The sequence below is a fragment of the Oreochromis aureus genome, linkage group 12, assembly GCF_013358895.1.
Source record: "Oreochromis aureus strain Israel breed Guangdong linkage group 12, ZZ_aureus, whole genome shotgun sequence".
NCBI classification, from domain to species: domain Eukaryota; kingdom Metazoa; phylum Chordata; class Actinopteri; order Cichliformes; family Cichlidae; genus Oreochromis; species Oreochromis aureus.
The window spans coordinates 6,097,017-6,168,239 of record NC_052953.1 but is presented as its reverse complement, the minus strand read 5'-3'; the positions used below and the strand labels follow the sequence as shown (position 1 = coordinate 6,168,239).

The window sequence follows — 71,223 nt, the reverse complement described above, 5'->3', positions numbered from 1 at the left end:
TGAAATAGGACAAGATACAAAGCATTAAAATATGTTAAATATGTTAAAAGCACAATAGCCCTATTAAACGCCGAGTACTTTGGGAAGCAGGATTCACATGTCATCACTTAAAGGCCGGATAGCAAATGTGCATTATGAGAGCAAGAAACCATCACACTTCTCAAGACAGATACAGTTTATTGTGCATGGGCACAGCAGAAGCCCACAGTGGGTATCACTCTGAGACTCACATTGTATAGCAATAGGTGGCTAGAAAAATGTTGGCTTGTCTGAGTCTTGATTTCTGCTGCAACATTAATTCATTGTTCATGTTTTTTCACTACCTCCACATTGTGACTGATGATGATGTGACTGATGAAAGATGAGGACCCATGTTAGTAGTTCAGCTTGAAAGGCTGAAATACTGGGTCAGTATATGTGGATTTGTCTTGGAGTGGTTCTCTTCATATTCGTATGAACAATACTTTTTTGTGGCAGTTTGTAAGTACAGCTACACGAAGGGGAGACATAGGAGCAAAGACGGGGAGATGTAACAACCGAAAGCTAAACATAATAACCTAGGGACTAGGACTAAACTTTCAAATAAGGCTACATCCACACAATTGCGTTTTTCTCTCGTTGTCTCAGTGTTGCCTCCCGTCCACACTGAGACAGCCTTTTCGCTGATGGAAAACGCAGCGTTTTCAAACCGCTCTCAAAAATGAATACATTTGAAAACGGTGCTTTCGTGTCACAGTGTGGACAGCAAAAGCGACTTTCTAAAATGCATGTTAGTATAATGATGCAGTCATGTGACCAATTAAACTAAGATAGGGGAGGGCATTATACAGCAGTTGTTTGTTTGTTCTAAATTTTGACAGCCCTATTAAAGATTAATATCAGTTTGTACAGGCTCCAGATAGCTTTTCTTCAAATTCTTTAAGTCTCACTCGCTTTTGCAACTTTGTGCTTTTGTGTTACTCACTGCAACAACTCCACCTCATTGTTAGTCCGTTTAAAAAACTCGGTGCTTTTCCTCAACATTTTGTTGCAATGTTTCAAAGAGCCGGAAAGTAAATAAACGGCACACAGAAATGAGGCAGGTCGAATCTTCTTGCATTTCACACATGCGCAGTACTGGAACATAAGCGTTTTCAGCCGTTTGAATGTGGTAACTCTGTGAAAAATGACTGAAAACAACAGTGTGGATGAAAACGCAGTTTTCAAATCTATCCGGGCTAGCGAGGACGCATGTTCATGTTTTTTCTCACTCTGATTTCTTCTTTTCGCACGTTGAAGCTTGTTGTGGAAGTTTTTTCCACTTAAATAAAGCCTGCAGATGAGCAGTGAGCGGTAGCCAACATTCTTTAATCCAAAGCACACAAAGACATACAAACAAGCTTGTGGAGCCCCTGCATGTCCGCGGGACAGACGGTCAGCAGAGTCTCACTGAGAGTAGTGTGGCTCTCACTTAAATACCTTCTCCAGGAACAAAAGGCAGTACACAGATGTTTCACACCTTAAGATTCACCACTCCCTGGAAGAGACAAAAGACTCTTCCTGTGGAGTTGTCTGCTTCCCCCAACTTCCTAACTAGACCCCCACCATTTGTCTTACAGTATGGGTGTCAGACATGTTAAAATCCAGTGGCACCAAGGCATAATACAATAAAATAATGTGATTAATACATCAGTAAAAGAAATTCCTATACAATCCCACCCTTTGATTCTTAAATCAAGAATCACATTAAAACCAGAATTTCTTTCCTGTATATCACATCAACATTATTGTACACTTAAAGGAGTTTCACACTGTGTATCCTAACTTCACTGTTCTCCCACCACCATTTGTTCATCTTTAATCTTCCCCCCAATCTAAGCTCTCACATGCAAATGGCAACAACAATGATACAGAGGAAAGGTCTTCTCCAGAGTGTCAAAGTACTTTGCATGGCAAAGTGAAAAAGCATTAGGTGGTCATTCTCAGTTCCCGATCATGGCTCCTGGTGTCTGTGCCATTGACAGAGTTGTAATTCCACCGCTGATCTCCCTCTGTGCTGTCACCTTTGGAGCTTGGCATGCTCTCTCCATCCCTCGATTTCCGTTCCATCGCGGCTGTAGATTTAAGGCAGAGCACGTTGTACACCTTAGTTGTCTTCCTCAACGTCAACGTAGAAACTGTTCATTTCATTTTAAGATTTTGCTGTTAGAAATCTCCTCCTGACAATCCTTTGGAAGCCCAGTGGTGCAGCCCACTGTTGTTTGTCTGCTGTCCTGCAGATGGTCCATGCTTCTCACTGGTCCTGTTGAAGCGTCCTTTCTCGTGGTCTGTATCTGCGTCAATCCTTCCATATCCCTCATGTCACGGTCTCTGCAATTTAAAAATGAAAGCTTCCACGGAAAACCCTCTCTTGCCCTATGTCAGCTTAGCACAATTAGACATGCACAATGAAGTCGTGCATTGTCTCTTAAAAAATTCCCAGGGATTCTCCCCTGAAGTAGCTTCACTCCAGGCCCTGTCGTAAGAAAACATTAGCCAGTGGTGTGTCCTGCTGTAAATCATGTGATTAGATCCCACGATTACCCCTTTGCTGTGAAAAAGTGATGTTAGCGCAGCGCATCTGTATGCAGATTTCTCACAGTGACCTCTGTACTGTAAACAATACAAGGTCATGAATAACACACTGCTGGTAAATTCACAAAGACACAGAAAGTGGTGATTAAAAGGTTAAGTCAGCACGGCCCAAAAGCCCATGCAACCTGTTGCTGTCACCTTTCTGCTCCTGTAAAAAGAAACATACATACATCCACCCTTTTGTCAGGTCAAGGTGGAGGTGCAATCTTGCATACTGGTGTCAAGTCAGTCAAAGCTTTTGTCAGTCCAGTCAGTCCCCATTTTTTATTTGCTGACAGTAGAACCTCTCGTGACGCAATAAGTTTCTACTGCCAGCAATGACGTCATTTCAAAAAAAAGAAAAATAATTTAGACTGGTTTTCATCGCCGAATCCTTTTTGGCAGGGACTTGTTTTCTGATTGTCCCAAATAAGTGGCTTTCTCCCGAGCCCATTTTAATTTTTGAGAAACTCACTTGCGATTGTTCAACATGTTGTGTAGCGCTTTCGATCCCGATCTTGCAGGCCTGCTTCAAAAAGAGAAAATTGCCAAACAAAAATCTCAGTGCACTGTTAAAAATCAAAAAATATGAAGGCCTCTTTTTAGAACTTGTCTAAGCATACTCTCTTAGAATTACAGATCAAAACGAAACTAATTGGCAGTTTCAAAGTGGTACCAAAGGAAAATGCAAAATCCCCAAAACTTTCATCCACCAGTCACACACCTCACACAACAATATTCTATTAGATAACGAGTTTTGTTTTCCCCCATGTGACCAGATGTGTGTTATGATAAGACCTCCCCCACACATCAGAAACAAGAAACTCAATAATCTATCAGTCTCCACTCACCTGACCCCCCTGCAGCATTCTGTTCACCCCTGCAATGATTCAATCATCCTTCCCCAAAATAATACTAGTTCACTAGTCTATGTGTCACTTCTTAACCCACTAAGTGAACCGGACAAGATGATGGTAACAGCAATGCATGCTTAAAATGCTATTTGGTCTTCATGAGCTTCATTGCATGTGTGTTTGTGTTAGTAGGATTAATGCATTTTTCTGTTTGTGTAATTTTTGTGTACCTCTCCTCTTTGCGGTGCTCCAGACACTTTTCAATTCTCCACGCAAGGCAGTCGTTTTCCTTCCCAGTTTCCTAAACCCAAATTTCAGTTCCCAAACTAAAACAGCCATGTTCTCCCCTGCTCCTTCCACTGTGGTCTCATCTCATCTCTCCCCCCTTGCAGCAGTCCAGTGAGAGTCAGTTTTCTTTCAGCTTCGTCCTGTGGTTTCCACTGTCTCATTTTGCCATTTTGCTCCAACAGTGGCAAATGTCCAACTCAGACAGTCTTTTCAAAGGTCCATTCACACACAGTGAAGTTGCAGCTCGTTGGAAATGCACATCCATCCATCCAGTCATGATGATGCCATTTTCTCCTTGCTGTTGCTGTCTTGCACAGCTGCTGCTGCTGGACCTTTTCTTCACTGCTCAGGATACTGCTCTAAGCTCTTGATATCCATCTTGTTGTTCTGGAACTGCATTTCTTGTCTTCAGGGAGAGATTCTTGGAGCTTGTGTTCTCAGGGTGACAAACACATGGAAGTTAAGCTGTAAAACAATTCAGCCAAAACTGGGCTTGAGTGTTTCTAAATGATGTTAACCTATAATTTTCCCGACTGCTGAACGTGGAAAATTGATCCGGGTCTGCTCTTCACCTGCAAGTGACACACTGAGACATTTTGATCATTCTTCTCATTGCTTAAAAACACACGTCTCCCCTCTCTGGTTCTGAAGTCCCCTTTCTTAAAAACCCAGAGAGATTGTAGTTGTTCTACTCTCTTCCTATTTTATTGCTTATTTACTTTTTTGCTTATTTTTATCAAGTCTGCTAAAAAAGAAATTTTTGCGTGTCCACCCTAGGGGAGCTGGTGGTCTGCAGTACCACCGTCTCCCGCTAGTTGGAAACAACAATTTTTACGCACATTTCTACACTCCTCTCTCTTTTTTTTTCTTTTCCTTGTTTTGTTCCCCATTTTCAAAATTTTGAACCCCATTTTCTCTGTGTTTTTTTTTTCCACACACACACAACAACTTTTCCCACACATCCATTCTCTGCAATCTTACACACCACACATTTACTCAGTTCTTAACATACAGTCACACATTGAGTTTTGTCCCTGGCCGCCCGGTAGAGCGCTTGCCGCAGTCGCCTCTCGAGCCGCTAATCCGGCTCCGCTGACTGCCCCTGGAATCTAGATTCTCTATTACTGCACGAGGCGTCCCCCATGAGGTTCCTTGCCTTCTACGGACCAAGGAACGAACACCGCCACCCCCAGTCTCCTTTGAAGAAGTTAGGATCTTTTAGAAGACGCTAGAGATGTCACTCCGTGATTCTACACGAAGACTCTCCGTGATTCTACACGAAGACTCCCTCGGAGCTCTTGCCCTGGAAGGTCGTAACACTTTCACCTTCTTGAGCTCCCCGAAGGCTGCAACACACTCACCTCCTCGGCCAGACATAAAACTCTCATGACTTGTTACAAGTTAGCTACAACTCACCCATCTGCAGGAGTCCCCTCAAAGTTGATGGTCTCGTTGGTGGCTGAAACACACGGCTCCGTGACTCCTCCATTTCCTTCGCTTCAACAGCTGGTAGGACAAAGGTACCTTTTACCTCAGGGGTGATCAGCCCGTCCACGGAAGCGTTGTTCAGCGACCACACGGACCACCCTGCTCACAGCGCCATTCTGTTGTGGAAGTTTTTTCCACTTAAATAAAGCCTGCAGATGAGCAGTGAGCGGTAGCCAACATTCTTTAATCCAAAGCACACAAAGACATACAAACAAGCTTGTGGAGCCCCTGCATGTCCGCGGGACAGACGGTCAGCAGAGTCTCACTGAGAGTAGTGTGGCTCTCACTTAAATACCTTCTCCAGGAACAAAAGGCAGTACACAGATGTTTCACACCTTAAGATTCACCACTCCCTGGAAGAGACAAAAGACTCTTCCTGTGGAGTTGTCTGCTTCCCCCAACTTCCTAACTAGACCCCCACCATTTGTCTTACAGTATGGGTGTCAGACATGTTAAAATCCAGTGGCACCAAGGCATAATACAATAAAATAATGTGATTAGTACATCAGTAAAAGAAATTCCTATACAAGCTCTACGTGGAAACTTGTTAACATCCAACTAACTATGGAAAATAAGTGTCTGAAAGAATTTGATCGGGACTGTATTAACACTAGATTTACTATCCTGCGCAAATTTGCGTAACTTCCCTAAACCCAACACCCCCTAGAATTACTGGCTTTTTTATTTTCTGGTGCAAGTCCCGAGGTGTTAAGCACCCCTGCTGAGATTTTCACAGGTCGTCAGCTTGTTTCTCCTACAGCTTTTGTTGTGCAAACCACCCATTGTCCTTGAGGCCTGGCACATTTGCATTTGCTCACTCAGAGTTGCTCAGATCCAAGGCAGGCCAAACCTCTGTGTTACAACTTTCAGGAATGCCTGGTAGAAATGCTTCAACTTACTCATGAGATTTTGACCACATTTTTTGCGGAAGTCACAACTATACTGAATGCACGACCGTTGTTGCCAGCTGCAAGAATGCTTGGTAGGGAACAGCTGTTCCCTACCAAGGTTCGCTTCAAAGTTTGAAACACTTTGAAATAAAACAGACTTGTGTACCCATATATTGTGAATGTCTGTCTTTTGTATGTAGGTTGTAAGACAGAGGTTTGGCCTGCCTTGGATCTAAGTAAGCAAATGCCAATGTTGCACAAACACAAACACACACACACACACACACACACACACACACACAGCAAATCTGCATTTATTTGTCCCACAAGTGGAAAATCTGCATTGTCATTGCAAAAAAGTGGACAGAGCACAGTATAGAAAGTGCACTATACAAACAATCTGGAAACATAAATATGGACACGTGTATTAAAAAATATTGGTGTATGTATACACACACACACACACACACATATATATATATATATATATATATATATATATATATATATATATATATATATATATATATATATATATATATATATATATATATATATATATATATATATATATGATATAGATGTGTCTGTGTGTATAACTAGACTTTATGCATATTATATAACGTGTGGCTATATAAATATATGTACAACTCTATGTATATATGTTTATGGCCAGGCATCCAATGTAGTGACAAGGATTGACAAGATCTAATATTGCATATGAGAAATATTGCACATAGAAACTACCATGGGGTATAGTACGCTGCAGGTAAGGAAGGAAAGTAGCCTTGCAGGGAAGGAAAAACTTGAATCTCTCATGGTTAGGGGTTGGGGGAGGGTGTGTTTGCACAACAAAAGCAGGAGAACAATGGAGCTGACGACCTGTGAAAATCTCAGCGGGGTACCAAGAGGTGTTAAGGTCGGGGGGAATTTACGCAAATTTGCGCAGGCCAGTAAATCTAGTAGTAGGGACTTGCACCAGGGAAAAAAGGCTCAGTAATTCTAGTGTTAAAAAGCTCAAAAAACCCCAACTGTAAAAGGGTTTAGCAATGGAAAAATGAACGTTGTTATCTGCCATTGGCTCAATCATTTGGGCTGTCAAAGTTGTAAATTGTGTGTTTGTGGTATCTCTCCTGTCAGATAGTGTGCTGTACAAATTAACATTAATTGAGTGCAACATCTTATGTCCACTTGTTGGAGTTCATAACATTTTTTTAAACTGCTTGTGTGCGTGTGTTTGTGAGCGTGTGCGAGCCTGCCCTATTGTGTAAGTCTTTTCCCGCTCTCTCTTCTGTTCTCGGCATTTGCCGTTTTGTTTGTTTGCATTGATTTCGACATTATGATCTCTTGTTGTTGACCTTTTGACAAGTAGCAAATATTTGTGTTTCAGACTTTTATTTACTAACTTGGGTCCTCATCTTTCATCAGTCACAATGTAGAAGTAGTGAAAAAACATGAACAAAAAATGAATGTTGCAGCAGAAATCAAGACTCAGACAAGCCAACATTATTCGAGTCACCAATTACTATGTAATATGAGTCTCAGAGTGATACCCACTGTAGTCTTCTGATGCGCCTATGCATCATAAACTTTATCTGCCTTGAGAACCATAATGGTTTTCCCCCGATCACATGTTTGCTTTTGTTTCCAGAACCCCTGGTTTTGTATATGCTATTTTATTAAGCATGTATTTGAATTTGCATGTGATTATGATTTGCCGAGAGACTAGAAATACGGTGGGAAAATGAAATGTATTAAGATCACTTTGTGGATCATAATGCACAGGTTCAGCAAGTGATGTCAACTTACTTAGAGCGAGTTTTGAGGTGTGAGAGATTTGTGATGTTTAGCGTGTTTGGAGTGTGTAGTTAATGTGTTGTCTTGTGTAGTGTTGTGGATAGTTTTGTGTTGTGTGTCAGGACAATGAGGCGACTGCTGTCTCCAGGTAGAAACAGGAGTGATACACCTGCTGCTGTCAGACCTGCAGGTATCAGGCTGTGATGTTCTCCTTTATAGTGGACAGAAATATTTGGAGTGGCACAAATAATTTGTGTGGAATCTTATTGAATGCAGAACAGCTGATTGTTCTGTAAATAGTTTTAAATTGTTATTTTAAAAAAGAGGGCAAAAGGTAAATTGATGGAAATAACTTTGTTGTTTGCAAAACCTGTGCAGAGGATTTTGAAATTGACAATTTATATTTGCATTTAAAGCTCTGAAATATGATTCAGTAAACATGTTTGTGGTTGTTACAGTAAAATATAACTTTTTCTACTCTGATTTTATGTTTTTTGTCTGATTTTACATGAATTGTGTTAATACAGTATGTCAAAATGAAAACATAACTGTAAATTCAGACACGGGAGGTTGTGCTGAAAAGGATGATACCAAACAAGGCAAATAAACAGTCTTTAAAGGTAAAATGTGGAGGAAACATCAAAGGTTGTTAGAAATGGCCAATTATACCCTGAACCCCAGATGGTTAAACATTTTTTTAAAAGTAATGTAATAGTTACTCTTCAGGTAATTAATTACTTTTAGCATATTGTAACTCAGTTACTTAGAAGTAACTAGTAACTATAATTAAATACTTTTTCAAAGTAACTTGCCCAACATTGGTCATTTTAATCTTTTTGGCCAGGGTGAAGGGAGTTTCTGCCATCAAACAAGAAGACAGCTGGATGTAACTACGACGGTGTTTGCTGCTTTTCAGTCTCGTTAATACCGTCTATGTCAGAACCAGTGCCATTAACCGGTACCCACACTGCAAAAAACAATTTTCAAGAAAGTAAAAAAAAACCTGGTTTATAGACATTTTTTCTTATTTTTTGTCTAAAAAGAAAATATATTGTTAACAATCAAGTGTTGCACAAGAAAATAAATCGTATTCTAGGAAAATATGTTTAACTTTTCCTTAAAAGGATATTTAAGCTCATCTTTACTTGCCAGTTACAAGGTATAAAAATGTTTGGTTGAAATTCCAGAATAAAAATAAGATTATTTTTCTCATTTCAAGAGTAAGGCCACTTAAACAGCTGCTCAGTTTAAGAAATGTATTTATTGACACTAAAGTGTAATATAATTGCTCTCAAGTGTAACCCACAGTAAAATCTGTTTTAATCAGAATCAGAATACTTTATTGATCCCTAGGGGAAATTATTTTTTTGTTACAGTGCTCCATAATAAAGACATTAGCTTAGAGCCGTAGTGTTGTCGTGCACTGAACAGAACAGAATTGGTGAGTTTAAACTGAATCATTCTGCATTGAAGCTTCCACTGGTCGGGTAGGAAGTTATCAAAGACAACACTTTGTCCCCATTTTCCAAATACACTGATTTCCACAATCATACACAACATTCCCCCCTTAATGGACAATAGCGCTTGGACATCTCTCATGTGCATTCAGATCAAACTCATGAACTTTCTCCTCTTCAGTGTGGATCAGTGTTTTTGATCTTAACATGAGTTATTTATGGGTAACTTTTTTTTGAGAATCTATATTGCTGGTATAAGCCAGAAGAATTTGCTTAGTTGTCTATGTGTACTGGGTTTTTGATTAATTGAATAGCTGCAGCAGGAGTGATTATTAAGTTTTCCTTTTCTTTTCTTGTTATTTTTCTTTGGTTTCGGTTAAATACATGGTACCTGCAAAAGCATTTTGTGTTGTGTTGTATTTATTAATTACTGCCCATTAACTCCAGTAGCATTCCTAAATCTTCTGATTAATAATAACCTGATATTTCAAGAGTGACTTAACAACAGATAAAGAACTGGCCTGTCTAATCTCTAAAGGAGTTTTGGAGCTGCTACACCAAAAGCACGATCTCCTCTAAGTTTACGCCCAGTCCTGGGTACATTCAGGAGCAGCTGATCAGCTGACCTGAGAGAGCGGGTGGGTGTATAAGGATATAGCAGTTCAGAGAGATAAGATGGGGCTAGGCCATGGACAGCTTTAAAAGCAAATAAAAGAATTTTAAAATGAATCCTAAAAGAAGTGGGCAGCCAGTGAAGTGAAACTAAAACAGGTGAAATGTGCTCAAACTTTCGAGTGCCAGTTAAAAGATGAGCTGCGGCATTTTGCACCCTCTGTAGATGACTAATATATTATGCGCTGACCCCAATATAAAGTGCATTACATTAATCCAGCCAAGTACTAACAAAGGCGTGGATCACTGTCTCAAAGTGCTACCGTGAAAGAATTGGCTTTATTTTTGCCAGCTGCCTGAGGTGAAAGAAGCTAGACCAGGGGTCGGCAACCCTAGGCACGCGTGCCACCGTTGGCACGCGAAGGGTTAACTGATGGCACGCACGACCATAGCTGGACTGGACATCGGGCATACCTGACATTTGCTCGGTGGCCCGATGATTTTTTTTAATTTTTTTATTTATTTATTTTTTTGGTGGTGGATTGGCCAGATGCTGGTCGGTCTGTAAAAATAACTCAGTTGTTTGGTGGTGGCTATGGCAGAGCTTCCACAGATTCAGTAAAATTAACAAGTGGTGGAGGCCAGCAGGTGGATGAGGGAAGGGGAGGCAGAAGGAGGAGAGACCGAGGCAGCCGCCGGTCGGAGCGTCAGGTGAACTGAACTTCAAGTAAGAAGTTATGACCTGCAGTCTATCTGGGTCAGATATAAACCAAGTTTAGGTGGAGTTTATTTTCATTGTGCTGACTTTTTACAGTCAGTTACAATAACTCGTACTGCGTACTAGCTAGCATGACGGAATTTATATACTGCTGGGCGGGTGCTATGATTTTATTGATAGTGAACTTTATTTTATTCATAAGGTTAGTTAGTAGAGTTGCCAACTGTCCCATACAAACGGAATCGTCCCGCATTCGGAGAAATTATTACGCGTTTCGTGTTGAGCTGAGAAGGAACACAGTTTGTCCCGTACTTCAGCCAGGATGGAAAAAGACACAAAGCTGGAGTTATTCTGTGTCTTTGCTGCACAGCTGCCTCTTCTCTCATTCTCTCCCCCTCCCTCTCCTTTTTCTACTTCAATCACGAAACTGATCAATGATCAGCTGATCGGCTTTTCTCTCTTGTTTATTTATCGCCCACTTTGCGCCAGAAAGAGGAAACCGCCGGATGTCGCGCTAAACAACAGCAGCACGTTTAAGCTTGGTCAGCTGTTGTTAGAATTTATTTAATATTAATTTCTAGTATCAGCTGATGTTTGCTGGAGCCACAGCCCTAAAGCTGCTGGTCATGATATGGGTTTGTATATCTGGTGAGAGGGAAAAATGAAGATGAAACCAGGAGATGTCCTTACTGAATCATCAGAGCTGAACAGGTGATGGAGAAACAGGTTTACCTTTTAGGTGACATGAATGAGTTGAAGGGAAGTTATGAACTTTCTCAGAGACAAATAACACCAGGATCCTTTTCTACGTAGCTGACAGCTGGTAACTGTGCAGGGGCGGGTCTAGCAAAGTTTTGCCAGGGGGCCAGGTAGAGCATTAACAGGGAAAAAGGGGGGCACAAAGAAATACTTTCTTATTCTCATTTAAAATGTCTGGCTGTTATTAAATAATTATCTGAAGCTTACAACCAAAGTTTTTATCTGACGTAAAATGAATAGAAATCATACATTTACCAACAAGACAGTGTACATCACTTTCACAACAGTGTTTGTTTTCATTCAAAGGCTTTATGGCTTTAATATCTGGGGGGGGCGGTCTTTAGTCAAAATGCATCCATAGACTCGAGACACAATGCATTTTTGGGACTTTCAGGTGTATGGACCAATGTTTTATTTTCTGATCAAACCAGAAATCTTTAATGAGCAGCTAGATTTGTCTCACATTAACTGGCTGAGTTAATGCCAGTTAATGCGACATCGAAGCAGCTGGAATCCATAGCTCTGCGTGTTCATGGCGCTTGCATTTTCACCTGCTGGACATCACTACCTGACAAGTTTAACTGTCTTCAGAACATTGCTGAGGCCTTATTGACAGTATTTGGCTCTACATATCTGTGTGAGCAGATTTTCTCTCACGAGTGTCCTCAGGTAGCCGTCTGAATGCTGGACACTCGGAGACCTGTGTGTCTGAGTGGGAGACCAGAGATCACATTAACATGTGTATCTCTGTATTAACAAACATGCCATATTGGCCCAGTTTATTTTACTTATCATTGTTGTGAGGAGACCATAAATAGCATTTGTATTTTCTGTTGTACAGTTCATTTGCTGTTATGGAGTTCTTGTTATGAATAAAAAGTGTCTTCTTTTGTTTCAAAAAAGCTGATAACTATTCGCCGATAGCTGCCAACATCTGCGAACAAATATAATTCTAGAAAGTGGTTCTATATAGTGTGTAACTGTTAATATAGAGCGTTATTAAATTTATTGCTAATGCAATCATATGGCACACTGACTTCTGAGGAAATTTTAAATGGCACTCGCCATCAGAAAGGTTGCCTACCCCTGAGCTAGACTGTCTTAATTTGATTATTAAACTTCAGATCACAGTCCACTTTGACCCCCAGGTTTGTGACAGTTGGCTTAACATACTGGGCCAGGGAATCTACATACACATTGGGGGTCTCAGTGGGGCTACCAAAAACCATCACCTCTGTCTTTTTATCATTAAGTTTTAAAAAGTTAACAGACATCCAAGCCTTAATGTCATCAAGACACTAAAGTAATGGCTGTGTAAGGTATCTGCCTTTTTTTGACAGTCATCAGCATAAACGTGGAAAGCAATGTCGTGCTTTCTCAGTACAGAACCAAGAGGAAGCAGATATGAAGAGAAGAGGAGGGGGCCTAGAACTGAGCCCTGTGGGACACCACACAAGAGAGGAGCGGAGGACAACACATAGTCACCGAGACTGACACAAAAAGGTAGCCCCACCAAGTAGGACCTGAACCACTCCAGTACTGTGCCCCTAATGCCCACCCAGTGCTCCAAACGAGATAATAAAATGGCATAATCCACTGTATCAAACGCAGCTGTCAAATATAAAAACACAAGAACAACACAGTCCCCAGCATCAGTCGCTAAAAATATGTCATTAAAAACTTTTAAAAGGGCTGATTCAGTGCTATGAAAGGGTTTAAAACCAGATTGGAAAACCTCTAACACATTTTGCTTTTCCAGGAAGGCCATTATTTGGCTGTAAACCACCTTTTCAAGAATTTTGGAAACAAAAGGTAGTTTGGAGATAGGCCTGTAATTTGCAAGAACCGTAGGATCAAGAGCAGGTTTTTTAATCAGGGGTTTGACTACTGCATGTTTAAAATCTTTAAGGACAACACCTGACATCAGAATATGGTTTACCAGCTCAAGAACCAAAGGACCAATTGTAGGTAACACCTCTTTTAAAAGTCGAGGAGGGACAGCATCATTTCGAGACCCTGCAGACTTAAGATGACGAACAGTCTCCTTTAAATAGGACAGAGTCACAGGCTCAAACCTGTCAAAGACAGCAGAGCAGGAAACAGAGACTGAGAGGTCATAAGCACAAGGATTTGAGCCCTTGTGGAGGAGACCTTCTAAATAAAAAAGTGTAAAAACAGGCTTCTGATGAGGGCTCGATACAGTCAGTATATGGTGCACTAAGAACAAAGTTAATAGTTTTAAATAAAACACATGGGTTGTGGCAGTGTGACAAAATAATGTCAGATAAGTGTTTTCTTTTGGCATCTTTTGATATTGACGCCAACAGTCCTTCAGCATCTGGAATGACACTTGTAGTTTGTCCTTTTTCCACTCGCGCTCAGCTCGACGGCAGTGTTGTTCAGCCAGGGCTTAGATTTAGTTTTAGGCAGTCTGGTTTTTAATGGAGCCACAGTGTCCAAAGCAGTCCGACAGGTGGAATAAAACCATGAGCTTAGTTCCTCAGTCTGGCTGCATAAAAAATCCGTGATCTTACAGATCTGGTCAAAGACTGTTGAAAAGTGTTCAGCAGTGGAGGAGTTAAAAACACGACAGCGCTGAGCAGCAGCGCGAGGTTTAACTGAGGCACAGGCAAGAGGAACTTCAACCATCACAGGACTGTGGTCAGAAAACACAGCATCACAAATCTCTATGTTAAAAACAGAAAAGGCATGAAATAAAACAATATCAAGTGTGTGTCCACGTTCATGTGTGGGACCTGTCACACATTGCATCAGATTAAACGAATCAATAAGGTTTAAAAAGCCCTTCGCCATGGGCATATCAGGACAACACAAATCAATGCTACTCCATCTGCAAACTCGCTTGGACAAGCTGCTGAAATCCACCACCAGGATGGCAGTGATGAAGAATGTAAGTATAATATAATACACCCTCTTAATACACCCTGAGTGTATATGTGGTTTGGAGGATACTTTTTTGTTTTCTTAAAAATTCAGCTAACAATGGAATCCAACTACTTCACTGTTTATCTTGCAAACTTTGCATTCCATTTAATAGTGACAACTTGACAGGACGAATGAACAATTTGAGGATAGGTGGTTTGTTAATTTGTTTATCTAATTTACAGATATATTTTGGCATTTTTGTTTTATTGTTTTACAACCAATAACAGATATATAAAGCCTTACCGTGGCAATAAATGATTTACACTCCAAGAAATATACAAGACCAAAAAACCAAACAAAGCTGCTGTTACCCACCTGCTGAACCTGGAGTTTGAGTCTAGAAGACAATTCATTAACTCCGATGCTATAAAGGAGCAGGACAGAGCAATGAAGATACTAGAGGCATATCCTTGTTTCAGAAAACTGGATCATGTAAGCAGCACTTATTTCTTTTACACATCCTGTTATTCCTTTGGGGACGTTTTGATATGATTTTCAAATTTCTTAAATACTGGCCCTCATGTTTAAATTGTTATCACTTATTGTCAAGACCAGATACAGAATTCAATTCAATTCAATTTTATTTATATAGCGCCAAATCACAACAAAAGTCGCCTCAAGGCGCTTTATATTGTACAGTAGATCGCACAATAATAAATACAGAGAAAAACCCAACAATCATATCATATGACCCCCTATGAGCAAGCACTTTGGCAACAGTGGGAAGGAAAAACTCCCTTTTAACAGGAAGAAACCTCCGGCAGAACCAGGCTCAGGGAGGGGCGGCCATCTGCTGCGACCGGTTGGGGTGAAAGAAGGAAAACAGGATGAAAGACATGCTGTGGAAGAGAGACAGAGATTAATAACAGATATGATTCGATGCAGAGAGGTCTATTAACACATAGTGAGTGAGAAGGTGACTGGAAAGGAAAAACTCAATGCATCATGGGAATCCCCGGCAGCCTACGTCTATTGCAGCATAACTAAGGGAGGATTCAGGGTCACCTGGTCCAGCCCTAACTATATGCTTTAGCAAAAAGGAAAGTTTTAAGCCTAATCTTAAAAGTAGAGATAGTGTCTGTCTCCTGAATCCAAACTGGAAGCTGGTTCCACAGAAGAGGGGCCTGAAAACTGAAGGCTCTGCCTCCCATTCTACTTTTAAATACTCTAGGGACAACAAGTAGGCCTGCAGAGCGAGAGCGAAGTGCTCTAATAGGCTGATATGGTACTACAAGGTCATTAAGGTAAGATGGGGCCTGATTATTTAAGACCTTGTAAGTGAAGAGCAGGATTTTGAATTCGATTCTGGATTTAACAGGAAGCCAATGAAGGGAAGCCAAAACAGGAGAAATATGCTCTCTCTTCCTAGTCCCTGTCAGGACTCTTGCTGCAGCATTTTGGATTAGCTGAAGACTTTTCAGCGAGTTTTTAGGACATCCTGATAATAAAGAATTACAGTAGTCCAGCCTGGAAGTAATGAAGGCATGAACTAGTTTTTCAGCATCACTCTGAGACAGGATCTTTCTAATTTTAGAGATGTTGCGCAAATAGAAGAAAGCAGTCTTACATATTTGTTTAATATGTGCCTTGAAGGACATGTCCTGGTCAAAAATGACTCCAAGGTTCCTCACAGCATTACTGGAGGCCAAGGTAATGCCATCCAGAGTAAGGATCTGCTTAGATACCATATTTCTAAGATTTTCAGGGCCGAGTACAATAACCTCAGTTTTATCTGAATTAAGAAGCAGGAAGTTAGCGGCCATCCAGGTCTTTATGTCTTTAAGACATTCCTGCAGTTTAACTAATTGGTCTGTGTTACCTGGCTTCATGGATAGATAGAGCTGCGTGTCATCTGCATAGCAGTGAAAATTTATGCTATGTCTTCTAATGATGCTGCCTAGGGGAAGCATGTATAATGTAAACAGAACTGGTCCTAGCACTGAACCCTGAGGAACACCATAATAGACCTTAGTGTGTGAAGAGGACTCTTCATTTACTTGAACAAATTGGAGTCTATTAGATAGATATGATACAAACCACTGCAGCGCAGTACCTGTAATACCTACAGCATGTTCCAAACGCTCTAATAGGATTTTATGATCAACAGTATCGAACGCAGCACTAAGGTCTAGCAGGACAAGCACAGAGATGAGTCCACTGTCAGAGGCCATAAGAAGATCATTTGTAACCTTCACTAAAGCTGTTTCTGTGCTGTGATGAGCTCTGAAACCTGACTGAAACTCTTCAAATAAGCCATTCCTCTGCAGATGATCTGTTAGCTGTTTGACAACTACTCTTTCAAGGATTTTTGATATGAAAGGAAGGTTGGAGATTGGCCTATAATTAGCTAAGACAGCTGGGTCTAGAGATGGCTTTTTAAGTAAAGGTTTAACTACAGCCAGCTTGAAGGCCTGTGGTACATAGCCGATTATTAGAGATAAGTTGATCATATTTAAGATTGAAGAATTAATTAATGGCAGGACTTCTTTGAGCAGTTTTGTAGGAATGGGGTCTAAAAGACACGTTGATGGTTTGGAGGAAGTAATTATTGACGTTAACTCGGAAAGATCAATTGGAGAAAAAGAGTCTAACTTAACATCAATGGTACTAAAAGTAGCTGTAGATAATATTACATCTGTGGGATGATTATTGGTAATTTTTTCTCTAATGATAAAAATTTTATTTCTGAAGAAGTTCATGAAGTCATTACTAGTTAACGTTAAAGGGATGGTTGGCTCAGTAAAGCTCTGACTTTTTGTCAGCCTGGCTACAATACTAGACAGATCTATCTTAGTTGGGTTTCTGTATGTATTTTTCAGGTCCTTGATGAGCTGCGGAGAATTATTCAACCATCCAACTGGAAATGCATTCTGAGATGAAGGATAGATGGGAAATCTTCTACTCGAAGGTGCAGTTTTATGGTGTTATGAAGAAAGTTATGAAGCCGCTAAAAACTTTGGATGGAGGTAATGCTACAGTATCTTGATTTGTCTACCTTTATGCTTTGCAGATTACATTATTTGCAATGCTTAATGGTGTTGCCCCATCTTTTTTTTCTTTTTTCCAAACCAGTGGAATATGCAGCAGCTGTGTTCAGAGCCCTTCCCATGCTTTTCCCTTCCAGCACAGTACCACCTAAGAAGCTGGGCATCTGTAGTGAGGCTTTTTTCCATGTCCTAAAGGTAAGGCTACAATATTCTATGTGTATATGTTGTTGTATTTTGCAGTTACTCATGCTTTCATTTTATACATTTTACTGTGGAGTCGGTCAAATATTCTTAAAGTTCAGATCCCTATAACATGTGGAGCTTCTCGGATGAGAGGTGAAATGTCTTCAAGCAACCTAAAAAAGTCAAGACGCTTTTCTTTCCAAGCTCCTTAGACGGCAGACTATTATGCCACTTTTTTGCTGGTCCAGCCAACAAGAGATCAAACTGAGCTGTACAGAACCAATCTACTAATGTAAGTTGACGCCACTTGCTTAACCTGTGCATTATGATCCACAAAGTGATCTTAATACATTTCATTTTGCCACTGTATTATCAGTCTCATAAGCACATGAAATTCAATTAGATGTTCAATAAAATTGCAAGACCACAGTGGGTACCACTCTGAGGCTCACATTGCATAGTAAGTGGTCACTAGAAACATGTTGGCTTGTCTGAGTTTTGATATCTGCTGCAACATTCATTTTTTGTTCACGTTTTTCACTACTTTCACATTGTGAATGATGATGATGTGATTGATGAAAGATGAGGACCCAAGTAAGTAAATAAAAGTCTGAAACCCTTTGCTACTTGGCAAATGGTCAACAACAAGAGATCAAAATGACAAAATCAATGCAAACAAACAAAATGGCAAATGCCGGGAACAGAAGAGAGAGCGGGAAAAGGCTTACACAATAGTTCAAAGATCAGACGCACACACGCACACCCACACATACAAATGAGCAAGCACAATGCAGTTTAAAAAACTGCATTGTGCTTATGCCCAACTGCAATATCTTATGCCCAACAAGTGGGCATAAGATATTGCACTCAATTAATGTAGCTATCAACCCAGTTTAATGTTAATTTGTAAAGCACACTATCTGACAGGAGACAGACCAGAAACACTCAACTGCATTTACCACTCTTACCACACAAATGTTGCATATGCGCATCATAATCTGTAATTGGTGCGCCAATGGCAGATAACGAGGTTAAATTTTCCACTGCTAAACCCTTTTACTGTTGGGGTTTTTCTGAGCTATTTAATACAGTCCTGATTAGGGATGGGTATTTATAAGATTTTCACGATTCCGATTCCATTTTCGATTCTCTTATCGATTCGTTTTAAAAAAAGGAGAACACTTGGGTCGATTAGCTTAGAACTTTGTTTTATATCTTCTCTTTGAAAAAGATAGAAATTTAGGAGTAACATGGCCTTACAAACCCAACAGTGAGATCTTAAGAGATCCACAGCCTACGGCTCTTCAATGGGGTGTCACCGGGTCCCCAGGAAAAAAAATTGTAAATGTAAAATAATAAAATAAATATTCTTCTGTAACAGTAACAAAGTATAACATAAATTATTCTGTAGCAATTACACAAGAATATCCAGTAATGTCCCTGCCTACAATTAAACACATTCACTTACCGGAAATCGGGGGCATCTGCTGTGGCAAATGGGTGCAAGCCTTTTACCACAAACTTAGCCACTGCTCGGTGACATTCGTCTATCCTGGCCTGAAAGGAGACGCTACCGGTAGACTGCAGCGAGAACTGCCAGCATCTGAGCCAGCCAGACTCTGTCTGTTGATTTCTGCTTTGTCGGGGTTTACAGTTTTTTTGGTGGTGTGGTCCTAAATTTTTGATCAGCTGTAAAACAGCCTGTTGCAGTTTGTTTTCAGTAAATTGCATGATCAAGTAAGGTTTTGTCTCACTGTCATTTCTTAGTGTTACATGTTGAAGCTCAACTTGGAACCTTGTTGAGATCCAACCATTCAAAGTATGATTTTTTGCCATTTTTCAAGCAGTCAAACCTTTGATCAGGACTGTATGTGTAAAGGGTAACTTCAGACAACCGTCACCAGTAAACATTGTTCATAACTGGATGCACAAGTACAACATTGAACTCTAACGTCCAGAAACACGGCTGCCTTTAAGCCTTTAAGTTTATGTAACATATTTCTCGGTCCATTAGGCGCACTGGATTCTCTGGCAGTTGCTCTATTCACTGAAGTTTGGTCTGTTTCAATTCAATTCATTAAAACTTTATTGATCCTGAAGGTTGACCCTGAGGGAAATTGGGTTAAGGCTGCCGACCTTTGCCAGCACCGTCTTACCCATCCAACTATACATACATTACACAAACATCACATAGGGAAGACCGGTCAGAGGAGTATAACATGAAAAAAACCCTACATGAGGAAAGATAAGGAGAAAAAATAACTACCCCCAGACTGAGCTCCAACAGGGAGATCAGTTTGAGAACAGAAAAAAACCACCTCAGCACATAGCACATGAAAAAAAAACTCTTAATACACCAAAGAAACACATGAGAAGCAACAGGGGTGGGTAAAGGGTAAGAGACAGCCGATTTAGACAGTACATCCGGGCCTGCAGCCTATGCGCTGGTCTCCATGATCCACCGTCAGCATCGGAAGGGAATAAGCGTCGAAGGCGTTTGGAAAGGGAGGGGGGATGATTGTGTGCATATCAGTGTATATGTTTGTGTGTGCGTGTCCAGAGTTCAGCTGAGACAGTATCCTTCGCCCTGCTAGGCTAAGTAAAGAGTCTTCCAGCCAACCCAGGTGGCCTTGTATGGAATGGGAAAAACAGTCACAACACAGTCGTTATCAGGGTGTTTGTGTTCGGCTGCGGTCTTGCGACCGCAGCTGGCGCCAAGAGGGTATCCGCATGAAGTGACGGTGCTTTTTACTTTAGTGCGAACAACTCATATGATTTTCAAAGCTGTTCTACAGTCCAACACTGGTCTCTCAATCTCCCGTTGGAGAGCTGCGAGCTTCGCCATACTTGCGTTCTGTGATGTTGTCATTCTTGTGCTCAAGGAGCCGATTCTGAGAACTCACAACAGTGTGCCTCCCCGAGATGTCTTCCAATTTGCGCTCAGAGATGTTATTCCGAGCGAGCCCTTCCGAGATGTAATCCAGTTTGCACTCAGAGGTCTTATTCTGAGTATTCACGGCAGCCATAAGCTTCTCCAAGATCTTATCCGTGCTGCACTCAATGAGCCCATTTTGAGAAACTCACGTCTCTTCCCATCGTTTCAATCCCAGCGGGCAGCCTTGTGGAGGTTTGAGCAGCTGGTTCCGCTTCCTTTAATCTTCAATAAGCCAGGGCCAAGCCAGCTCCGATCAGCCAGAACCCTGTTATCATGGTTCCGAATAGGTAGATATCTTCAGCAGTCAGGCTCACCCAAGCCCAAAGAGAAAGGGGTGTCAATTGCATTCAGGGACCAGTTGATCCATAATTCTTCTTTTAGGTTTTAGAGAACAGATTGTGAGAGAGTGTTCCAGGGAAAAGTAATACAAACAAACACGAGACTAGACAAGGACACAAGAGGCTAAGCAGGGAAGCTAAGGGAGAGGAGAGGAGGAGAGGAGAAAAGTGTGACCGCCTTCGTCAAGAGCAAGAGCAAGAGTTTACAGCATCTGTCACGTTAACTTTTATTGAGTGGAAAAAGGTTAGCATTCATTCTTCAGCTTCACTGTGTTTATGTTATGCTAACATAGCTGTGTCACTAGCGATCGTCGACACAATATTTTTTATTGTCGTCACTGTAAAAATAATCATCATCAATGTTCCCTCTAAGCTGCGCACGTGTGCAATTGCGCACTGCTGGCACGGTCTCTGCGCACAAAAAAAATCTAACCTGAATTGAAATTAAAATTAAAACTTTAACAATTCTGTTTTGCAGTGTTAGTCAGTGAGTGACTGGCTGCTCCCATATGGGATTAGAACGATGCCACCTTATCCCATAGTCCAGCCAATGATGCGATTCGTATATACGCAGCTAATCAACGTGGTTGACAGGCTATGACAGCGTCCTTATGTGCTGACACCGGTGTTTTAGCTAGCAAAGCGGCGTGGCTGATGTGGAGTGAAGCCACGTTAATGACAACGTGTACAACCATTGGAGATGTGAGCAGGACAGACGGAACAACTGACGGAAAAAGTGTGGACATTGTACCAGTTTTTAAATTGTGTTGATAGGCCACGTAAAACCAGAGTTATGATAAAAAATATATACATTATTTGGTTTTCTTCCTGAATACTATCGTTGTTGATAGTTACTGCGGGATCTACTGTGGCATCTAGTTGTTAAGAAACGGGGGAAGTTTTAGGAGTGACGGCGGTGTTTTGAGATGTGAGAGATTTGAGAAGTTTAGAGCAAATCTTGTGTAGTTAGTGTGTAGTGTAGTCAATAGTTTTGTTGTGTGTGTCAGAACAATGAGGCGACTGCTGAATGTTACAGGTGGTACAGGAGTGATACATCTCCTGCTGTCAGGCCTGCAGGTATCAGGCTGTTGTTCTCCTTTATCTCATAGTGGACAGAAATTATTTTTGGAGTGGCACAAATAATTTGTGTGGCATCAGATTTGATGCAGAACAGCTGATTGTTCTGTAAATAGTTTGAAATGTTTATTTAAAAACGCCTCTGCTGCATTTTAGGTAAACAGCTGCTAAAAACTTTACTTACTTACTTTTTTGAAGAAGTAACTATATAATTAATTGCCCAACATTGGTCATTATTTACTGTATTTGGCAGACAGAGTTACAGGACTCTCTCCCAGACCACAGACTCAGACTCATAATACAAGTCAGAGCTTTATAAAAAAAAAAGAGAAAGTTGTGTTTTCAAAATTGGAGTTCAAGTTATTTTTTACTTCCAATAGTGTTAACATACTACACAGGTCATAAACAAGATTTTTTAAATTTTCATTGTAAGTGGGCTAAAGCAGTTAATTAAAAGTATTCTAACATAAACGTGAATGCTGTAATTTGATTAGTTTAATAAACCATGTAACTTGGATGGATTAGATGCTGGCGTGACCACAGTGCACACATCTGATGTCGCTCACAGTGGTCCAAGGGATCGCTCAGGCACATGAAAAATTAGAGGGAACATTGCTCATCATGTATGTCAAAAATGTGAACATTAATTGGGAAAGGTAATAAATGCAATGTGACAAAAGCCTAAACACACAAACTGTAGCATGTTATTGATCTGTACTTTCATCCACCTGTTGATTGGTCAGAGTCCAAAATAAACATATTGGTCTGCAGTTTCAGATATATAAACCAGCCACACATCAGACCTAGGCAGACTTAGCAACTTATACTAATGATGGTAAGTAACTTTTTACTTTACTGTAAATGTTGAACCAGGGGTTTGAAACTTTAACTTAAATATAACAATGCAAAAAAAGCAGATTTTTCACTTATTGCTGCAGATAATTTAATATTTCATTTCTAAGAAAATTTAGTTTTCACATTTTACTATAAGTTTGAGTTTCATGTTTCTTGTGCAGCTTCTGTGTTTAGGGTAAACAGTGGTGGCCAGCTGGTTAATGACTGCAATATAAACTGTTTGCAATAAAACATTTCTTTTTTATTAAAGCTGTCATTGCTGTTGCTGCTGGCTCTCTCCTCAGTCAGTCCTCAGGACATCGTGAAGAAGCCCTCAGAGGACAGACATGGTAAAATGTAACTGGCATTATGAATTTACAAAAGTGAATGAATGAAACAAGGAAGTGGGATTCACTTTTGTGATACTAACTCTAAAACTACTTTGAGATTAAATGCTCAGATAAACCCACTGTACACTATGTGCTCAGTAGCAATAAGCACTCATCAAACAGCTAAAGACCAGGATGCTGATCTCCTGCTTAAATCTGAATTACCTTATTTAAAAATGTCACCAAATAACCGGGGGGGGGGGAATAATTCTTTAAATCTATGGCCCACTTTATATTAAACATTTTAAAAAAGGAAAATAGTTTTCAGGTTTTGGAAACATGATTAGAAATATGTCAGATACAGTTTATCAGTCAGAAGAAATTCTAAAAAAAAAAAAAAAAAAAGGTGACCTTTAACATTAATTAGAAATACTAGGAGAGCATATCATACTCAAGTCAAACTTGTGTCAACCTTGTGAACATAAAAAAGAGCAAAAATCTGAAACCTCATGTTTCCTCACATGCATATGATGATTTTTTGTAAATGTTTTTGTTTACTTTCGTACAGTGACCTCTTTGAATCAAGATCAGGAGGACAAAATTCCTGAAATGACAGACATCTCAGCTAACACATCAGTATATCAAAAACTTCTGTTTCCTGCAAGGACAAAACAGAAAAGGCAGGCGTTTGAAAATAAGTATGTGAAATGGCAGACCTGGAATGGTTCTCTCCCTGATGGAGCAGTGGGCGCTTCCAACTACTTGGACCATGCTGTTTATGTCTGCAAATATGGATGCGAAGCTGGTTTCTACAGCAGTAGCTTGGGAGATTTTTGCCACTATCCGATTGATGGCAAAGAGCAACGTACAAGCTCATTTGATATTCTTGTGAATGAAAACAACTTTGAGAGCCTGGACTGGAAGGAAGGTTCCAATGGTTCAGTGTACGAATATGTATTTAAAACATGTTCTAGTGATGAGTTTTATATTGGAAAAACTTGGTTTTTTGGTCTAGGTAAAGTGCATCCTGGTCGTGGGTTATTTTATTTTCTTCTTAGAGGTACAGAACACAGTACTTCAGACTATGAGGTGCTGACCATCAATAGGGATATTGACAATGAGCTTATCTCTCATGTCACGTATAAAACTAATGATGCTAAAATCATCCGGTATCCTCCATCGATCATAAGGGTCGATCCCATTTCTAACAATAGATGCAATCCAGTGACAAAGACAGTTACTCTTTCAAAGACAGTTTTAGATGATAAATGGTGGGATTTGGGCGCTCTCCCTTTTTAGTTCCAGGAAGACTTTCCAGACAGGAATCCCTAACATAGTAAATGGAGCGATTGAGGTTAGCACAACTGACAGCATATTGGACTTTACAGGAGTGCCGACTAAAACAGAACCGGTAAACCACTCTGTTAAAGTTCAGGTCTCCATCCCACCAAACCACTTCTGCATTGTCAAAATGCTGGCTTACAAGTACGATGTAAACATGCCTTTCACTGCTCTTCTCTCCCGAATATACAGGAAGTTTAGGGTTAAAGAAGTACACATCTCAGGAACATACCACGGCCTCCAGGTTGGAGAGGTCCGTGCTGTGGTAGAAAGGTGTGCTCACCTAAGTTCTGCACAGCCTTGCCCATAAAAGACATAATAACACAGTTGTAATCGTAGATATATATAGATGTTCTTGGTACAGCTGAGATCTTGATTGAAGCATAGAGGTGATTGGGCCTTAGCTTTTGTAGTACATAATCTCTGAATAACTTGGCAATCGATGTTTGTACTTCAGAGTCTATACAGCCTTTCAAATCGCATCTTAAAACTCCCTTTTCAATGTTGCCTTTTAATTTAAGTACAGTTTAAATTCCCTCAGGTTGCTTTATGTTATGTATTTCATGTTAAATATATTGACATTCACTCATCTCATGTCTTAATTTTCTGTTGTCTCTTGTTCATAAGTAATTGTGAAGCACTTTGGTCAATTTTGTTGCTTTTAAATGTGCTATAGAAATAAAAATGATGCTTAATTGATTTATTAAACTGTAAAGTAAAACTTAATATTGCATGTTTAACCCAAAATGAAATAAAAATGTCCACGAAAAGTGTGTTTCCTGTCCTTCAACTTCTTTCATTATTCAAAATTTAAATAGATAAATAAAAAAAGTTTAGAGAAGCTGCTTCTGTTTTTGTAACTAAACTGATATAATAATATTGAGATGTTGATCACGTTTTAAACTTCAACAGTATTACCTACCAAAAGCATTTACCACAACTCTTCTGACTTTTTAATTGGAGATTATGTATTGGAATTTCAGGAGCAGGACCACTCCTCCAAACATGCTCCTTACAGTTGTCATCTATATAGGTTCCCCCAGTTCTGCAAGCTCGTTCTTGTTTACGTGCCCCACACTCCCTCTCTCCCTGTTCTCAATTCTTTAACTTCTTCCTTTCTATTTAGTACACGGGGATCTGCCAGGCCCGGGAGCCGTCGCCAGTCCCCTTCAAGACCTTCCCTAAACCGCAGCTCAATTCATGTCAAAGCATTCACTTTACCTACACAAACGCTGTCAGACTGTCACGATCCTGGGTTTTTTGACCCAGCATTTTGAGTTTATTTTGATGTTTATGGTATGCTTAAGATCTTTAGGTTATCTAAGTTCATTTGCTTATTAGTTTCCCCTTGTGTTTTCAACCCCTGTTAAGTCTCCCTTGCCCTTCATGTGTTTCATGTCTGTTTCTTATGTTGTCAAGTTCATGTAGTCATGTCTGCATTTCATTATGTTTCCTATTTTATTTTGTAAGAGGTCCTGTATTCCTGTGTTTTGTTTTACTCTATCCCTGTGGTGTTGTTATGTCCATGTTGTGTCTACTGTGCCTTTCTGTACCATGTTTCAGGTTCCTATGTTCTGTCTCCTCAGTTGCTGTTAAGTTTACATGTCTAGAGTTCAGTAAGTGTGTTTCCTGTTTTACTCTGAAGGTCTGCGTCTCATGTCAGTGATTCTAGTTTTGCTTCCCTTATCTCGTCCAGCCTGATTACTCACAGCTGTGCTCTCCTTCTGTGTCTCATTCCCTCTGTCACTACCCAATCCGTACAGAAATCACGATCGGTACCCCGCACGCGCTAAATGTGTCTACTTCCGGCCGAAGTGTTTTATGATAGTTATGTTTCCAATAATGAAACATTTCAATATAATGTAGACAAAAATGAAAAATAAAAATAGTTACGGATCAGGACTCCCCAATCCTTACTCCACACGTGCAAAGTCGGACTGTCCCGCGCATGTGCAGGGGTTTTCTTCTTCTTCTGTTCGTTTAATGGCAGTTTACTCCCCAGTGTACGAGGATACTGCCACCTGCTGACCGAGCAAATGAACACTATTGTAAACTCAATTAGCGTCATTACAAACGTGTGTTAAATTTGATTTAGTGATAGTCGTGTGTGTGCTTGTCTGTGTGAAGAGGATTGATTGGAATAGTGATGATGATGTCCGCTATCACTGTCAATTGTCAGTAAACAACAGTTCATCTGGCTGATGAATGTTCACATGACATATTACTAGGGATGGGTACCGGTGTCCGGTGCCATGTAGGCACCGGTTCTGGCATAAACGGTAGTAACCAGACCAAAAAGCAGCGCACATTTCGGTGCTTTTTTTTTTCCTGAGCCAATTCTAGCCAATCATTTTACGTACCTAGGCGGGCCCAGGTATGTACGTTCTTTTAGAGCAGAGCTACATATTAAAAATGCCCAAGGCAAAGCGGTCAAAAGGCGACGCATAACGTTTTTTTTAAAGCAGAGAAATGCACCGTGTTTGGTAGCTTGCTGCGAGACCTCACACCGAGCACATCTACTGTGGGTGTGGTGCCTGTTATCGGACCCGGAGTTAGCAACATCCCCCAAAAACCCGAAGAGGAGAGTCCTGGCCCCTAGCCCTGCCAGTGTAGCAGAAATGATGACGATGATGGCAGCAGCAGCCGTTTTTCCCTGCGTGAGTAGCTTAATGTTGTTTGTGAGTAATTCACGTTGAGTAGGCTAACCACATTATTAGATTAATGCATGTAAGATGAACTAGCAAACACATGCGGCTGTCTTCTTGTTTGATGGCAGATACTCCCTTCACCCTGGCCAAAAAGGCTAAAATGACCAAAGAAAAAGTGGAAAACAGTTAAACATGAGAGGTTTTTGAACAAAGTTTGTGATTTTTCCATTGTTTAAGCACTGCTTCCAGCCAAGAGTGATACCATATATGCCCTATAGCTGCAGAAAAGGCTAACATTGTTATCTTTTTACAAAAAAAACAGCTGAACATGAGAGGTTTTTGGACCAATTTTGTGTTCTCCATTCTTTAAGCACCGCTTTGAGCACCGTTTAAGCACCGGCACCGTTTGAAAAGTAATGGTTTGGCACCGGTATTGGATAAAACCTAAACGATACCCATCCCTACATATTACAAAGTCTGTATTATTAAGTCTGTAATTAGGCGCCATTCTTCTTATTTTATGGCGCTGTTGTTCAATCGGGGAACGCTCTCTGTTGAGGAGAAAAGCATGAATTTGTTTGTATACGGATTATCCATTGTTTAAATGTCCCGGTAGTCGAAAAGGAGGCAGAGCTGTTGAGAAATACTAGGAGCTAACTGGGCGCTAACCGTATCATTCAAATATATTGAATGTCTTTTTTTTTTTTTAAATGAACTTTATTTAGAACAATAACAATCTCAAAGAGACAAGCGACATATTGAATCATTCAGAACAGAATAACACCTCCTTTTTCTTTTCTCCCAATCAGAGGAATACACATCACTGCCACAGTGCAGTTGGTACACCACAATAAAATCGACAATGACTGAAAGTAAACATACATGCATACATACATATGCACATACATATGCAAACATACACATTTATACACAGACGTCTACATAATAATAATAATATAAAAAATGAATAACCAATACAAAAATTAAATAAATAACAATAAAAAAGAATGAGAAACAAGGAACAGAAATAAAGGAGACAAGGGGGACCATAAAATCTCTAAAAGTGAGGTTCCATAAACAAGACACATAACTTAAATAAGGGGCTAAGAAAAATCAAACTCTTCTATCTATGCAATTTGATTGCTTGGGGCTTATTTATTAGCTTAAGAGATTTACGGAACAGGGAGAGTTCGTTTTTAAGAGCAGGCCATGAAGGGGGGGATTTAGCATATCGGCATTTATGAATGTAATACTTTGTTATAATAATGAGATTGTTAACTAAAAACTCACTATTTTTGTCCTTAAGGATTACTCCAATTTGAATATTTTGAAAAGACCAAAAATCAATATTTCAATACTGGGACAATAATAGGACATGGAGGGATTTCCATAAGTTCTGGATTGTCACACATCCATAAAACATGTGCTCTGTTGTTTCCGAAGTTGTTTTACAAATATAACAGTTGTCTAACACAAATTTAAATCTGTCTCTCATAAATTCATTGGAGGGGTAAATATTTTTTGTAGTTTTAAAATGCACTTCTTTAAATTTGGGAAGAATCTGAAATTTTAAATATTTGGTTCTGATCAACGAGATCTCAGATTTGTAATAATCTTTAAAGATGAGTGAATGTTTTGTCTTCCCTGGATATAAGATGTTAACCAAATGCCTCCTCAAAAACTGATTATTGCATTTTCCATTAACCAAGTCAAGACCATCTAATTTAATTTTATGTAAATTTGGAGTTGGTATATTTTAAAAATTGTTCTATATCGTATTGACAAGGACTATTGGGATATTCTGTGAAACCTTTTTATAGAGCTCGAACGAGCAACTCATGTCATATTTCTCATTAAACCTGTTTAATTCAAGTATATCTCCATTTTCATCCATTATATGTGTCACAGACCAAAATTGTTTTGTCATCCATTCTTCCACAAACATAGATTTCCCCCGATTCAATATCGCCCTAGTATTACACAATAGAACGTTGTGGGGACTAAAGTTATGTTTAAACATTAATTTCCAATTTAACAAAACTTGTTGATGAAATTTGGAGAGTTTCATGGGCAGTTTAGAAATTTCAAAATCACATACTAAAAGGAATTGGATCTCCCCAACTTGGTTGAAAATAAGAGATGGTATCAAGAACCAGATCTCATTATCATTTTTTAAGAAAGATCGGAGCCAATTAATCTTTAACATGCCATTCATTATTTCAAAATCGATTGCTTTTAAACCCCCTCTTCATAGTCTTTTATCAAGTCCCTGTTACTGATATAATGATGTTTATTTTTCCATATGAAATTAAAATTCACCTTATTGATGTCTTTTATAATCCTTGGTGCGATGGATAGGGAATAAGCTGAATAGATTGATCTGGACAAAGATTCAACCTTGGTTAACATTATCCTGCCGAACAACGTTAAATCTGTCAGTAGTCAATGGTTTAGAGTTTTTTTGCATTTATCAATTGTATTCTGAATATTCTTTTCTTCACTATCAGCCATGCATTTAGTTAGCCAAATTCCAAGATATTTGATTTCATTTTTGACGGGTATATTGTACAAAGAAGAGTAAGAACAATTGTGGATACTCATGAGTTCACATTTGTCCAGGTTCAGGCGTAGGCCAGAAGCATCAGAAAAGATCTTTATTGTATCTAAGCCCAATGGAATTTGTTCTTTATTTTTTAGAAAGATTGTTGTATCATCGGCAAGCTGACTTATTATTAATTTGTGGTTATTTATGTCTAATTCTTTGATGTTTGAATTTATGACAGTTATAACAAGTAGTTCAGTGGCTACAATGAATAAAAGAGGTGAGGTGCTACAGCCCTGCCTGATACCTCTCTCCACCCTGAACCTGGGACATGTGCCTTCTGAAAGAGAAACACAACTATTAATATCAGTGTATAACATAGTGATCATATCCAGAAATGCATCTCGAAACCCAAAATGTTTAAATGTATTAATAATAAAAGTGTGTTCGATAGAATCAAATGCTTTATGGAAGTCCAAGAACAACATAAAACCATCATCCTTAATTAGGTAATTGTAATCGATAAGGTCCAAAACCAAGAGGATATTATTTTGGATCAAACGTCCTTTGAGAAATCCTGATTGTGTTGGGCTAATTATTTCAGAAATGCCTGTTTTTAGTATTGTTGCTAAAATTCAATTCAATTCAATTTGATTTATATAGCGCCAAATCACAACAAAAGTCGCCTCAAGGCGCTTTATATTGTACAGTAGATCGCACAATAATAAATACAAAGAAAAACCCAACAATCATATGACCCCCTATGAGCAAGCACTTTGGTGACAGTGGGAAGGAAAAACTCCCTTTTAACAGGAAGAATCCTCCGGCAGAACCAGGCTCAGGGAGGGGCGGCGATCTGTTGGGACCGGTTGGGGTGAAAGAAGGAAAACAGGATAAAGACATGCTGTGGAAGAGAGACAGAGATTAATAACAGGTATGATTCGATGCAGAGAGGTCTATTAACACATAGTGAGTGAGAAAGGTGACTGGAAAGGAAAATCTCAATGCATCATGGGAATCCCCGGCAGCCTACGTCTATTGCAGCATAACTAAGGGAGGATTCAGGGTCACCTGGTCCAGCCCTAACTATATGCTTTAGCAAAAAGGAAAGTTTTAAGCCTAATCTTGAAAGTAGAGATAGTGTCTGTCTCCCGAATCCAAACTGGAAGCTGGTTCCACAGAAGAGGGGCCTGAAAACTGAAGGCTCTGCCTCCCATTCTACTTTTAAATACTCTAGGGACAGCAAGTAGGCCTGCAGAGCGAGAGCGAAGTGCTCTAATAGGGTGATATGGTACTACAAAGTTGTTGAGATAAGATGAGGCCTGATTATTTAAGACCTTGTATGTGAGGAGCAGGATTTTGAATTCAATTCTGGATTTAACAGGAAGCCAATGAAGGGAAGCCAAAACAGGAGAAATATGCTCTCTCTTTCTAGTCCCTGTCAGGACTCTTGCTGCAGCATTTTGGATCAGCTGAAGGCTTTTCAGTTTGTTTTTAGGACATCCTGATAATAATGAATTACAGTAGTCCAGCCTGGAAGTAATAAATGCATGAACTAGTTTTTCAGCATCACTCTGAGACAGGATATTTCTAATTTTAGAGATGTTGCGCAAATGGAAGAAAGCAGTCTTACATATTTGTTTAATATGTGCGTTGAAGGACATGTCCTGGTCAAAATGACTCAAGGTTCCTCACAGCATTACTGGAGGCCAAGGTAATGCCATCCAGAGTAAGAATCTGGTTAGATACCATATTTCTAATGTTTTCAGGGCCGAGTACAATAACCTCAGTTTTATCTGAATTAAGAAGCAGAAAGTTAGCGGCCATCCAGGTCTTTATGTCTTTAAGACATTCCTGCAGTTTAACTAATTGGTGTGTGTTACCTGGCTTCATGGATAGATAGAGCTGCGTGTCACCTGCATAGCAGTGAAAATTTATGCTATGTCTTCTAATGATGCTGCCTAAGGGAAGCATGTATAATGTAAATAGAATTGGTCCTAGCACTGAACCCTGTGGAACTCCATAATTGACCTTAGTGTGTGAAGAGGACTCTCCATTTACATGTACAAATTGGAGTCTATTAGATAGATATGATACAAACCACTGCAGTGCAGTACCTGTAATACCTACAGCATGTTCTAATCGCTCTAATAGGATATTATGGTCAACAGTATCAAACGCAGCACTGAGGTCTAGCAGGACAAGCACAGAGATGAGTCCACTGTCAGAGGTCATAAGAAGATCATTTGTAACCTTCACTAAAGCTGTTTCTGTGCTGTGATGAGCTCTGAAACCTGACTGAAACTCTTCAAATCAGCCATTCCTCTGCAGATGATCTGTTAGCTGTTTGACAACTACTCTTTCAAGGATTTTTGATATGAAAGGAAGGTTGGAGATTGGCCTATAATTAGCTAAGACAGCTGGGTCTAGAGATGGCTTTTTGAGTAAAGGTTTAACTAGAGCCAGCTTGAAGGCCTGTGGTACATAGCCGATTATTAGAGATTGGTTGATCATATTTAAGATTGAAGAATTAATTAATGGCAGGACTTCTTTGAGCAGTTTTGTAGGAATGGGGTCTAAAAGACACGTTGATGGTTTGGAGGAAGTAATTATTGAAGTTAACTCAGAAAGATCAATTGGAGAAAACGAGTCTAACTTAACACTGATGGTACTAAAAGTAGCTGTAGATAATATTACATCTGTGGGATGATTATTGGTAATTTTTCCTGTAATGATAAAAATTTTTATATATATGTGAAGAAGTTCATGAAGTCATAAATTATCGCTTTCCCCCAACCTGGATCCATTTGAGTTCACATACCGGTCAAAACGCTCAACCGATGATGAAATTTCAACTGCCCCTCACTCAGCCCTCACGCATCTGAACACTAGAGACTCATATGTCAGAGTGCTGTTCAGAGACTTCAGTTCAGCATTCAACATCATCATTCACCAGCAACTCATTAACAAACTGGATCTGCTGGGGATCAGCACCTTGCTGTATAACTGGCTGCTAGATTTCTTGACACCTCCAGCCCAAGAACACTGAATACGGGGGCTCCCCAAGGATGTGTGTTGAGCCCTCTTCTCTTCACTCTGCTGACCCACGACGAGATCTACTACAGGGGTGAAGTTAAGATGAGCACCTTCTACAGAGGCACAGTTGAGAGTATCCTCACCAGCTGCATCACTGTGTGGTATGACTCCTGCACTGGGTTCTGCAGGAAAAAATGACAACAGGTAGTGAGAGCAGCTGCACCTGCCTCATCTGGAAGGTCTTCTCCATTACAGGTGACTCCACTCATCCCTTCAGCAGCGTCTTCAGTTTGCTGCCATCAGGAAGGACACTGAAGAGCCTCCGGGCCAGAACAAACAGACTGAGAGACAGCTTTGTCCATCGGGCTGTCAGGATACTGACCATCTCTGAATCGAGAAGGGGGGGACCAAGGGTAAATCTTTCGCCAGCCTACAATGCTGTGATTGTAGCCATTCCCCACTTTCTGTGAATGGTACTCATAGCCATTGATCAGTAGGCTTTGATTAGTTGTCATTGATCAATGGTCATAAGAATTTGCATATTAACAATCATGGAACTAACCCCCCAGCACATTGTTCATTCAGTGGTGCTAGTTTCCTTCACTATGCAAATGTATTGTTTATAAGGTTGGGGAAACCTGCAGTAGGCTGAAACTGAAGAAGTCACTTGGATGAGTTACGAAACGTTTCTCCCACTGAAAATGTCCAGATGAACAGAATCAACTTTTTGGTATTTACTTGCCTGGATGATTAAGCACGCATCAAGACGTTATTTTATTAATATTTTTAAAATGATAGCAGCACAAACAACAATTTTATCAGCACAAACCAGCACAAACGTAACGTTTAACATCAATTTTGTTGGATTTGGGTAATGTGGGGGGGCTGGTTGACCTCTGATGATCTCTAGAAATTTTTATAATATCTTTAGGTGATAGCAGCACAAACAAAAATTTTAGCAGCACAAACCAGCACAAACATAGCACAAACGTTTAACATCAATTTTGTTCGATTTGGGTAATGTGGGGGGGCTGGTTGACCTTTTGACCTTTACATTTTCATTAATGTCTTTAAAACAGAAGCAGCACAAACAACAATTTTAGCAGCACAAACCAGCACAAACGTAGCACAGTTGATTGACACCCATTTTGTTTGATTTAATTAATGTGGGGGGGCTGGTTGACCTCTGATGACCTCTAGAAATTTTTATTAATATCTTTAAAATGATAGTAGCACAAACGAAAATTTTTGCACCACAAACGTAGCACAAACATTTGATACCACTTTTGTTGGATTTGAAGAAGGTGGGGGGGCCAACTTCACTCACATGACTTAAAGCACTTATGACTTGGTCTGATTTTCTCACCCAATAAAGGAATATTTAATATATCAGACTACTCTTCATTCTATCAGAAATAGTGATGGGATTTCCGGCTCTTTTTAGAGAACCGGCTCTTTCGGCTCGGCTCACTAAAAAGAGCCGGCTCTTTCGGCTCCCAACCGGATCTTCAGGTTGTTTTGTTGCTTTAATTAATTAATTATCAACAACAATATAAAATTATGCACAAAAGGAATTAGTAATGTAAAAAAAACGTGGTTTTCTTTATGTATGTTTATATATAAATATTTATGGGGGCCCCTAGAGACGAAACACGTACAAACTCCAAAACACATTTCTAGCATTAACTGAACTTCCAAAACAGAGCTACCTAGAGAACTTAAATTACACAATCAAATTCATATGTCTATTGTTTTTGTATTAATACACAAACACTCATATATATATATTCAAATACTTAAAAAAAAAAAAAAAAAACTTCATTTACCTGTTACTACCACACACCCAATCCGAATGTTGGTACTTCCTGGCTTGTGTAGCCACTAGGTAACAAAAGCTCAACACGGCCCCTAGCATCCTGGAGCACTTCTGTTGTGTTTTGGAGTTTGTACGTGCTTTGTCTCTAGGGGCCACTGTAAATATACTTTTATTTATTCACTCCACATAAAATGTAATAAATAAATTATAAAATACAGAAACCAACTATTTACATTTCATACATTTCAACTTTAAACTACTTAAATTTTCAGCTTTTTCCTTTTAAACAAATTTAAAGTGAAACAACACAAAACACTGCAAACCACAACACAATAAAATATAAATTAAAATATGGAAAAAAAAAGGGGGGGAAAAGAACGCCCAGATCTTTAATTAAGGGAAAGGTTGGCATTTAGAAATATTAATATCACACTCAACTGACTGCGTTTTATCTTGCACTGATGGGTGGACAGTTCTTAGGTGCCTGTGCATGTTGTTTGTGGAGCCGGCTCTATATGATATCCTTTTCTTGTAGACTCTACACTCTGCCTTTGTTTTGTCAATAAGATTGAAATGGTTCCACACTTTGCTTCTTTTCTTGGTGTCACTCATTTTCTTTACTGTACCTTTCCAATGTGACGGTGTTGTCTCTTGTTTTTGCTTCCGGCTCTCTTTCTTTCCCTCTCCCTCCTGCTCTTGCGAGTGTAACTACCCCCCACCCCCTCTGCTCAGCGCTGAGCTGAGGGGCGCAAACGCAAGGCCCTGTTTGCCGTCTCTGCTCAGCGCAAACACAAGGGTGACTTGCAGCGTGAAGCGAAAAAAAGTGAAAGAGAGGGCAGGAGAAAGAAAAAAAAAACCCACGGCTCCCAATAAGGAGCCGGCTCGCATCGTTCACTTCAAAGATCCGGCTCTAAGAGCCATTTCGTTCGCAAACGACCCATCACTAATCAGAAACAGGTATCACAGCTCGTAAATTTACTTTTTACACATATATTTAAGCATTGAGCCAAATTTAGTAATGGCAACATATTAAAAGAATAATATTTGTCTCTTATATATGATACATCTATAGATACACTGTCAAAGATACTTGGCTTTGAGTGAAGATTTAAGGTGATAGTGTGGTGGACCACTGGAGGGCTCCACTCACACCCAGTTCTCAGGAAGTGTTGTTGTTATGTTTTGGAGGGAAAAGTGTTCAGTGCTGTGGTGATAAGTAATAAACGAGGAGTGTTAATCGAGAGCTCTCGTGTCGTCTGTGTTTACCTCCACATTGGTGACCCCTGACTCGAACATGCTGCAGTCCGATGGTGGCACCGACTCCGCTCTGGATGCATCAGCAGCCGCCAGCCCTCTGCCTCCGGCTGCGGCTGCGTTTGCTGTGCCGCTCGAGCTGCCGGACTTTTGGCTTCTTGACCCTCCGTCGTGGTTTGTGCACGTGGAGGCTCAGTTCGCCCTTCGTGGCATCTCGGCTGACGACACGAAATATCACCAGGTGGTGGCCTCTCTCGACCCGCTAGCCACCCGTCGTGCGTTGCCTCTCCTCCGGGACCCACCTGCCCGAGGGAAGCGCGCCCCCTTAAGGAGCTGCTTCTTCGGGCGCTATGCCCTCTCGATGCAGAGCGAGCCGAGAAGCTCCTCTCCCTCTCAGGCCTGGGTGGCGGTACGGCTCTCGAACTGATGGAGCGCATGCTGTCCTTTCTCGGTCCGGACGACGGGGGATTCCTGTTCGCCCACATCTTCCTCCGACAGCTGCCGGCGGCCGTGAGAGCCGGCCTTGCCAACTCTCCGCTTCTGGGCACGAAGGATTATCGCTCCCTGGCCGAGGACGCGGATCGTATTCTCTTGGCTACCCGCGCTTTCCACGATCATGACCTGGTTCCAGCCTCGCCGGCGGCGCCTTCTGCTTCCCCGCTGACCTGCCCCGACGTGTCCGCTCCTTCGCTGGCAGCAAAGGTCGCGGCACAGCCACACCGCAGACGGGACCTCTGTTTCTACCATCGGCGTTTTGGCCCCAGAGCGCGCCGCTGTTTGCTGCCTTGTGCTTTTCCTGCCCTGGGACACGGGCCCCGACATCGCGCTGTAGCGGCCGCGACTCGCGCTCCGGGAGACGTTTCCTGGTCGACTCCGGCTCCCAGAAGAGCCTCGTTCCCCCGTCCGGCGCCGACAGTTTAGCAGCGGGCTGCGGACCGCAGCTCATTGCGACTAATGGCTCTCCCATCGCAACGTTCGGGGAAAGGTTTGTGACTGTTTGTTTTCATGGTCGAGATTTCCAATGGACCTTTGTTGTTGCCGCTAGCTCTGTACCTATTTTGGGCGCTGATTTTCTTTGTGCCCACGGACTGCTGGTCGATGTCGCTAACAGACGCTTAATCAACGCCCAGTCTTTTTCTTCAGTACCCTGTTTCACTCGCGCCATCGAGCCCCTGAATCGGGCTAATTTGGTGACTTCTGGGAATGTTTTTCAGCGTTTGCTCTGTGACTTCCCTTCACTGACTGTTCCTAATTTCTCAAACACGGCAACGAAGCACGGGGTTGAACATTATATTCCAACAGTCGGTCCCCCGGTGTTCGCACGCGCGCGCCGCCTCGACCCCGCGAAACTCTCCGTCGCTCGGGAAGAGTTTGCCGCCATGGAGCACCTTGGCATTGTGCAGCGCTCGAATAGTGCCTGGGCCTCTCCACTACACATGGTGCCCAAGTCCGATGGTCGGTGGCGGCCGTGTGGGGATTTTCGCCGTTTGAATAATGTCACGGAGAACGACCGTTACCCCATTCCCCACATACAGGATTTTTCCGCCCACCTCGCAGGCACCTCGATTTTTTCTAAAATTGACTTGGTGCTGGGGTATCACCAGGTTCCCGTGCGCGCCGAAGATGTCCCAAAAACTGCCGTTATTACCCCTTTCGGCCTGTTTGAATTTTTGCGCATGCCGTTCAGCCTGAAAGGCGCCGCCCAGACTTTTCAGCGGTTGATGGACTCTGTCTTGCGCGGGCTGCCTTTCGTCTTCGTGTACCTTGACAATATATTGGTGGCCAGCTGTTCTGAGAGTCAGCACGCGTCACATTTGCCGTTGCCGGACAAGGTCCGGGCTGTTTCGGCTTTTCCGCGTCCCGCGTCCGTTAAAGTGCTGCAGGAGTTCTTGGGGATGGTCAATTTCTACAACCGCTTTCTCCCCAGAGCTGCGCACCTGCTGCAGCCTCTCTATGCTGCCTTGAAGCGTAAAACTGCTAAGGACCCGATTGATTGGCTCCCTGAACGCATCCAGGCATTTTCTGACGCCAAGGCCGCGCTGGCAAACGCCGCCCTGCTTGCCCACCCGTTTCCGTTGGCAGAGATCGCGTTGACCACCGACGCGTCGGACGTGGCGGTGGGTGCAGTGTTGGAGCAGCGGGTCTCCGGTTTCTGGCAACCGCTTGCCTTTTTCAGTCGCACGCTTAGGGACAGTGAGCGCAAATATAGCGTTTTTGACAGGGAGTTGCTGGCCCTGCACCTCGCGACCCGGCATTTTCGTTTTTTTCTTGAGGGTCGGAGTTTCACCGCGTACGTCGATCATAAACCCTTGACATTCGCGATGTCCAAGGTCTCTGACCCGTGGAGCGGGCACCAGCAGCGCCAGCTGGCAGCCATTTCGGAGTTCACAACTGACATTCAGCACGTGGCTGGTAAGTCCAACTGCGTGGCTGACTGTCCATCCCGCGCGCTGGTTTCTCCCGTTTATGTTGGCATAGACTTTGACGCTATGGTCGCTGATCAACGGGCGGACCCGGACGTCCTTGCCCTTCGGTCTGAGCAAACGGGCCTTGTACTGGAGGACAGACCCGTGTGGAACGGCGGGCCTAGCCTGCTTTGTGACGTTTCCACCGGCCGACCACACCCTGTGGTTCCACTTTCGTGGCGTCGTCGCGTTTTCGACTCCGTACACGCCCTCTCTCATCCGGGCGTCCGGGCCTCGGTCAAGCTGGTCACCTCTAGGTTCGTTTGGCCGGGCCTTCGTAAATCGGTGAAAGAATGGGCAGCAGCGTGAATCCCATGCCAACGCGCTAAGATCCATAGGCACACACAGGCGCCCCTCGAATCCTTCCGTGTTCCAGGGAGGCGTTTTGATCATGTACATGTGGATCTGGTTTGTCCCCTGCCGCAGTCACAATGTTTCACGCACCTTTTGACTGTAGTGGACCGCACAACCCGTTGGCCTGAGGCAGTGCCTCTGGCGTCCACTGCAGCAGCAGCAGTGGCCAGGGCATTTTTGTCAACGTGGGTTTCGCGTTTCGGTCCCCCCGCCGACATCACCTCAGACAGGGGCCCCCAGTTCGTTTCCAAGCTTTGGTCTGCCATGGCTGACGGCCTGGGTGTCAAGGTCCACCGAACCACTGCGTACCACCCGCAGGCCAACGGGATGTGCGAGCGTTTCCACCGGTCGCTTAAGGCCGCGTTCCGTGCTTCTCTCACAGATGGCAACTGGGTTGACCGCCTCCCATGGGTTTTACTGGGGTTGCGCTGTGCGGTTAAAGAAGACCTCGGGGTTTCCCCGGCTGAACTTGTCCTCGGTCTGCCGCTTCGTGTCCCCGGGGAATTCTTGCCCGAGAGCCCACCCCCGTGCTTCGCTCCCTCTGTGCTGTCTCTCCGTCCCCCGAGAGACTCGTTTTCTCTTCCTGGCCCAGTGCACCATTGTCTGCCCGACACCTTTGTTCCGAGGTCGTTGGACTCTTCGCAGTTTGTTTTCGTCAGGCATGACGCTCATAGGCCTCCGCTGCATCCACTGTATGACGGCCCCTTTAGGGTTATTCAACCGGGCGGAAGCATTTCCTTTTGGACTTTGGGGTCGCCAGGAGACTGTTTCTATTGACAGACTTAAACCGCACATGTGCTGCAGGATGATCAGTTGGTGCCAGCTCAGGCCCCCCGCCGTGGCCGCCCGCCTTCCACTGGACTGGACAACCCTGCTTCTTCCTCTGGGAGCACCCCCCACCTGGCAGGGCCCGAGCTCTCTTCAGCTTCTCCCGGCCGCCCATGCCAGCCTGGTCTTCAGGCTCGTTTCCCCTCAGCCAGCTCTCCACCTCCCCGGTTCAGCCATTCTGGACGTTTGATTAAAGCAAGGGTTCTGGACTAGGGGATGACCCTACTGGGTGTTCAGGGGGGGCATGTGTGGTGGACCACTGGAGGGCTCCACTCACACCCAGTTCTCAGGAAGTGTTGTTGTTATGTTTTGGAGGGAAAAGTGTTCAGTGCTGTGGTGATAAGTAATAAACGAGGAGTGTTAATCGAGAGCTCTCGTGTCGTCTGTGTTTACCTCCACAATAGGACATGTAAATAAATGCAACTTGAATCTTTACCGAAGCTCAGTATTTGACACGGAGTTCAAACTCACTGCTGTAATGACTAATAATGATTAATATAATAACTATGATATTGACCATATTATATTTACATTACCAAAGTGAGATGACTTTATTCTCATGAACAACATAAGCTAATTGTTATTTACTAGCTAATCTTAAAATGACTGTTCAGTACAGAAATGAAGCCCAACAATCATGTTGTTACAGTCCTGTGGTCTTAGCCTCAGATACTTATCAAATCACACAAAGCTTATGTAGAAACAAATAAACAAAATATGTTCTCCTTCATTTCTGTCAACTAAAGCTGTATGAAACGTTTCCAGTTGGATACTAAGAGAACTGTTGAACAACAAATACAACCAATGGAGTGCAATAAAGATGTTAAATGGACAAGATAAGTACGGCGAGAGTTATTGGACTATGTCAGGTTTCCTTCCTAACAGTGGCACCGCATCAACCCACCATCGAACACCTCAGTGGCTTCAAGCGTAGGCTTAGCCTCTACAACTATAATAAAAAGTTCAATCTCACAGAAAACCAAAAAGACTCTTAGTCGACCACTTAACACGGCCTTCATTGGACATCGCTTCTGCTGAGAGGAGTCTTGTGTTGATCTTCTGATTGTGTGCTCAGTTTGCTTTAGGCTGAATAAAGACTTTGACTAAGTGATGTATTGACAGTGGTGAGGGAAAGCAGTCACTAAAGAATTGTCAAGGTACATTTAACATTAAGGCCAATAAGAACAAATATATTTCTGTGTGGAAGTGGAAGTGCGACTTTTAAACTCCATTTGCACTCATTCGTCCAAACTTTCAGACTGGAAAGTTTCTGTCTTCATGGGGAAAAAAACAACAGCAACAAGGCTCCATTATATTTTAAAGACCTGACAGTGTCTTGTCCCAATAGAGCACTTCTGTCTCACACTGCAGGTTTACTTATGTTTATCTAGCCATGAAGCCAGATAACATACACCATTTAGTTAAACTGCAGGAATGTCTTAAAGACATAAATAGTCAATAAACTTCATTTCACTTCTCAAATATCACTGTGTGTGTCTCCTATATGATATATTTAACTGACATTTTTTTATTGTAACAACCAACGATTTATACAGGCCCATTGTGACTGATGGTGATGTATCTGATGAAAGATGAGGACCCAAGCTAGTAAATGAAAGTCTGAAACTCAAATATTTGTTGTTTGGCAAATAGTCAACAAAAAGAGATCAAATGATGAAATCAATGCAAACAAACAAAATAGCAAATGCCGGGAACAGAAGAGAGAGCGGGAAAAGGCTTACGCAATAGGTCAAGGATCAGGCACACACACGCACACACACATTAAAATAAGCACGTGCAATGCAGTTTAAAAAATGTTATTAATGCCAACAAGCGGACGTGAGTGACAGGTTTAATGTAAATCAGAAAAAATAAATAAAAGACAAAAGCTCAGTTAAATATTAAAGTGAATTTTTATATTATTTAAAAATGTTATATTAAACAAATGGCGGTAATGAGGAAGGATAGAAACAGTGTTGCACTGTCCTCCACTTTAAAAATGGAAATAGTTGTCATGTATGTCTAAAATGTGAACACTCATTGGGAAAGGTAATAAATGCAATGTGACGCAACCAGAAACAAATCAACTGTTACATGTGATTGATCTCTGCTTTCACCCACCTGTTTATTGGTCAGAGTCCAAAATAAACGTATATGTCTGCAGTTTCAGATATATAAACCAGCACACGTCAGACCTAGACAGACTTAGCAACTTAAACCTATGATGGTGAGTAACTTTTTACTTTACTCTAAATGTTGAAACAGGTTTTGAAAATGTCATTAATCTAAATCTAAAACTGCAAAACAAAGCTAACTGTTCACTAGTTGCAGCAGATAATTTAATATTTGATTTCTATGGAATTTTAGTTTTCAGATTTTACCATAAGTTTGAGTTTCATGTTTCTTGTGCAGCCTTTGTGTTTAATATGTAAACAATGGTGGTCAGCTGGTTAATGACTGCAATATAAAGTGGTTGTAATAAAACAACATTTCTTTTTTATTAAAGCTGTCATTGCTGTTGCTGCTGGCTCTGGCCTCAGCCAGTCCTCAAGACATGGTGAAGAAGCCCTCAGAGGACAGACATGGTAAAATGTAACTGGCATTATGAATTTGCAAAAGTGTCCTCATGAGTCCTTTTGTGAAACAAACAAGAAAGTGAGATTTTGTGATACTAGCTCTAAAACTACTTGGAGATTAAATGCTCAGATAAACCCACTGTACACTCTGTGCTCAGTAGCAATAAGCACTAATCAAACAGCTAAAGACCAGGATATGTCAGTCTAAAGGCTGCAACACACCGAGCACTACAAATTCTTCCTTAGATCATCAATTTACCTTACAGCACTAGAATTCCTTATCTCCTGCTTAAATGGGAGTTAACTTATTTAAAAATTTCACAGAATAACCGGGAGTGGAATAATCCTTTAAATCTGTGGTTCAATTTATATTTAAAAATTTTTTGACCAAGATTTGGTTTAAACCTGCTTTTAAAAAGGTTTTAAAAAAGGAAAAAAAAATGGTTTTCAGGTTTTGGAAACAGGATTGGAAATATTATGTCAGGTAATGTCTGGCAGTCATAAGAAATTCTAGGACAAAATATCATAGTCAATTTAAAATTGTGTTGACTTCGTGAACATAAAAAAGAGCAAAATCTGAAGTTTCATGTTTTCACACTTGCATTTGATGATTTTTTTGCAAAAGGTTTTTTTTTTTTCATGCAGTGACCTCTCTGAACCCAGATCTGGAGGACAGAGCTCCTGAAATGACGGACATCTCAGTTAACACATCAGTATATCAACATCTTCTGTTTCCTGCCAAGATGAAACAGAAAAGGCAGGCGTATGATAATATGGGCAAAGTAAAATGGCAGACCTGGAATGGTGACCTCCCTGCTGGAGTAGAGTTTATTTGGAACCCAGATGAAAAACGTATTGACTATGTCTGCAAACATGGATGCCATGCTGGCTTCTACACCCCTAGGTTGGGAGGTTTCTGCCACTATCCCTATGGCGACAAAGAGTATCGTACGGAGTCATTTGATATCCTTGTGAATAACAACTACTTTGAGCTCCTGGAGTGGAAGGAAGGTTCCTTTGGTTCAGTGCCCGAAAATGCAGTTAGAACATGTTCTAGTGATGAGCTTTATGTTGGAAAAAACAAGTATGGTCTAGGTAAAGTGCATCCTAGGAACAGGGCATTTTATCTTCCTTGGGGAGGTAAAGAATATTGGTATTGGTACTATGAGGTGCTGACCATCAAAAGGGATTATAGCAATGAGCTCATCCATTACGTCGAGTATAAAATTAATGATACTAAAATGATCCGGAATCCTCCATCGACCTTGGCCGTCTCTAGATTTTCTAACAATGGATGCAATCCAGTGACAAAGACAGTTACTCTTTCAGAGAGCGTTTCAGATGATAAATGGTGGGATGTTGGCTTTCTTCCCTTTTCTGATGCCCCTAAGACCTTTCAGGCAAAGATCCCTAACTTGGAATCTGGAACAATTGTGGTTAGCAATATTGACACAATATTAAGCTTTTCAGAAGTGCCAACTGATACAAGAGAGTTCAGGCACTCTGCTAAAGTACAAGTCTCCATCCCACCAAACAGCTACTGCACAGTCAAAATGCTGGCTTACAAGTACAATGTAAACATCCCTTTTATAGCTTCACTTACACGATTCTTCAAAAAGGGGTATATGATTGTACCCATCTCAGGGACATTTAAGGGCATCATGGTTGGAGAGGTCAGTGCTGTGGTAGAAAGGTGTGCTCGCCTAAGTTCTGCACAGCCTTGCCCATCATAGACATAATAACAAAGTTGTAACCAATTGTAGACAATTTTGTTGCTTAAATGTGCAATAGAAAGAAAATCAATATTGAATGGATTAAACTGTAAAGCAAAACTTAATATTGCATGTTTAACACAAACAGAAATAAAAGTGTCATGCCACACTCTCCTGTCTTTCTACTTCTTTCATTATTCATAATTTAAATAAATAAATAAATGAAACAAGTTGAGAGAAGCTGCTTTTGCTTTTGTGATCAAAGTACTTCAGTAATATTATAATGTTGATTACTTTTTTTAAACTTCAACGGTATTATCTACCAACAGCATTTACAGCAGACCTGGGCATATTACGGCCCACGGGCCACATCCGGCCCTTTGTGTATCCTTTTCAGGCCCGCGTGACTAGATAGATTATGTAAATATATGTAGTGAGTGCAATACAACGGTGCTGCTTTTATTCTGAAAACCGCTACGCTACTTCCACATTGACGTATCTGCGTGTCGCGAGCTTTGAGTGAAGGTGAACGGCCATAAATGATGTTAGCCTCAAGATGGCAGCACATGCTAAGAAGCGAAAAATTGATAACGAATGTCGCGTTTTTAACAGGGGATGGACTGCCAAGTACTTGTTCACAGAAATTACAGTTTTTTCTGAATGCTTAAACCCTAACTGTGATTCTTATAGCACAATTTCTAAAACTATTAATACTTATAGCAAAACCACTCACTGAGTTTGCAAAACTAAAAGCACAAACACTGCTTTTCACTCAGTTTGCCATTTTGTAACACACACTTTGCAAAACTGTAGGCACAATTCACTGCTTACACTCAATTACCAAATTTCCAACACACTCCTAGCAAAACTATACACATTTATGGCCATTATTTATGCTATTTTGCCAACTGTCTGGCACACTTTCACATGTGAAAACTTTTTTAGATAATTAGTTCACTTTGCAATCAGCCTAAGCACTATAATACAGGTAAGCTCTGTGTGTGGAGTACAGTGGAGGGAGCAGGAAGAGTGAGAAGTAGAGGAGGCCGAGGAAGAGGACGTGGTGGTGAAGAAGTAGGATGAAGAGGACAACAAGGACAAGGAGGAGCAAGAGGAGGATGAGGAGGAGGACGAGGAGGGGGGAGAGGAAGGGTAAGAAGAGTAAGAAATAGAATTGCTGATGACATCAGAGCTACAATAGTGGACCATGTAATCAACCATGGAGTGACCCTGAGGGAAGCTGGCCAACGGGTTCAGCCTAACTCGAGCTGCTACACTGTAGCAAGCATCATAAGGACATTTCGAAATCACAATCGGTTAGTACAGTCACTTTGCACTGAGACTTGTAGCACTGCCATATGCTAATGAGAAACACAAAAATACCATAGATGTAAAAATACTGAAATTGTTACTTTACAGAATTGCTAGACGACCAGATGCTGGGGCAGAGGAAGCATGTTCACTGCAGACGAAGAAACCCATATAGTCAATATGGTTATTGCAAATAGTCCTATACTTGGAAATAAACACTTGTGTTTGTTTTGATGTGTGTGAATAAACACCAGTACCAGAAGTTTGGATCCCTCTATGCTTATGGATCTATGAAGTATGAGCTCAAACTGACATGGCCTACCTTGTGAACAGAGAAAGCAAAAGTCAGATGTGTTTTGTATTCATACCATCAGTGTGTAGTTGGCGCATTGTGTGCTTAGTAGGTGATGGCTTGTGTGTACTGTTTGATACGAAAACACCATTTTTACGAAGGTGTGAAGAATTAATCTAGCTGTGTTCGCTTTTGCAAGAGAACTACAATGTTTTGATAATTGGGTGACAGGTTTTCTTATTTGTGTGTAGAGTTTTGCAAAAATAGCCAATAGTTACAAAAAATGTGCTTAAGCAATCAGAAAAAACTGTAAAGGTAAAGCTGTGTGCTTGGTCTGTGGTACACAGGTCGCTGTGTTAAAAGATTACAATTTGAATCGCCACTACACGACCAAACATGAGGATAAATACAGAAATCTGTCTGAAAAAGAGTGCGCAAGGGTGTCTGATGCATTGCTAGCAAAACTGCAAACCCAACAAGGACTTTTCACCAAACTTCACACCACCAGAGAGGCTGCCGTTCGTACAAGTTATGTAATATCTCACAAAATCGCCAGGAAAAGTAAGGCCTTTTCTGATGGAGAGTTTATTAAGAAGTGCTTATTGGACTCAGTTACACTGATATGCCCAGAGAAAAAGGATGCGTTTGAGAATGTCTCACTCTCCCGACGTGCTGTGACAAGGCAGGTTGAGGACATCGCTGAGAACCTGGAGCTTCAGCTGAAGAACAGAGCTGCAGACTTTGAATTTTTTTCTCTGGCTTTAGATGAGAGCTGTGATGTGCGTGATACCGCCCAGCTTCTCATCTTCTTACGTGGAATAACTGCAGACTTTCAAGTCACGGAGGAGCTGGCTGCCATGCAGTCAATGAAAGGAACAACAACCGGCAATGACTTATTCACTGCCGTAGTAAATGGATGTTTGGGAAAATTAGGACTGAAATGGGACAATCTGGCAGGTGTAACAACAGTTGGTTGTCCAAATCTGACTGGGAAAAATGTAGGCCTTTTAAAGAGAATGCAGGATAAAGTGACAGAAATTAATCCTGTGCATTGACATTTTTGCATTGTATTATACATCAGGAAGTGTTGTGTAACATAGTGTTAAAGATGGACCACGTTGTTGATGTTGTAACTAAAACAGTTAACTTCATCAGAGCAAGAGCATTAAATTACAGACAATTTATTGCTCTTTTGGAGGAAAATGAGATGGAACATGGTGACATCAGCTACCACTGCTCTGTCAGGTGGCTCAGCCTACGCAAGGTACTGAAAAGTGTCTGGGATCTGAGCAAACAGATTCAGAATTTCTGTGTGAAGAAAGGACATGGCGTCCCAGAGCTTTCAGATCAAGATTGGGTGGCAGACCTCGGATTTGGTGTGGATGTGACTGCACTAATGAACCAACTAAATGTCAAACTGCAGTGCAGGGGACTTTTTGTGCATGAGATGTACAGTGCAGTAAAGGCTTTCATGAGGAAGTTGCAGCTTATCTCAAGCCAAGTGAAGGACAACTTTCTGACCCACTTGCCAACACTAAAGGAGGCTATTCCAAATGCCAATCACCTCCACAAGTACTCAGCCATGTTAGAAGTACTGCATGCAGAGTTTTCAAGGCGATTTCAAGATTTCAAAGCTCTTGAAATGGACATGGTTTCTTCTCCCTTCACCTGCAGTGTGGATAATGCTTCAAGTGATGTTCAGATGGAACTCATTGGCCTGCAGTCTGACACACTTCTGGCAGAGCACTTCAGGTCAGTCTCACTGCTGGACTTTTATTCCTCCCTCAAAGAAGAGAACTTTCCACACCTGAGGAATCATGCTCAGAGGATTCTAGTCCTCTTTGGATCTACTTATGTATGTGAACAGACATTCTCGGTGATGAAGTTCAGGTCCTCTGTCACTGATGACCACCTCTCAGCTGTTCTTCACATAGCCACCTCAGACATTCAGCCAGATTTCAATGCCCTTGTTCAAAACCAAAACAGGCTGGATTATTCTCACTGAAAAGGAAGAAAACATGACACAAGTCATTGTATTGTTGCATTTCTATAAACTTCTTGTTTGTTGAGTTAAACATGTTAAAATAAAATGACATTGATTCGGTGGTTGTTTTTGTTTTATTTGGAATATGCGCCACAATTTCACATAGCATAGCCCAATATAAATATTTACATTATTTTATTTTAGTTTTATTCTTCTGATTACCAGTATCAGCTATTTGTGATATATAATTTAGTGAATTTTGCAATTTAAGAAAGTTAAGCAGGTTCAAGATGTCGTTAATGTGGCCCTCTGACGCAACTCGGGTTTTGTCATGTGGCCCCTTGTAAAAATTAATCATTAATAGCTCACCCCTGATTTACAGCAACTCTTTGACTTTTTAAGTATTGATTAAGAACAAATGTTTCATGTTTTTATACCAGGCATCAAGGTGTTGCAGGATTTAGCTTTGTTGACTCAAATCCACCATGTGTCTGCATGCGTTCTCACTGTGTACTCTGGCCTCCTCTCACAGTCCAAAGACAAGCAGTTAGTGGGGTTAGGTTTATTGGAGATCCTAATTTGCCCACAGGTGTGAATGTGAGGAGTGTGAATGGTTGTCTGTCTCTGTGTGTTAGGCCCTGCAACAGACTAGCAGCGTTCCCAGGGTGCACCCCACCTCTCGCCTTATGGCAGCTGGGGTAGACTCCAGCCTCCCTGTGACCCTGAACTGGATAAGTGGAAGAAGATGTACAAATAACCCCAACCGGTCGCAGCAAATTGCCTTCGCTTTAAGAGCTTGGCTCTTCTGGAGGTTTCTTCCTTTTAAATGGGAGTTTTCTGTTTTACTCACGCCAAAGTCCTTGCTCAGAGGATTATCTGACTGTTGGGGTTTACTCTTTTGTATTTTTAGGCTTTTTTTAACCTTACAATATAAAGTGCTTTGAATGGCCTGTATTTATATAGTGCTTTTACTAGTCCCCAAAGCGCTTTACATATCCAGACATCCACCCATTCACGCACACATTCACACACTGGTGATGGCAAGCTACGTTGTAGCCACAGCCACCCTGGGGCGCACTGACAGAGCCGAGGCTGCCGGACGCTGGCGCCACCGGGCCCTCTGACCACCACCAGTAGGCAACAGGTGAAGTGTCTTGCCCAAGGACACAACGACCGAGAGTGTCCAAGCCAGGGCTCGAACCGGTAACCTTCCGATTACAAGGCGAACTCCCAACTCTTGAGCCACGATCGCCCAACAGTTGTTGTGATTTGAGGCTGTATAAATACAATTAAATTGAATTGAATTGAATTGCTGGACTGATGTTTAAACACTTTAAAATCAGCAACTTTGCTCTGCCTGCTTAATTTGTATGAAATTTTTTAAAAAAAAATTTCTTTGACAGACTGTAGTATTTGATATCATATTCAAGGAATTGGTCATTATAATATATGCTCAGACAGGACAGGTCACAAAAAACTGTGACCATCTAAGCTTTGAATCCGAAAAGCAAACTTGATAAAGTAAAAAAAGAGCCACAGTTTCTCACTTTTCCCTGTGCATGTGCTCAGTACTAATAAATAATTACATGTGGACTTATTAAGAATAAACTTTAGTGGTGTGATCACGACATCAATTTTTTATTCTTTACAAAAAAGTTTGGAAAACTGTTCTTGTACCTGGTTTTCCTGTTGGGTAATTTCAGTTAATCCAGCAGATGGCACTGAAATCTCATTAAATGCTCACCACAGCAGCTATATAACCCACTGACACTTTTATTATTATTCTTTGTTAATTGGAAGCTTTTGCAGTATGAAAATGATGTGCAAATGTCGTTAAAGATGTAAGAGTGAGACTGTTTTACTGCTTTTCCAAAGCAATCAAGGCTTACGTTGAAATACTTCATGTTACGTGATATGTTCATTTATATGATTATTTTTATTTTTCCTGCAAACAGACAGCCTCAAAAATTCAATTCAATTTTATTTTATTTATTTAGTGCTAAATCACAAAAGCAGAACTTAAATTAATTTATTGTCGTTGAGATTTTCCATAACATTGCCTTTATGCACAGGTAAATGTACTTTTTTTTTTAGCTTCTACAGCGTCAATCAGTTATTACCTAGAAAAACAAGTATCAAGTAATTTTGGATCATTTTTCTCACAAAAGAGTTTTGTGTATCAATATCTTGCCACACTCTCATCTGCTTTAAGGCGAGGACACTGACCTGATCTTTCTGAAACATGAACATTTAGTTTAATACAGTGGTTCCCAAACTTTTTTTGCTGGGCCCCCCTTGTTTTACAAGAAAAATGCTTGTGCCCCCCGCGCGCGCACGAACATATCCTCCAACCACACACTCATATTTTGCTCCATTGCGGTTCATTTCACACCTCAAACATTTAGTAAACAATTAAGCAAATACAGGTAATCTGCAATAAATTACAGGTAGTAAGAAAATAAACTACTAACTCTTTTACGCTACGTCTACACCTACACGGGTATTTTTGAAAACGCAGCTGTTTCGTCCACACGTAAACGGCATTTCGAATCACCGAAAACGGAGATTTTTTAAACTCCTTTTTTGCGTTTAGGCGTGGACGAGGAATACAGAGTTCATCAGGCAAGGTCAAAGGCATGTGCCTGTGCACCACGTTATTGTTTACATGAGATGAATTGCAAAATAGCAGATAGAGACAAAATACTGTTAACCTGACTATCGTCAGGTTTTACACGCTTTCATACACATGCAGTTACTGTCCCTCCATTTAGAAAGGGAAAGGTGTCACGGTGTGATTATTTTACATGTAATTGTTTTTTTTACTGTGTAATAATATTCAACATTGCTATCAATACATATTTCAATCCCTCTGCAAAATGGGTTCAAAAACATAAACAACTGTTGGATGCTGTTTGTCCGTGATTTGAACAGAGGGAACAAATCGTGGCAGTATCAGCCTGATATTATTTGTATCCCGCTGTAACCTTACTGTATAAAGAGCTAACATCTCCAAAATGTCAGGAGTAGTTAGTCATTACAACAAGTGTTTGTGAACTGAATGTGGGATACTGTTTGTCGTGATTTGAACAGCCCAGCGTTGCTCCCGACAAAGGGAAAACCAATTCTGCAGGGGAGACCTACCTCGGCACTTGTGCAGGTGAAACCAAAGTGAAGATATGCTTCACCATATTTTCTAGTCTTTGGCTTAGAATGAAGTTGGTTTGGAAACATATTCAGCGATGCTTCATCTCCTGCTTTGGGTTTGTGTAGGCACCCCGTGCTAGCAGTGTCCAAGCGTTTTGTTTCGCCCCCTCTTTCATGCCGCGCCCCCCCTGCAATGGCTCTGCGCCCCCCCTAGGGGGCGGGCCCCACACTTTTGGAAGGTCTGGTTTAATAAATCTTTTGCTGAGTTACCTGGGATTTTCGGTAGAAGTTGTTTAATCTACTGTAAGCAGGGGTGGATCTGGAAGGGTGGCATGGGGTGAAATGTGCCACCCTAAAATGATCCCTTGCCACCCCTAGTGCAACCCTACTTTCAGTTCCTTAATCTTAATTTAAGATTAAGATAATACAATTGACTGGCTCCCACGGTTACCTGACCTATGTCTACTGAGGTTTGAGTACTTTATGAATGGTGATGCTATTTACTGGAGAAATCTCTAGAGAAGGGGGAAGTAAACCAAACACACTGAACATGGAAATATGAGACTCTAAAATAAAACAGGAAATATGGAGAGACATAGACATGACACACAAGCTTGACAACATGGACACAACACAGACACAGACAGAAACATGATACATAACCAAGGAGACCTAGATGAAACAAAGACAAGAATAAAAGTCAACACAAAATACAGATTTTCTGATTAGTTTATCCAGTAAGTTAATATCAGCAGCTCTGATGCTGTTCCCCCAGCAGATCACAGCGAATTGACCTGCACAAAAAAATTTAAGGAACACTTTTTAAACAGAGTACAGCATCAAGTCTGATCTAGTCAGTGAAGTAGCAGAGGGGGTTGTTAATCAGTTTCAGTCACTTTGATGTTAATGAAATCAACAGCAGGTGCACTCGAGTATCAACAGTGAGAAAACCCTCAAAACAGGAATGGTTTTAGTGGTGGAGATTTCTGACATTTTCACTCTTCATCTTTTCTTACTTACAGTGTTACTGCTGGTAGCATGAGGTAATATTTGGACCCTATAGATCTTGTACAGATCTTGTACAGATAATCCATCTCTTCTAGGGCGATCGTGGCTCAAGAGTTGGGAGTTCGCCTTGTAATCGGAAGGTTACCGGTTCGAGCCCTGGCTTGGACACTCTCGGTCGTTGTGTCCTTGGGCAAGACACTTCACCTGTTGCCTACTGGTGGTAGTCAGAGGGCCCGGTGGCGCCAGCGTCCGGCAGCCTCGGCTCTGTCAGTGCGCCCCAGGGTGGCTGTGGCTACAACGTAGCTTGCCATCACCAGTGTGTGAATGTGTGCGTGAATGGGTGGATGTCTGGATATGTAAAGCGCTTTGGGGACTAGTAAAAGCACTATATAAATACAGGCCATTCAAAGCACTTTATATTGTAAGGTTAAAAAAAGCCTAAAAATACAAAAGAGTAAACCCCAACAGTCAGATAATCCCTCTGAGCAAGGACTTTGGCGTGAGTAAAACAGAAAAACTCCCATTTAAAAGGAAGAAACCTCCAGAAGAGCCAAGCTCTTAAAGCGAAGGCAATTTGCTGCGACCGGTTGGGGTTATTTGTACATCTTCTTCCACTTATCCAGTTCAGGGTCACAGGGAGGCTGGAGTCTACCCCAGCTGCCATAAGGCGAGAGGTGGGGTGCACCCTGGGAACGCATACTCTCTGTCACAGTGGTTCCTGTTGTAAACTGAAACTGCACCTCTGTGCTGACTTCAAAAGTCCCATCCACAGTGAATGGAATGCCAGCCTTAATCGTTGTTTTAGCCCCAAACTTGATAGAAAAGGTGAAGTCCCACCTCTGCTGCACCTGATATGTCTTTGAGAGTGTCTCTGTTTTCACTACTGGGTGACATTCATGGTTGCTCATGGTTGCTTGATGCATGACCTCAGGAGGAAATTTGAAGATTTCAGAACGATCCTTGCTGTAGCTGACATTGTAGATCGTCTGGCTAATTACATTTTCACTGATGGTCAGGACTTCATGGTTGCTGTACCAATGTTCTCTTTTGTTAAAAGGCAAGTAGAAAGCCTTATCTTGAGTGGACACCTTCCCCAGTCCATAATGGTTCTTGCCCACATATATTTGCTTCCCTGAGCAGGTCCAGACTGAATTCTTCTGTACTGAACCATACGAACCAGCCTTCCACTCCACCATCTCAAAGTTGTCTTTGTTAACCAATATTTCAAATGGAAAACCTCTGTTTTCTTTTTTTGCTCTAGGATAGTAGCAATAAGGACCCTTGCCGGGCGTATAAAAGCCAGCGTCACACTTGTACTTACAAATATAATCAACTCGATTAGTATAGCGAGTGTAAAGTGAGACAGCGTTCCTTGGAAGAGAGTTGTTCCAGGTCACCCACATCAGATTAGTGTCACTGATAGGGACAACGGAGGACGACTGAACTTGCCTCTTCTGTCTGAAGTTATGAACACTTAGAAGTGGCAGATTTGTTTGCATCGGTCTGTTCACTGCAGTTGGAGGGATGCCACTGGAATCTGTTCATGTGGATAAAAGTGGATAAAAAGGAAAAGGACATGTATGAAATTTTAAAATGCAGGCTTACAAAAAGTAAATTGATGAAAAATTATTAACCACCAGAGTAAAAGTAGCAGTATAAAGATTTTTGAGATTTTTATTAATTGCTTTAATTTGCATCATTTTGCTTGATGACCAGGTGCTATCGAAATACAACGTATAATAGCATCATTATACAGCATCAATAGGAAAAAAATTTTTATTTTATTATAATATTTCCTTAATATTTTACTTCTACTTTTTTCCTAAAATATGATTGTGACAACATGTGTTGGGAACCTAACTCAATATAAGAAGGAAGAAAGGGAGGGGTTGTTTTTCTCCTCTTTTCTTGGAGAGGGATTTCCATTCCAGATGTTACCTAAGAGCTGGGCCCAGCTCCAAATAAAGGGGAGGAGCATATTTATATTCTGCTTCTTTGTTATATAATACAAGTATATACTTCTTGGGCGTTGTGCTCTATGTCTGTTTGGCACACTATACCTTTTACTTTTAAACCCATTTGAAACAGTATGAAATTAAGTTATTAACCTTTGTATCACATTTGCTGTCAGACATTTGATTATAAGCATATAATTTACCAAATTTCTGCTGACAGTTTGTGCTTACAATCTTTCTGCTGTGTACTGTTCTCAGTGTCATGAGAACTGGCTGAAGACAGAATTAGCAGGATCAGCTGCATCAAGACTGGCACATGTATGTGGGATATGAAAACGGGAAAAAATCATATAATCAGGAGTGTATAAAATCAATAAAAGCTCTGAACAGCAAAGCTATGAATACACTGAGTCAAGACTCTTGACTCAAGAGTCTGAACTGTCTCAAGATGGGGAATTCCCTTTGAAAGAGGAGCTACACATATGTTTAACAAAAAATCTTTACGTTTACTACCTGTTTTAAAAATGTGTAGTGTTTGTTAAAATTGGCAAACAAGCAGTGCTCACCTTCCATCTTCGGTCTGCTTTCGCTTCCTTCAACTGCCCTGTGACTTCCGTGTGATTAAGTATGTGTGTACTTGCTTTTTCTTTCCACTCTCTTATAAGGGGACCAGTGCGATAAAAATAGGATGTGAGGGAGTTCCCTGAAAATATTTTGCTGTTATATTTCTGTGATGGAACATATATTTTTGTTTACTGCTTGATATTAGTACTTTACCTTTGGTGTGATTTGTGAAAATGCTGAGGGAATAGTGCCAACTCTCTGCCTTTACAGATTTTTCTTTCCTGCAGCACTGTTGGAATAAAATATACTTAATATGGTCGTACAGAAATAGAGTTAGTAGGAAGTCAAAGACAAATTCTTAAATAATTATTTTAACAGTTTGTTTAATGCTTGGCCATTAAACACTCTTGATGTTAAATAAATGAGGTGTAAACCAGCTGTTAGACCCTATGCTGGTGCAGCAGGTTTCAGGTTACTCCTGGTGCACGTCAATGCAAATGTGGCGAGGATGCAGGCAGTTCCTGAAGGATCGAGGCGCTAAAACAATTTACTGGCTCCCACGCTCACCTGACGTATGTTTACTAAGGTTTAAGTAATATAGAAATGGTGATGCTATTTCCTGGAGAAATATCTGATGAGTTGATTGGACAGGTGGCAGAGAAGAGGCCCAAAGAAGTCTATAAGGAAAAATCCTCACGCTTTTGTTTCATTTGAATCATTTATGGTGACTTAAATGCAAAAGAACACTTCTACGACATTGTTGACTATGAAAACACATCTTATGTGTTATGTATATTAATGTGTAAATTAATAATGATGTTCTCTTTTTGTCCTGGTTACTTGGATGAAGAAGTCACACATTCATGAAAAGGAAGTTTATCTTAATCTGACAACAATCCCGACAAAACCAGTAGTTTTCTTTGACCAGTTTATTGCTCAAAGTCAGTATCCAGACACAGTGAAAGTGCACAGTCTGCTTTATGATTCAGCCATAAAGCAGCTATATAAACCTGGAGGTGACCAGAGGTGGACTCACCGGAGAGCGACAGTAAGGGTGAGTGCTGTTCAGCACATACATGCTCAAATTTCAAATGGCAATAATCTGACATATTCAGGCCTTAATTTTCTTGTAAAGTGGGATATTTCATTTTATTTTATAAATGTGTGTCAAATAAAAACCTTATCAGATGTAGCAAGAGGAAATCTACTATTTTAATATATAGTGTGGTTTTAAGAAATGCTTTAATATGACCATTTCAAGGCAATAAGTCATCAAATGTAAAGTTATTTTATACGCTATATGTGTGTTTATAACTTCCACCTGACCTATAATGGAAATAATAACATTATTGTTTTTAAAAACTATAAAAAATATAATTCAAATATAAATTTATAATGCTTTAAATTTTTATTTGTTTTGTTTCACTGATGCATACTACTGTCATAAATACTGTCTCTTTTGGGTCGGTGGGATGGGGGGAAATGTAGAATAAATAGACCCAATGCACCCAAAAATATAACATAGAAAATAAACTACATATAAAGCATTATTGTGGTGGCACAGATGTTTATTTCCTCTATATTTTGGGGGTTTTCAGTGAAAATGGAGTCCACTATGTTGGATTCTAAACTTCCAGAGTAAAGTCAAAAATAAACGGCTGTAAATTTAGTTCTTTGTGTTTAAAGGTCTTGTGGTGTTTGACACTGGTGAAGATAAAAATTGTAATAACTGAAACTAGCTGAAAGAAAGAAATAATTTTTGAAACTGTAAAATATTAGGCCCGAAAATATTTGAGCTCATTTGTCATTTGGATAGCTGGAGTGGTGGAATAATATATTCTGATGTTAAAGATTTAGTTTGTAAAAAGGTCTCATAACTTAGAGTTTTTGTGTTTCACCTTCAGATGAAGCTGTCTGTGTTGTTGCTGTCGGCCCTGCTGACTCTGTCCTCAGCCAGTCTGCAGGACATTGTGAAGAAGAGCATACAACTCAGAACAGGTAAGCATATCATACATTTTATGACATATTGTATAGAGATATGGATAACAGCTTTGTGTTACACCCATAGTAACACTAAAACTGAAGTAAACCTGAAGTGTGTTGCGTTCAACATCCAATGATCCCCCACAAAAATGTAGTTTCGGAATATTTTGCATATTTTGTAGCTAGAATAAAAGAAAGGAAAAACAACCTTAATTCAGGATCATTCGGGTGTTAAGAGGTTAAAAAGAGATTAAAGCTTGTTGCCTGAATTGTTGTTGATGTGTTTGACACGTATCTCTTCTGTTTTATGGTATTTTTTCTTTTCTTTGTCTCTCTTATATAGTGTCCTTACTGAAACCAGAGCTGGAGGGCCGGGTCCCTGAACCAACTGGTAACAGGAAAGTGTTGGGTCCTCTAAATCCTGCTGACCTGGAGCAGCAACAGGATCTGCCTTCCTCCTTCCTCTTTGGCGATAATGTCAATCTGCAGTGGCTGACCTGGGATGGATCTCTGCCCAATGGAGCCGTTTCCATCTACAACAGCTATACTGAGCGCATTGACTATGTCTGCAAGTACAAGTGTGAGGCTGGCTTTTATAATCCTAGCCTGGGACCTTACTGCCGCTACCCCTATGGTGACCGTGAGTATTACGCCCCTGAGTTTGAGATCCTGGCTAACAAGGACAACTTTGAATTCCTGGAATGGAAGGAAGGCTCCTACGGTTCACTGCCACAACATTCAGTGAGGACGTGTGCAGGAGTTGACATCTACGTTGGGAAGAACAAGTACGGTCTTGGGAAGGTTGTTCCTCAGTTTGAGGCTTTCTTCCTGCCCTGGGAAGGTGATGAGTACTGGTATAAGAACTACCAGGTCCTAGCCATCAACAGGGACACCTACACCCAGCACATCTCTGATGTTAAGTACGGCATTGATGAGGTCACCATCTTCCAGTATCCTCCTGAGACCATGCGTATCTCTGGTATCACCAACAATGAGTGCCAGACAGTGGTGAAGACAGTCACCATCACAAAGACCTCAGAGGTGGAGACTACCTGGAACATCGGACGAGCCACAATGCTTGGTGTCACGGGCAGCATCACAGCCGAAATCCCCTTCATCGGCTCCGGGGGCATTGAGCTTGGTGCTGAGAAGACGCTGCAGTTCTCTAGGGGAACCACCGTAATCGAGACGCTCAGCCACTCCGTGTCTGTGGAGCTCACAGTCCCACCAAACCACACCTGCAAAGTCCGCATGGAGGGTCGCAAGATCAAAGCCGATATCCCTTACACGGCTCGCCTCAGCCGAACCTACCGCAACGGAGAAACCCAGTGGACCACTATCACCGGGACGTACGATGGAGTCCAGATCGGAGAAGTCCAGGCAGTGGTGGACCGCTGTGAACCTGTCATAGATGCCAAGCCTTGCCCCTGAAAGGCTGAGATAAGATACACTAAATAGCAATTTTCCGATGTTATCTGATGATTGTGATATTGGAAGCAAATGATATGGCACAATAAAAAAATACCACTGATGTCTTTGTTGGTAAATTTATAATATCTTTCATGTGCGCAAGTGTATGAGTTTATTCAAAAATAAAGCAATTTGCCATGTTTCACTCTCCTGTTTTCTGCATTATGTTAATTTAGCTCATTAAAATCTATCTGGGCAATTGAGGCCAGATATGTACTCAAGCACGGTTTTCTATTTCTGCTATATCAATTGCAAATTGGCACAATACTTTATCTACTTTCAATAAAGACATATCCCTCTATTAACCCACAGCATAGCAAACATAGTACTATTTCATATTCATTAGAAGGCATAAATTAATTATTTTTTTAAACTAAAGTGAATTGAATGGTACTGCAACTATTTATTGATAACATACTTTGATTATTATTATAATCAGGTGTATATGTGGGTCCAATTTTTAAAATCATGCATTTGTTGCTTGAAGGTTTTTCTCCATTGTTTCTGTGGGGTTCATGTTGGTGTGGAAATATAAACTTTTAAAATGCTTAGGGAAAAGTTAAATCAGTCTAGAAAAAAACTACAATCATTTAAGTAAACCAAGCTTGATGTACATAATTTCTAACGTCTCACTTCTAGTGCTTTAGATCCCAGTGTTTTAGAGTTCCCTGCATTGTTCCCTTAGAAAACTTCAGTTACAGCCATGATCTAATACAAAGAAGGTCTCTCTTTGCTTAGAATAATAATTTGACTTCTGACACACAGTTCTGATGTCATGCTACTCATTATGACAATGCTGTAATTCTAACAGGTGAACCAAGACTGGTTGAGTTACACAATTGAAAAGTCTATCTTTATTTTCACTGTCAGAACTTGTGTTTCAAAATGTTTCCTAAGTTCTAAAACATTCAAATTTCTCTTTTTTCAAGAAAATATTTACCCACAGCTTTCATCTGGTCTCACTGTAGCAACCCAAGGCAGTATCAGTATGGGTTTATAAGCATAATAACTCTGTGATAGGCCCCGGGGTATATATATATTTTTTCCCTTTACTTTTATTCACAATTCACATTAGTATCATAGATATAAATTTGTTTTGGTAGAAGACTTAATAAGGGGAAAAGAGGCATTAGTTCAGTCATTTTTTTCAAGACAGCAACGCAAACTGATTTCACACATGGGTAAGAAAATAATTTGTTGGTGTTGGACAACTACAGAAAAACTTTCTGGAAATGATCAGCTAACACATAGTAGAGTTTTAAAAAAGCACTTTTAATTTGTTTTGTAGCACAATTCATTATCCAGTTTGACAATGAATAAAATAATCATTTAATTTGAGACTGTAAATCACACTGAGAACATTTAGCTTCTATTGTGTGAAAATAAAATGGTGAGACAGAAAAACATCATCAGCTGTCTGACTGAATAACTGCTTGGCACGCTCACTGATATAGGCTGAATCTGAATAGCATAATATAAATGTTCTTTACAGACAGAGACTGAATGCTGAAGCAGCTGAAACTGGTGACGATGCAGTTTAGTCAGTGCAAATGACCTTTACACAGCTATGTTTGATACACAGTCCTCATTCAGACCTAAATAAATAAATTGATAATAACTGTCTGTCTGAAGGACGCACAGAGATGGCCCTGACATCAGCGATTTTCAATGATAGCACTGTGTGTGGAGAACAATGTCCGTGCTGAGCGGCTTCCTCTCCAGCTGAATCTTGGCAGCCAGCGACATTACGCAACAAGGCCCGTCTTAATCAATGACCCGCTATTACAGGAGATCTAATCAACTTGTTCTCTGTCCGAGCTTATCTGAACGTACAGGATCTTTTCATCAGCGGCGAGAGAGAGGCCACAGCACTTTGGACATCATGTGATCGAGTAGATACGGCACACTGAATCCAAGCAAATTTATTTATGAGGCACTTTTAACGATCTTATTAAATAAGAGCATGGATCAATAACGAGTCCTGTTATCATCAGGCGCATGAGGACTTTTGTTTCCAACACTCGTGAGCTGCAGGCTTTCAGGTCAAGGTCAACGGCAGCCATCCATTCACGAGTCTTTAAGATGACCTAAATTTTTTGCAAATTTAAGGAAAACCCTTAAATCTTGACTTCCACAGTGAAGGGAAACTGTGGCTGGCATGTTTTGGGTTCTCACGGTGACTAAAAACCAAACAACAGATGAAAGTGCTCCTCATCTATAGGCCAAGAGGGGTTTGATGAGGAAGACAATGCTGTAAGCCAGGCTCCTCATACATCTGTTGGAGTTTTGTACACTGACCTGATAAAAAGCCTTCATCAAACACCAAATGATGGAACATTTCAGTGTCTTGATGTCATTCTATAAAAAAAATAATCAGTCAACAAACCCCCACAGGAGCAGCTTTTTTTGTGCAGTACATCTAACAAAGTCATTGAAAAGTTTCCACATACTATTAAAATGTTCCACATTATGTAAGTACCTGACCTGTCCCGATGTACGCACATAGGTACGAGTGAGTTCACACAATTTTTCCAGCATTTCATCACCTCATAGGAGATATTCACGATTGATTTTTAGGGCTATTTTACTTATAACCAATTTTCAACTCAAGTTTCGATAGCAAAACTGCACCAATTCATCATCTGCATTTTAAAGTAACAGAAACAAGCATTCATACCCTGGATGTTTGACATATTTTCTTATTATTCACTTAAGTTTTTTCAAATCCTCTGAGCAGGCAGAAGACTTCATGACACTCACAGCCTCTGTAAGACTGTGTCCTTGAACAAGACATTAAAGCTGCCAATTGGCTGTAACTGTCAATATGATTACACACCATATGAGTGTAACAGTATGTTGCAGAAGCTCAAACAAACTCCGTTAGTTTTCCTCCCTCCATAGAAGTTTGATTCAAAGTTTCACATGCAGTTATTTTCTCTTCAAATCCTTCAATAAAAATGTTTCGATTCAAAGTGAGCAGCAGGACTGTGAACCAGACAGACGAGAAGCTTATCTCTCCTGTTTATTGAGGGCAATAAGTCTGAAGGGAGGTTTTAAAGCTCCACACTTACTGCAGGTAAGAGTCACTGCAGAAGGAACCTGTCAAGGTAAAAAAAAAAACAACAAAAAAACCCAACTTCTCTATATCTGAATGAACGGCTGCTGTGGGTTTGAATTCAAGGTGTTCTGTTTTTTTTTTTTTTTTATCTCTGTCTAATCTGTCATGTGAAATCAATAAACAAATCAACAAATTTCAGGTCAAAATCTTTCTTTCTTTTTGGTTTTATACTCGGCATTCAGGGATGATTTCTTAAGTCTGATCTTCATTTAGTAATCTTATAAACATACAGTAATGGGACATTCAGTTTATAATATCACTACCTTTTATGTGACGCTAATCCTGCTGTGATATCCTGCAGATGTGACTTTCTTTTATTTCATTCACTTGTATAGTAATTTCTATACATTGTATGTAAGGGCATGTGATATTGGTACTATTTAGATTCAGAGCTGCTTCTTTTTTCATTCATTTTGTTTCATTTTTAGAGAAAGATTTCTGTAAATAGGGATTTATATTTGATAAATTGTAGCAACATAGCTGTGTATATGGGTACAGTCATTTATAAATACCAGTGATCTTTACATAAACAACAACATAACAGTCTTTTCTAACAATACACTATTTAAAGATATATATTTTAAAGTACACAAGCTAAGTCAGCTGTGTGTCAAAGGCTCATTACACACAGGCAGAGTAATCAGCATAGTGTTGCATATATTATGCATACAAATGTAAAAGTTTATTAATGCATCTTATTTTATAAAGTTCTCACGTTTGTTTTCTGACTAAATATTTATATCAATAAACTAAAAGTCAAGTAATATAATGTTGATTGCTCGGACATGAACAATAATTCTTTCAATGTATTCTGACTTGTCCAATGCAGATTACTGGTAAGTATTCCTCCATATCAGTTTAATTAAAAATAAGCAAAAAAATTATTTGGATTAAACTTGACTCCTGTTTTTAATAGTTTTTTTTAATATTTTTTTTTCCATTGATTTAAAACTGTGTTGACCACATGAGTTTTTTAATGGTTGATTATTTTTAGCTTTTAGAAGTGTACGTTTCCATGTTACAGCGTTCGTGCACAGTGATTGCCTACTGATGATGACGTACTACTGATGGCGTTTTCCCTGTGTGTGCAGATGAGGTGGTGTGTTGCTGTTCTCCTGGCAGTGCTGCAGCTGTGCAGCCCGGCGCTGCAGTCTGACCCGCTGCTCTACGTTTTCCAGCTGCAGGATGGGGAAGAAAAACCCAGCAGTCAGTCACATTATAATCCTACAGTTTATCACAGCATGTTACTTTAATGACTACATGACTCCTCCCACTAAAAAATAAGAACTGTATCTGAGCTCCAGTTCTAATCACTTGCACGTGAGCACCTGTGATTTCAACACTCGAACTTGCACACAGCTGAATAATCTACTACTGTGTCAGACTGATAAAACCTGTATGTCAAGGATCATCGGTGTTCGTGAGAGCAAAGTCTGCAGTTTGAAGACTTCTGACTTTTTTAAAAATGCATTGCTTAAAAATGTGTTTTAAAATTTATTTCGGTTTTTCAGGGGAGAAAAAAATTACACTGATAATTTAAAGTCTTAAAACTTAAATAAACTCATGTATCCAATATGACACACTGGGCATTAAGGGGATAAAGCACTGAAAAGGGGAGGTTTTTCTGGCCACGCCAACCCTACTCAGCCTTCTTGCCAGATTTGGCTTCCTTTAGTTTAGTTTTTTCTCATTTTTTATTCCCCCCAAAATATATTTAAATGATGCATTGGTCTTTTGGCTCTGTAGAAGATGTCCAACTTGCATCCAAAATGTGTAAGTCCAGTCAGTCAGGCAGGGACTAAAACTAAGAGAAATGTTGGAAAAGGTTCAGAGTGTTTGCTTTATAACACTTTTTCCCATCACCTCATGTGTCACCAAGATGGAGTTAAGATTGTGAAAGTGCTGAAGTTGTATTAAGACCCTAACCCAATAACTGTCATCACAGTGGATACACTTTCATCCTCACGGTGCTTAAAAAATAGGTATGAAACTACCTGATGTCAACAATGTTTCTTTCAGCTTAACACTTTGGTTGAAAGCAAGTGTCAGTCTTTCATTCAAACTGGATTCTGCTTTTTTATAATTTTTTAAGAACATGTCTTAACTGTTTTGGTAATAAATGTTTCAAATGAGTTAAAACTTTTGTTTGTCTAGAATAAATCTTACAGCCACTATCTTTCTATCTTGTCTTACAGAGCCATGGCTTAACCCAACCTTAGGAAATGTTGTCCCTTCCCGGAGAGCTCTCAGCCCTCCTAAAGTTGTAGAAACCTCACAAACTGAGACAACTTCACACTCGAGCCCCATGTTTGGTGAACATGTCAACCTTAGGTGGGTCACATGGAGCGGTTCCCTCCCAAATGGTGCTGTTGCCATCTTCAACGGCTACACCGAACGTACCGACTATGTGTGCAAAGTCAACTGTGAGGCCGGTTTCTACACTCCCAGCAAAGGGAACTTCTGCCAGTACCCCTATGCTGACCAAGAGTACGCATCCTCCAAGTTCGAAGTCCTGGTTAACGTGGACCACTTTGAGTTCCTGCAGTGGGTTGAAGATTCATATGGCTCTATTCCTGAGTATGCCATCAAAACCTGTCCCAACTCAGACATCTACGTGGGTAAGAATAAGTATGGTCTTGGTAAAGTAGTGACCAGACACAAAGCCTTCTTCCTCCCCTGGGAGGGGGATGAGTACTGGTACAAAAACTACCAGGTCCTTGCTATCAACAGAGACAGCTACAGCCAGCACATCTCTCATGTGGAGTATGCCATTGACCAGATGGAGCTGTTCCACCATCCTCCAGAAGCCCTGAAGCTCACTAAGGTCACCAACCTGGAGTGCAGAAATGTGGAGAAGACGGTGACACTGGAGAAGACCAGTACAGTGGAGAAGAAATGGGACATCGGCAGGGAGACCCGCAATGGCTCTGTGTCCACCATGACAGCCAAAGTTCCCATCTTTGGTCCCGGAAATGTGGAGTTGTCCAAGGAGCAGACGGTGACCTTCTCAAAGGGGACCACCATGGTGGAGTCAGTAAGTCACGCTGTGTCTGTGGAGCTGCTGGTCCCACCCAATCACTCCTGCACAGTGAGGATGGATGGCAGAAAGATGAAGGCTGATATCCCTTTCACCAGCCGGCTGAGCAGGACCAACCACAACGGAGACACCCACTGGACCTACATCATGGGCACCTATGATGGTGTGAGTGTTGGTGAAATCAACGCTGTGGTGGAACGGTGTCAGCCTGTGCCTGATGCTGTGCCCTGCTCCCCAGATCAAAACTGATGATGAGTCTGCTGATGCTTTGTTTTTCAAATAAAATGCAATCACAATTAAAGGTGAATCTTTGTTTTGTATTCTTTTACCTTTTGGAGGATTTAAACGTATTTTGACTCATTGAGCTCCAAAACTCTACTGTTTATTTAAAACTCTACTCATTTTAAACATGTGGTATCAATCTTTTAGAATAACATGGCTTGAGATAGTTTACTTCCTCTGTTGTGCCTTTGGTAGCCTAACCAATAATCTTGCAAACTTGTTCTTCGTCTTCTTTCAGTTGCTTCCTTTAGCAGTCACCAAAGCAGACCATCTGCCTCTATCTCACCCTATCCCTAGCATCTTCTTCTGTCACACCAGGTCTCTGCATGTCCTCCTTCAGTCATCATCCATCCATGATCTGTCATTGTTGTGTCACACTCCTAATAACATGCATTACATTTTGCTGTTAATCCATTGAAGAAAAAGTTTCCAAAAGTTAAAGTGAAAGGGAAATTGCCAGAAATTGGAAAACTACTGTGTTCCACCACAGCCAATCCAACAACAAAAAAGTAGGTCTAAATAGAGAAGATGAAGTAAAATAAAATTCAATTTGTACATAAAAACACATTTCAATAAATGTAATCAAAACTCGTTTAAATTAAATATTTAATTTAAATTTAAATAGTGTTCAAAGTTTCACTGTTTGCTGTTTTTAGTCTTTAGACTTCCAAATTTGTGTTTGCTGTAATGATCAAGTCGCCGAGCTAGATGGCGCTGTGACCCCACAGAGGAGAAAAAGTCTGTCCGCCATGTTTTCTTGCTAGCGCTCGTTGAGCGGTTAGGAGAAGCATGACAGGAGGGCAGGCAAAGGTTACTGTCGCTACCCGATCCGCGCATGCGGAGTACCGATCGGGTTTCCGGTACGGATCGGGTAGTGACAGTTACCTCACATTTTAAAGACTGGCAATAATTACGGAAATTCTTATTATTAATTACAAACAGATAATAAATATCTGACAAAGTTACAGTTAACATATAGTGAACCCCAGACGAAATCGATCAATTGACAGAATCGAGATGAATGCCCGAATAGGTACTGTTGCTTCATGACTGTAAATACATCTGAAAACGCCTGATTTCTTTTTAACTGTCAAAAGAAGACAATCGGTTCTATGAGCCGAATAAAAAGGGGCTCAGTTATAAGTAAATTTTGCCGGTATTTGTTAAACTTTTTCCAGAAGTTGATTAACTTTCTAATGATGCGACGACTTTTGACGAGAGTCATAAACAGAGTTCTGCTGAGCGAGCCGTTTTCACCTGCGATGATAATCGAAGCAGAAATACACAATCAAGGCCGCCGAAAGATGGTAAGTATTAAACCTCGTAATCAGCTTCATACTGTCTACTACACTCCAAGTTCTCAGGCAGCTGTATGTGTTTACTGCTATAGGTTGACTAAGCCCCTAAAACCAGTCGTCAAATCTCGCCAAACTCCATTCAAAGATCTGAGAACTTAAAAATTTTGTAGGGTTTGTCAAATTGTTCACCTTACTACATTTTCAAAACACTTACTGAGTTACTCAAACCCCTTTTGTAATTTGGCGTAATTGCCATTAAATTAATTACTGGTGAGTCTGGGGATAATTTTAGATGGGAAAAAATCTTTCTGAGCCAGCTTGGGTCTTTCCTTATTGTTGTATTTAATTCTATTATATTTAAATCAGCATATCTATTAGTTTTTTTTATTTTTAAACGATGTCAGCTGTCCTCCCCTGTGTTAACTTGCCTTTGCCTTCATAGGCTTTTGCTAAGTAAAAATGAATGAAACCTCAATAAAGACCCTACAGTGTTTGCAGTTTATAAGCAGCTATAGAAGCTTAATGCAATACATTACAACGTAGTCTATAGTTGTTTTTCCTGTTAACAGAGCTGTTACTGCTGCCAGTGTATCAGTACCATCAGTACAAGGCAATGGCTGTATTCTATGTGTGTTTGTATCCGCTTCCATGAAGCTGCCTCCTGATGTTTTCTGTGAGGAAGAATAAGCATTTTTATGTAGATGGCACCTGAGCAAAACACAAAATATCTCATGTTTCTGTTGTTGTTTTCTCCCGCGTAAAAACATTATCAATGCTCAGATGAAGCGAATACCAAATGAACGAAATTTACACTTAATTCAATTATATCGCTGAAGTTCATGTTAATGAGTTTTTGGTCATTTTTTAAAGTCTAAATCTAGAATCTCTCTGTGTTCGCATCTGGCTCCAGTTTAAAAAGCTTATTTACTCAGTTGCTTTTACTTTGGGTCTTTTCTTTTGGAGACTTGTCTGAATATATGTGTAAATATGTATAAAAAATGTAACAGTCTGCTTCCTTTGACTCAAACAGACATTCCTCTGTTCCTCTGCTTCACTGCAGAGGTGTATGCCTTTAACTGTGTGTCTGCGTTTGCTTCAGGTGGTGGGGCTGGGTAATCCGGGGATGGAGGGTACCAGACACAGCGTTGGTATGACAGTACTTGGTGCGCTCGCCGCCCGACTCGGTGTGGCAGACCGCTGGCGTGGCGACAAGTACGTGTCCGGTGAGGTCATTTTGTCAGAAATCCAGCAAACGAATGTGGTGCTGCTTCGTCCCCGGCTGCTGATGAATGTCAATGGAGTATCAGTGGCCAAAGCAGGTGAGGTCATTTCTGTCTTTGTAAGTGATTTTCATTAAATAAATTAGACTTTTTTTCTTTCTTATCATCAGCTGTGAAATGTGGCATGTCTCTGCACAAGCCTACTGAGGTGGTTCAACCTCCGTCATCTGTCACTCAGGCAGCCAGACACATTCAAGCTGGGAATTTGACTCCATTGAGGTTCAACCTGTGTTATTCCGCCCTGTCACTATATCAGACTTGCTGTCTATGTGATTGAAAAAATTCAGTGAAATATATTATTGAATGTAAAGAAAATTTAGTTCATGAATTGGAGACTTGTACAATATTTTATGTAGAGAAGCAGCTGCTCAGTACATGCCTTGGATGGATTCTGAGACTTCTGTCTACTCATTCCTGCTTTTATACTATCATAATTGTTGGAGCCATTTTTTGTGTTGTTACCTCATGTGTGCCGCTAAGGGTCACTTTTTGTGTTCTTACAGGATGGTGTGTTTATGGGACTGTATTTAAGGTAGACGTGTAATTAGCGTCAGGTGTTGTTGGTCTGAAGAAGTGAACAGTTTGTGACCACTGCTCTGTTGTGAGTTATGTTAAGTGATGTTGGATACTAAGAGAACTGTTGAACAACAAATACAACCAATGGAGTGCAATAAAGATGTTAAACGGACAAGATAAGTACAGCTCGAGTTATTGGACTATGTCAAGTTTCCTTCCTAACAGTGGCACGGCATCAACCCACCATCGAACCCCTTCAATGGCTTCAAGCGGAGGCTTTGCCTCTACAGTGATAATAATAATGTTCAAGCTCACAGAAAACCAAAAAGACTCTTAGTCGACCACTTCACACGGCCTTCATTGGACATCGCTTCTGCTGAGAGGAGTCTTGTGTTGATCTTCTGATTGTGTGCTCAGTTTGCTTTTGGCTGATTAAAGACTTTGACACATCTTCTTTATTTTACATGTGAGAACTTTGATTTTTATTATTATTATTTCAGACGTTTTGACAGTTTACAGTTGTACGTGATGTCTGTGTGTTTATTTTACTTGCACATTTATATGAACAGAAGGAAGCTCAGGTTCAAAGTGTTTAAGGGTTCTGTACTAATAAAGTTATGTTATCCTGCTATATTATTAGAAGCAACCAAACTAAGAAACTTTTTTTTGTATGTTTTGATTTATTTAGCCTCCAAATATGGCGTCAAGGCTGAAGATATCCTGCTGGTCCACGATGAACTGGACAAACCTCTGGGGAAAATTGCCATCAAACATGGAGGAAGCGCCAGGTGGGTCATCCTGTATCATAGTGTTGGGTCTTGGATTGCTTCGGACTCGCCACGATCTGTTTACATCACCAACAGTATTCATTATCTTAAGCGATGTATTGACAGTGGTGAGGGAAAGCAGTCACTAAAGTATTGTCAAGGTACATTTAACATTAACTTTAAGGCCAATAAGAACAAATATAATATCTGTAATATCTTGAGCTGATGGGCAGTATGACCAAAAGCTTTGAGTTTCTGCTGTTTGTAACCCAAAGTCAACATCTGGATCCCTTGGATTAATGTTTCTGTGTGGAAGTGGAAGTGCGGCTTTTAAACTCCATTTGCACTGATTTGTCCAAACTTTCAGACTGGAAAGATTCTGTCTTCATGGGGAAAAAACAACAGAAACAAGGCTCCATTATATTTTAAAGACCTGACAGTGTCTTGTCCCAATAGAGCACTTCTCTCTCACACTGCAGGTTTACTTATGTTTCCTAGAGCTTCCAAAAGTAGAATAGGAGGCAGAGCCTTCAGCTTTCAGGCTCTTCTTCTGTGTAATCAGCTCCCAGTTTGGGTTCAGGAGACAGACAGCCTCTCTACTTTTGAAACTAGGCTGAAAACTTTACTTGAAACTTATTTTTTGATCAAACCTGGATCAGATGGAGGGATCAGGTGACCTCGAAGCATCCATTAGTTATGCTGCTATAGTCTCAGGTTGTTCAGGGACTTCCCATGATGTGCTCAGCACTTCTCTCCACCCCCTTTATCCACTCCCTGTGTGTTTATGCGTCACCACTGCATGTCATTAACTCGAGTTTTCTTTCCTATGCAATCTGTGTTTGTCCTTATTCTCTCTATACTCTCTTTTTTCACTTCTCTTTTCTCTGTTCTCTCTAATATTTTAGGGTCTTTAACTTTCACTATAAAGCAATTTGAAGCAACTGCTGTTGGGAATTGTCTCTGTACACATAAGATTGAATTCTCAACACCTCAGTGTTCAAACTTTGAGCATGTGGGAGCTGCCTGAGCTCTGCCTGCTGTAAACCTTGGTGTCTTCCCAATGTAGAGACGAGAAGGCAGAAGCAGCACAACCAGAAATAACAGCGAAATGAGGCCTGTATTTTAAAACCAACAAACTTCTAATCAGCACACACAGCTTCTCTCCTGGGCCTTAGTCATTTTGGTTCGTCTCTTGTCTCTTTTCTTCCTCCTGCTACTATTTTTGCTCTTGATTGCGCTGTTGTGATGAAGCCTCCCCGAGCTCTTGAGACTCTTATGCCTGACTCTCATAATGTTGTAAATGGTCTGTTTTTATTAATTTTATGCCATGACGCTTGTTGTATCTCATTAACTGTTTTGTCATTATACTTACTAACAATAAGAATGGTGTTCAGTTAACAGGCGTCCCCTCTCAGTACGCTTTTCACTGCTACTCACAGCAAGCAGTATAAAGCAGTTTCATCCTGCATGAAAAGCTACGTTAGGCATTCCAGCCGTGTATAACCAGATGGTGATTTATGAAAATTTAATGTAATGCAAGAAACTGCAACTGGTACATCTGGTATCCTGAAGATAGACAACAAAACCAAAGAAGAAAAGAGAGGTTGTCAGATTGACAAAATAAATGTTGCTTCTCCTTCCCCACAGAGGTCATAATGGAGTCCGCTCCTGTGTGGACTGTCTTCAGACTGATGTAAGTCACTGCTGACTCTGCAGGAGTGTGTGTGTGTGTGTGTGTGTGTGTGTGTGTGTGTGTGTGTGTGTGTGTGCGCGTGTGTGTGTGTGTGTTCACTATCACGCTGAATTCTGCTCTGATTTTATTTTAATGCCAGATTATTTATACTGTGGTGTCAGTGCTGTTTGACCTGTTCTTATAGTGGTGATTAAAAAGAATAATAATTCAGGTTAGGAACCTGGCTTTCAGATATCTAGAGCAGATCATCTACTGTAGATATTATTTAGGCATGCCACTCAGCAAAAGATAAGATATTGGTCAGGTAAAAGGACTGGACTGAAAAAGTGAAAAAATAGGCCGTGTCCTAAGAAAAAGTTTGAAAAACCTTCTGAAAGAGTGGAGAACTATTTCTCAAGCTTTAAAAGTTGAGGCGTAGATCGAGACTTTTGTGTTTTACTGTAGTCAAATACAACTTGAAAACATGGACATATACTCAACCAAATATAAAATAGTACCAAATAGCAATTAGATGAAGATATAAGTGTTTACAGCTGAAACGCAAAAATAAAAAACATGTACATTGTTTAACACCAGGATCTTTTTTCTCCTGCAGGTGATGCCTAGACTTCGGATCGGGATTGGCCGGCCGACAGGGAAAACTTCTGTGGACCGTCATGTTCTGGGCAGATTCACCACAGAGGAGCAGAAAGTCCTGGATTCTGTTTTGGTCCAGAGTGTGGACCTCCTCCTTTCCCAGCTTTCCCAGCAGGACTCACAACAGGACTCCCCGCCCCCCTCCTCACCAGCAGGGGGCAGACAAGCAGCACAGAAGAGGAACGAGAGAGCCCGCTCAGTCTCACCAGCTGAGGACTCTGCAGCAGCTCAGAGCTGAAGCTGAAACCTGAACTCTGTTATCACACATAGAACTGCCTCAAATAGAAAACATGAACCACTTTATCTGTATTTATTCACTTAATGGTGATGTTGTTACATGAAAAGTCTCAGAGAGCAAGAGGAGAACCGAGAAACCTTGTTGTCTTCAGGTTTGTTCCCTACACGATGAACCAGTTTTCTTTATTCACTTCGCTGAAAAGCTGGCAGTGAAGCCAGAAGCTTGGCTCAGTCTGTGGCAGAGGACAGTCTGATGTCTGTGAGATATGAAAATAAATCGTTATTGAACTAAATAAATTTGATTATCTGATTTTCATGCACGTTAAGAGCAGTTGAGCATTTATTTACATTAAAAAAATAAAAATCTGTGAACTATAGACTTGCTGACATCAGTACTACTATACTAATACTAATAATACCTGCCCTGACATAACGCTGACCACTTCATTAGCTTCACCGTGCTCGTACAGGTCTGGACTCCCTTTTGCCTTCAGAGCTGCCTTAATTCTACCTGGCACAGATTTAACAAGCTGCTGGAAACAGTCCTCAGAGATTTTGGTCCATATTAACACGATAGCATCAGACAGATGCTGCAGATTTGTTGACTGCACATCCATGATGTGAATCTCAAAGGTGCTCTATTGGATTGAGATCTGTAATCTGTTGAAGCTGTTTGAGTACAGTGAACTCATAATATGTTCAAGAAGTTTGAGACGATTTGAGCTTCATGGTGTGTTTTCCTGCTGAAAGAGGCCCCTCTGGTCATAAAGTGATGGACGTGGTCAACAACAATAGGTGGACTGTGGCATTAAATTATCCTCAGCTGGTAATAAGGGGCCCAAAGTGTGCCAAAGAAATATTTATAATATGAATATGTCCTCACAAAGATAGCCAAACTAACATGCGCATATCTGTATGGGAGTCCTACACACAGAGTGGAGCAGGCAGCCATTATGCTGGTAATAGAAAACAGTTTTGAGCTAAACTAAGGG

General features: G+C 40.8%; 5 protein-coding genes and 1 long non-coding RNA gene across 8 annotated transcripts; all 6 read left to right on the top strand.

Moving 5' to 3' along the window:
* The first annotated feature begins 12,866 nt into the window (after nt 1-12,866).
* LOC120442993 lies at nt 12,867-17,572 on the top strand. Its single transcript, XR_005615045.1, has 3 exons — nt 12,867-12,958; nt 17,221-17,367; nt 17,474-17,572. It is a non-coding gene; the product is annotated as an uncharacterized LOC120442993 (long non-coding RNA).
* Nucleotides 17,573-21,047: 3,475 nt separating this feature from the next.
* Nucleotides 21,048-25,189, top strand: LOC120442992 (natterin-3-like). Its single transcript, XM_039620494.1, has 4 exons — nt 21,048-21,088; nt 22,693-22,756; nt 23,027-23,105; nt 23,653-25,189. The coding sequence occupies exons 2-4, from the start codon at nt 22,751-22,753 to the stop codon at nt 24,381-24,383; spliced, it is 816 nt and encodes a 271-aa protein (XP_039476428.1). The 5' UTR covers nt 21,048-21,088; nt 22,693-22,750; the 3' UTR covers nt 24,384-25,189.
* Nucleotides 25,190-27,059: 1,870 nt separating this feature from the next.
* Nucleotides 27,060-43,817, top strand: LOC120442991 (natterin-3-like). Of its 2 annotated transcripts, XM_039620492.1 has the most exons (4): nt 27,060-27,082; nt 41,533-41,595; nt 41,875-41,953; nt 42,590-43,817. In XM_039620492.1, the coding sequence occupies exons 2-4, from the start codon at nt 41,590-41,592 to the stop codon at nt 43,675-43,677; spliced, it is 1,173 nt and encodes a 390-aa protein (XP_039476426.1). In that variant the 5' UTR covers nt 27,060-27,082; nt 41,533-41,589; the 3' UTR covers nt 43,678-43,817. The 2 variants fall into 2 exon arrangements, with proteins under 2 accessions (XP_039476426.1, XP_039476427.1); XM_039620493.1 differs by lacking the exon at nt 27,060-27,082 and having other exon boundaries at nt 41,474-41,595.
* An 11,082-nt stretch (nt 43,818-54,899) lies between these two features.
* On the top strand, nt 54,900-57,485 carry LOC116316319 (natterin-3-like). The gene is made up of 3 exons (XM_039621270.1): nt 54,900-54,968; nt 55,819-55,912; nt 56,241-57,485. The coding sequence occupies exons 2-3, from the start codon at nt 55,819-55,821 to the stop codon at nt 57,326-57,328; spliced, it is 1,182 nt and encodes a 393-aa protein (XP_039477204.1). The 5' UTR covers nt 54,900-54,968; the 3' UTR covers nt 57,329-57,485.
* A 2,887-nt stretch (nt 57,486-60,372) lies between these two features.
* On the top strand, nt 60,373-63,807 carry LOC116316320 (natterin-3-like). The gene is made up of 3 exons (XM_031734872.2): nt 60,373-60,443; nt 61,577-61,691; nt 62,681-63,807. Exons 2-3 carry the CDS (start codon nt 61,577-61,579, stop codon nt 63,769-63,771), a joined length of 1,206 nt encoding a protein of 401 aa, XP_031590732.1. The 5' UTR covers nt 60,373-60,443; the 3' UTR covers nt 63,772-63,807.
* A 775-nt stretch (nt 63,808-64,582) lies between these two features.
* On the top strand, nt 64,583-70,551 carry ptrh1 (peptidyl-tRNA hydrolase 1 homolog). 2 transcript variants are annotated; one of them, XM_031734891.2, is made up of 6 exons: nt 64,583-64,837; nt 64,983-65,111; nt 66,202-66,421; nt 67,587-67,686; nt 69,313-69,358; nt 69,954-70,551. In XM_031734891.2, exons 2-6 carry the CDS (start codon nt 65,001-65,003, stop codon nt 70,230-70,232), a joined length of 756 nt encoding a protein of 251 aa, XP_031590751.1. In that variant the 5' UTR covers nt 64,583-64,837; nt 64,983-65,000; the 3' UTR covers nt 70,233-70,551. The 2 variants fall into 2 exon arrangements, with proteins under 2 accessions (XP_031590751.1, XP_031590750.1); XM_031734890.2 differs by having other exon boundaries at nt 64,583-65,111.
* Nucleotides 70,552-71,223: the final 672 nt, after the last annotated feature.

Coding starts and splice junctions, on each gene's coding strand:
- LOC120442992 (XM_039620494.1), top strand. Junction 23,106..23,652: donor GCCCTCAGAGGACAGACATG/GTAAAATGTAAC, acceptor ACTTTCGTACAG/TGACCTCTTTGAATCAAGAT.
- LOC120442991 (XM_039620492.1), top strand. Junction 41,954..42,589: donor GCCCTCAGAGGACAGACATG/GTAAAATGTAAC, acceptor TTTTTCATGCAG/TGACCTCTCTGAACCCAGAT.
- LOC116316319 (XM_039621270.1), top strand. CDS start 55,819: ATGAAGCTGTCTGTGTTGTTGCTGTCGGCCCTGCTGACTCTGTCCTCA. Junction 55,913..56,240: donor GAGCATACAACTCAGAACAG/GTAAGCATATCA, acceptor TCTCTTATATAG/TGTCCTTACTGAAACCAGAG.
- LOC116316320 (XM_031734872.2), top strand. CDS start 61,577: ATGAGGTGGTGTGTTGCTGTTCTCCTGGCAGTGCTGCAGCTGTGCAGC. Junction 61,692..62,680: donor TGGGGAAGAAAAACCCAGCA/GTCAGTCACATT, acceptor CTTGTCTTACAG/AGCCATGGCTTAACCCAACC.
- ptrh1 (XM_031734890.2), top strand. CDS start 64,917: ATGAGCCGAATAAAAAGGGGCTCAGTTATAAGTAAATTTTGCCGGTAT. Junction 65,112..66,201: donor ATCAAGGCCGCCGAAAGATG/GTAAGTATTAAA, acceptor CGTTTGCTTCAG/GTGGTGGGGCTGGGTAATCC. Junction 67,687..69,312: donor AAACATGGAGGAAGCGCCAG/GTGGGTCATCCT, acceptor CCTTCCCCACAG/AGGTCATAATGGAGTCCGCT.